The following is a 71,525-nucleotide window of genomic DNA, read 5'->3' on the forward strand; positions in this document are numbered from 1 at the left end:
CCAGCCAAGACCGGTATCATTGCGACCTAGATTAACTAATCAACTCAACTGCCTGTGAGCCGATCCAGCTGCTTATGCAACTATGGCCTATCATTGGTCCAGCAGATACAATTATGTACATGCATGGGGAATTTTCAATCCAGAGGTTCGTACATAAAATTGCCCATCACAGCCCAGGCGAGCGAGGATTCGTACTGACACCTCTGCGTATCATCACACATGATCAGGCATTCTTCAATCTGATGTTACTGTACTTGTTTTCTACGGGGTACTGTGCTGATTCTTGAGCTGTTCGACCTGTTAAAAAAAAGAAGATTCTTGAACTATTGATTCGACTAATGGGTCATTTTCGATAGACCGTGACGAGGACGACTTGGCATATCCTCGTTTAATCGGCCATTAAGAAGATTTGCTGTGAACTGGTCATGCAATGTGGAAAGAGGTTAGCCGTGACATGCGTGCATCGTGCGTGAATATGATGTGCGCTGTATGCGGTGTTTTTCTTTGTAAGAAGTAACGAAGAACAGTTCAGATGAAGGTTGCATGTTAGTGTCAGGACGGGTTGCACTTAATACATCACTCAAGATATTTGGAGTGTAGAATCACTTGGTGTTTTCTAGAGCACATGTTTGTATGTATCACCCAAATGAGATTGGATACTAGTAAACGAATGTAAATGTCATCCCTCTCTCGATTATATATATGTATGTAACATGCGAGCTGAGAAACTAATACTATATTCCAATCAAACAGTCCACAATTTATTTATGTATTTTCAGTCCATGTATATATAACTCATTGGTCGCGGAGTCAAAAAACTAATAATGTTTTTACGGTGACGGATATGGCACGACCCCTTGAGTTTGTGACCTGCCTGATATTTGTATATCGAGGATAGCACATAATATCATCACGCAGCTAACTAGGATCAGAACTCTGTGTTGTCTAGATTTTTCGATTGTACTTATGTGTTCTCTAATTCCCACGTTCCGAAAAACATAGAGTATATGCTTTTCTCCACTAACATTATAATCAACGGTTATATATATCCAGGATCATGTCTCTAATCTTGTCTATCCAAAGATACATATGTTTAGGTATTGTTTGTTTTTATTCAATCTATTATTGGAATGAGATCAACTTAGGATTGTGTCTTCCAGTTGGTAGATCTAAATAGGTTTAGTTAGAAGCTTGTCTAGCTCAAATTAATCCCTTGGTTTGATAACATGAAAACTAAATGCTTTGCAACCTTAGTGTTTTAGTTCGGATAAAAACTTTAGAGTAAGGATCATTGTTGTAAGTGTTTAATAAAATATTAGAAGTACACAATTAGCATGAGGGTGGAGCCAGGGTTGTGAGAGATAAGTTAAATTCTGGTGCAACTGAATTAGCCGACAAAGTGATGCTAAGCCAAAGTATTTTGTTAGTAATAACGAATGTGAGGCTAAATGAAACCAAAAATAAAACTCCTTTGCCAACAATTTAAGATGAAATTCTTGGCGTTAATAAGAATTGGAATTGATGACGTTGTGTTTGTTACTGAATGTGTTTTTATAAACTTTTGGATTAACCCATGTGTGACGACACGAAATTTCTATGCGTTTGACGTGTACCCGTGTTTTCCAATTCCTATCGAAGTTTCTCAACTTTCCTCGGACAAAGTCAACCGCGAAATTTCCTTTGAAGATAGATACACGCTTGCCTTGCGTGGCTCAGTGACTGGTACTGCCACGTCAGCTCTTCCGGGCAAGTAACATTCCATTACATTACCTTACTACCATTATCAGTCCCTTAATCAGTAGACATCCGACTACGCACGAGATAGAGACAGAGAACCCCAATTATGACCCCAATCAGTCATGTGCGGTGCGCAATCATCAGACCGACGTGTCGCCGGGCCCCACCCCCCCACAACTCGCCCCAACACAACTGGCGGTCGAACAAAGAATTCCCCCGTCCGCCGCGCGCGGGGCCCCGATCGACCCCCGAGCGAGCCACCGCAACAAAACCCCGGGCGAGGCCCGACACCCGCCGGAAACCAACAAACTGGCGGCGCCCATAGTCCATACGTTTCCCTCCACCTCGAGCCGCTGCTCAGCTAGCTTCCTCTACCATACCAGACAGGACAATCGCTCGCTCTCTCTCCCTATCGCCACGCCACCACCCCCACCACCCCCGGTCCGTCCAGCTCTCCAGGACGACGAGGCTAGCCAATCCAAAAACGGCGCATCTTCCTTGTTCCGCGCCACGCACGCACACACGCAGGCATGAGCTGCTCGTCATCGCCGCGGGACGCCGACGTCGACGAGAGGCGGAGGCATGGCGGCCGGGGCAAGAACCAGGAGGAGGTCCCGGCGCTGGACCTGCTCGACGACTTCTGGTTCTTCAGCAACTCACTGGGCGGCAGGGACGACGGCAAGCAGGGAGGAACAAGGAGGCCGCCGCTGCTGCCCAAGTCGCCCTCCACGTCCTCCTCCGGGCGGGCCAAGACCGGCGCCTCGGATGACCAGCTGCAGATGCAGGGGCGCAAGTCCCGGTTCCTCCGCACGCCGTCGCTCCCGTCGCCGCGCATCAGGATGGACCCGCCGCCGTCGTCGTCCAGGCACGTCGAGGAGGTGCCCGAGGAAGATACAACTGCTGGTGCAGATCAGGCCGCGCCGGCCGAGGCGGCGGAGGACGACGACATGAACTGGAGCAAGATTTACGAGGGCGTCCTGCGCACCAGGATCGCAGAGGAAGGACGCGGGTCAGGGTCGTCGTCGCCGCTGCTGCACCGGGCGCCGTCCACGCCGGTCCCATATTCGGCCATGATGGGCGTCGATGGCCGTGGCCGCGGCGAGGAGGCGGTCACCAGGTCCACGCCCAGCCTGCCACGGCTCAGGCACTCGCACAGCACGCTCGAGAACCACTGCCGATCGCACACGCCCACCAAGGTAAAGTCATTCGTGTACACAAGCGTCCATCCATCATAGGCATCAACCGATTCCTTGCATAGCCAGAGTAACCGATCTTGGATTCCCTGATCGATCGAATGCTCTGAGCTCGGTATCTAGTGCTGAACAAGATGAACTGACGTGCTGGTTCTTTGATTGCAGCCTGACCGTGACCACCGGACGCCGAGACTGGCAAGCATCAGCAGCAGCAGACCGGAGCGTGGCCATCCGCGGCGGGACCTCCGATCCTTCGGCGCGAGCCAGCACCCGGGCACCATCGCCAGGACCAAGAGCGAGTTCCTGGACAAGAGGTGGAAGAGCTCGAGCGCGCTGGAGTCGATCGAGGTGCAGGGGTTCAAGGACCTGGGCTTCGTCTTCGACCAGGAGGAGCTCAGGGAGAGCCTGGCGGACGTGCTCCCGGGCCTCAAGACCAGGGGCAGCTCCAACTCCGGGTCCGGCAGCGCCAGCGACAACGACGACGCCAACGACGCTGGCCAGGACGAAGAGGTCGTGCCGCGGCCGTACCTGTCGGAGGCGTGGCAGGACGGCGCGCGGTCGGCGCCGCCCCTCACAACGTCGGCGTCGGCGATCAAGCTGCAGCAGGCGGACGCGAGGTCCGCGGCGGAGATGAAGGACCAGCTCCGGATGTGGGCGCAGGCCGTCGCGTGCAACGTCCGACAGGAGTGTTAAATGGCCGCCGCCGCCGTACTGCCTGCCCGCCTGCCCGCCTGCCTCCATGGCATTCGCTTGCTTCAGTCATCCCGCGCGAACTACTCCTACACATTCTGGTTCTACTGTCGACAGCAGAGATCGAGAATTCGAGATTAGACGAACACACGAGCTACCACGTCCAATGATACGATGCTCCAAATTTTGTTCCTTTCGCCATGCCATGATACAAATATTTAGGTAGCTGTTCAGTGCTAATGTGCTCTCCCCTGCCCGGTTGATTTCTGAAATAAATAAAAATGTGTGGAAATCATCGCATTCTTTCGACCCAGACACGGTGATTTGCGTCGGTCTTCTTCGTTTCCAATGGAAACTGAACTGACAGCCAAACAGATCCTCTGCTTGGATGAGGAAAATAGCGTCTCAGACGTAGTACTTACCTAGGAGAGTAGGAGAGTGCTAGTTCACTACCAAATTTCCATCCACGTTGCAGACGGGGCAAGGCGCCAGCTGCAGTTGCTTCATTGTTGCAAAAGACAAAAACCTTTCTATCTTGGTCGCGCAATCTGTAGATCGGCTCAGGTTTCCGTCCGGGTTCACGGCACACAGACAGAAGTAGGAGTAACAAATTCGAAGTGAAAAACGCTGCTGATACAGTTCCTGACACGCAAATTCGGGAGTAATTTGTGGCAGATACGTGCACGTAACAAGGTGGGCGAGGCAATAATGTACTACTCCACAGGAGGGCATGGCATGGCATGGCGACGCATACCTGGACCTGGCCGCCCACCGGATCCCATGTGCCACCAGCAGGCCACTCCAAAAACAATGTTCGGAATCTGCTCAATTCGGCGCCCGTAACGTGCCAGATCCAATGCCAGGTGCTCATAACTGACGGGGCAACTCGGACCCGGCGAGCGACGATCGCGGCGGCCGGCTCGGCATCTTCAGTTTTCTTCTGACACCATAGCAGCATATCGAAGAGCATTATTCCTTGAAATGGAGATAGTAGTATGCAATGGCAGTATCAGATGAGTCACTCGATCTGCCAACGGACTGCTCACATTGCCCGTCAGCATATGAGGCGCTGAGCTGAAACACTGAGAATCTGAGATCATTCCAGTTTTCCCTGGAATACCGATACGAGATGCAAAGCTGACAGACTAGCAAATACATTTACTCAAGTCAATGCTGCAGAAGTGGCAAACTAATCATCAGCTGGCATCGATCACCACCTACAAAATACTGTACTGACTCTAGGGCACCGCGCGGGTGGGCTTTGACTATGCTATACATGAACTGAGAGCTCTGTCAGCAGCCATATGGCACCCCTTGCTGCCTACAAAAAAACTCCTAGGACACCTACCCTGAATGTCAACTGAAAGTTTACACCCGGCCTTGCACCATTTCTGCCAGTGCATTCCAGCAGCAGCATTTCACTGGGTTCACATCACTGGGTAGAGACGCTACCACCACCAGCAGCGGGTTTTTTCGAGATCGCGCCCTGCAGGAGGTACGACGCCTTGTTTCGGACCTGCATCCGTTGAACAACATGCCTCATGAGCAGAAGGAAAGGAGAAGGATGCATCAACCAAACCAGAGTAAAACAAAAATCTTGGTACCTTCGAAGCGTAGAACCTCCAGTCCGTGCACCCTATCTGCGTCGAGCAGTTCCGCAGGTAGGTACGCCAGGCTTCGATTATCGCGGGCTTATTTCTGAACGCGTCGCTCGAGAAGAGCAGGTTGTCCATCAGGACTAGGTGCACGTACAGCATGAAGAAGTTGCATTCTTTCTCCTTCACGTTTGTGGACGTGACCGACTTCAAGATCTTCTCAACATTTGCCACCTAAGTATGCACGATATACAATCAGCGCACTTAGCAAAAAGTCAGTTCGTAGTGACAGCACATGATCATGCTTACCTTGAGGCCAAAGCTATTTTTGAGCAACTGAAGGGCCAGCTGGCTCCTTAGGAATTTGCTACGGTCATTGGTTCCAGTGATGCAGTCAACAATCCTTAAGCAATTAAGATCCATCCTCACTCTGCAATGTTATGAAACTCAATTCAGAGAGGCATACGTCATAAGAGAAAAAACCATGGGAACAACTCGATAAAAAGCTTCTTTAAAACAGTTACCATCAGCTCATAATGTACATGAAAATTAACTGTCTTTGCACGACATGGGTGTACTAGAACAAGCATAAGCCCTAAACATTAGCGCAGACAGAGCAAAGGAGATTCATTGATCGATATAGTCATTGCTAGTCAGCATCTAACTTAATTATTTAGGATATATAGTTTAGCTACTCCACCATTTCTCTGATTGGACATGGATATATAATATTAAAACAGTATTGGACACAACTTTCTTAGGCATCTCAGAAGCTTTTACCTTTTAGAAATTGACTCGGCCACCATTAGACAGCTACATTCCCATTCACTTGTACTGAAGTACAAGACAAGGGAATTCAGGCAATCTCCCAAAATAAGCAGCAGCCCTTCAAGTTGACGGTCCAAAAAGAGGGAAATAACAGTAACAAGAAGATCTTCCGCTTCAGAAGGTGAGAAGACAGGATGCAGTTTCCTGTACATTAAATAAATACATCACTGAAACAGAAAGAATGTGTTTATCTAAAGGTTAACATCACTGTATTTCTATTTTTTTCCAAGGATTAAATGCACAGATAGATAAAAAAAATGGCCCTTTAGCAGAAAAAAAAATCACCCTCATGCATTATGGAACAATACACCTACATGCTATCATGCCTATAATAATGACAACTGGCAAATTACCCTCGAGGCGTATATTACATCATATTGGGGACAGGAAGAAACATCAGACAGGCAAAAAAAAAATATAGATACGTTATTCTAGACATTCTATTGCTGAGAAGATTTGCAAACAAACAGCACATGAAATTATGCCTTGAAATCTTGAATTTGATAGCAAATAGAACATTACAGTAAATAGCTATATGGAAACTCTCATCTTAGATTTTGTAGTAAGTGAATCACAAGCACAAACAACCAACTACAATGTATCCACTCTATCGAATTTCCCAGTTACCTGATTTTGCAGCAAGCAGATACAAGTTTTAACCATGCAGTGATGTTTTGAGGTGGACCACCATCTGAAGTGCCTGGTCATGAATAACCAAAATAAATCAAATTTAATGCTGAGAAATAATCAGGAAATGGAATTTCCAGAATGCCATCATCACAACTACCATTGATGACTCAAAATCGAATGTGTTGCACGAATGATAGTAATAAAGGAAGACAAACATGCATGCAACCAACCTGCAACTGCAGTTTCAGAGGTGGAAGTTGTAGTACAAGGAGCATCCTGTAGATATCCATAGTTAAGTAGAGCACCCTTTACAATAGAATAGCTTGGAAAATATCCAAAGTTGACCAGTGGTTTATCATCCTGCAATCAACAAAGTTATGTTTAGAAGCCAAACGTAGAACACAATCTCAAAAAAAAAAAAACTCAAAAGAAACTTTAGGACTCAGTTACCTCATTTAGGGAAAGGAGATTATCCCAAAATTCAGACGCAGAATCTTGCAACTTCTTATTGGATGAGTACAGCACTGGTTGCTAACAGTGATAAGCATATGATGCAATATAAAAGAACAATTTTGAAAGAAAGTAAGCATAGAAACCAATTCTTACACTTTGTTAGTGTCCATGATGCTATAGAGTCCTCGACAGAACCATATAAGAGGATCAACTTCAAAAGCCATCCATCGATCAGCATGCCTTCCAAAAAGCCCTCTCCTAAACAAATAACAGTTAGAAGTTGCTGAAATTATCTGCAAGAGGCAAAACCAAAACCTGAAACCATACATAACTAGATATAAGACAAAAGAGTAAAGGACCATAGTCATAGTGGCACGATGAGAAGAAGAAAGGATAAACCAAACACACAGGCAAAGCAATAAAGCCCATTTCCAGTTAAATAACTAAATAAGAGAATTACAAACGTGCAACAGAACTAACCTTTCTCAATCTCCAGATCAAAACCTAAATGCTCATGTCCACAGAATGATTGCAAAAGCTGGCAATTTTCAACTCCCGTGCCATTAAGAATTGTGGGTGATTTCTGTAAGTACAATTTGGAGATACTTTAGTAGCAGATACTAAAACACTGAACCTAGCACTAAAACAAACTGAATGAATGTAGGGCAATTTGACCTGACAACCGAAAACTTGCTGACCCCATTGGGGTACTTCCTCTCCAGGGTCCAGCGCTTTCGCCTTAAAATACAGCAAGATATATATTAGAAAAACAGAACCTAATCTACAAAGACATATTGCCTCTGTTTGACAACTACCTTTTCCTCACACTCTTCCACAAATTTGCAGAAGCTAATCTCCTTCTCCGTGACATGCTCGTCTTCATCATCTGAATTGTATCCTTTGGGGCGGCCCTTAGCCTTAGCCTTAGCAGCAGAAGCTTTGAGCTCGTCCTTACCGGTTTCACAGAATTCCACTAAGAGATCATCCAATCCGATGACCTTCTTCCTGCAAAGAGCACTGACTTTGATGAATGCTTGCTAAACCACTAACAGGGTTGTATCATCGATAGACTGAACACAACTTGAGGGCAAATGATTCGAGTGGTAAAATTTCACCATGCATTCACCCAGCTAACCAGTCATCAAACGTGTTTTCGCACTGTCGTGCACACCACCACCAACAAAAACAACAACATCAGAGCTTTTTTCCCAAGAAAGTTGGGGTAGGCTACTGCCGTGCACACCGCAAAATAAAATAAAAATTGCGATGACCACTGCAAAATAATTGGGTACTGTGTTTGTTCACAAGATGTCAGGTTTGCCTTTGCTCAAGCATAGTCCATCCTCCTTTCCATCACGTGTCTAGATATTTTCCTATACTACTAATACAAGTTGGATCGTTTTTACTGGTTGCTGCCTCTGATTCGAGCGCTACTACAATCCTTCCAAATATTTTTCGATAAAACGCAAAGGACCTCTGCGTTTCATTTCATTGAAAAGGTAGAGTTTGATTTACAACCCTCCTAAGAGGTGGGTTACAACAAGATGGAAGCTAACTTAGTGCACATCCCAGCCCTTGCCCAAAGTCTGGCTTCGTCCTTGATCATGGAGACCAGGGAGCGGACAGACCCTGGAATAATGCAGTCGTTTCGACGTTTCCAGATCATCCAAGGGGTGAGTAGCACGGCAGAGGCGCGGCCGGCCTTTGCGAAGCTGCTTGGGGGTTTGCTGTTTGGTTGATGAACCAATAGTGACATACCCAAACCAGGATTTTATTTTATTGGTTTGCTGCCTCTAATTTGAGTCCTACTGCTACATCCCTTCCCAATATCATGACAGGTCGATGAACAAATAATAACATGCTGAAACAATGAAAAAATCCCCATTTGACAGCATCAACCTCCACTGAAAGTGTTAAGCCCTAAAAATCAGCAGCAGAGAAAAAAAAGCGCATTATCCGGAAAACATAATAAAGCTTCGGGGAAAATCTGATCTAATCTAATCGCGCCTCGCCAGCCGCATGCCCCCGCCGAAACCTACCGGCGAAAACGAGAACTGGACCGGATTGGAGGGGGGAAAGGCACGGCGGCGCAGGCAGGAGTAGTACCTCTTGGCGGGGCGCGGCGTGGAGAGCAGGGGGTCGTTGTCCCCCTCGAAGTCCAGGGGATCGTCAATCACCATCCCAGCAGCAGCAGCTCGCCCGCCGCTCGCCGGATGGATGGATGGATGACGGATTTGGGGATGGTTTCGCGTTGCCGCTCTCCCAAAACCTGGGCGCCCAACTCTCAAGCGCCGTCGCTGACGCTTTCCCCCCGTGCTCTCTCCACTTCCTGAGGCTGCAGTGGAGGCCCAGCCCAGCCCAGCCCACGACGACCCGTTTGGATTCCGTAGCCCGTACTGCAACGGAGGCGGTTTTAGCAACTACGTCTTCTCCCTCCTCTGTTTCAAACTGCAGCAAAGTTCAGCAGGGTCTCTTGCCAGTTGCCACCGCCGCCGACCACCGCTCGCCGCGCCCCTCCCCTCCAGCCGCTTCCTTCAGCTGCGTGCCGGCGGTTGCCGAGCGCATATACTGTTCCTTCCCCTCCCCACCGTCCTCTCGCCTACCTCTGTCCCCCTCTTTCTCTCTGTCACTCTGAATCGACAGCCACGGACGCCGCCTCCGGATTCCAAGCGCTCTACACCTCGGCCGCCGGCGTCCAACTTCCCCGTCTAGGTCCTACCCAGGTCAGTAACATGCCTGCTCTTCGTCGATAATTTACTAACCTGTCGTCAAATTTTGCTATGCTACTGCTGCTTCAGACAAACACTCTGAAGGCAAATTTACTACTCCCTCGGACCAATTTTAGTTTCAACTAATATTGGTACCTACATATTTTGGCTCTAGGTACATCCACACTAGTGGAAAATAATATGAATCAGAGGGAGTAATAGTTCGGTACGTGTACGTGTCGAATTGCGACGTCCTATTTTTGATTCGTAGTGTCAGTACGCTGTTTTCCCCGGTGCCTGCCCTCAGTTAGAGCATCTCCACCGGCGCCCCCGATACCGGCCCCGATAGTATTTTAGGGGCCGGGAGCGAAAATGGGCTCGCACCGGCGCGTCCCATACGGCGCCGGCCAATTTTGGAGCCCAATAAAATCGCCGGCAACCCTGTGCCGGCCCCTTCGCCAAGGGCGCGAATCGGGCGCGCCGGCGCCTCGCGGGGCTGAATGTTTTGGGCGTGGGAGCCGCATGTTAGCCACACATCCCAAAAGTCGACGCCAGCGGGGAATGGCGGGGCCGACGTGTCAGCGGCTCATTCAATTTTAACCTAACTGTCGCCTACCTCGCAACGGGAGTTAATTGGGGTGCTGCGGCGGTGCAGTTTCCGCAGACGCGCAGCGAACCGTCCCGTCGGGCGCACCTTGCTCTTCGTGCCGCCGTTAGTGGGCGCCACCGTCCCCCGCTCCCCCACCTCCCTCCGGCCTATAAAAGGGCCGCCTCTCATCGTGCCTCTCACACACAAACCCTAGCGCCTCTCTCCCCAACCCTAGCCGCCACCATCCGAAAAGACGACGCCATGTCTGGTCAAGGCCGAGGTCGCGGCCGTGGCTGCGGCAGAGGTGCACACACTCCGTCGCCTGCGACGCCGTCGTCTTCATCGTCGGAGATGGACGAGGAGGGGCCCGTGCTGTTCGAGTTCGTCCTCGTCCTCAAGGGCGACCCACGCGGCATCCAGATGATGTTGGACACCTTCGCCGACTTCGTCGCCGGCGACGACTGCCCGGACACGCTGCATCTGCGGGAGGATTCGTGCGGCAAGTGGACGTGATCTACGACGCGCGCGGCAAGATGTACCTCCACATCGGCTAGGAGAAGTTCGCGCGCCACCACAGCCTCCAAGCCGGCTCCGTGCTCGTGTTCTCCTACTTCGGCGACAGGGACATGAGCGTCAAGGTGTTCGACGACACGCATTGTCGCCGGAACTACCACATCGACAACGCCGAGGAGGAGGACTGACGAGTGTTGTTTCTTTGCAGTGAATATCGGCTCGCATGTTTTCGGATGTTCTTCATCGAAAGAACCAACAGGGGCACCCTCGCCAGCTGGATTTTCCAGTTTGGGTGACTGGGTGTGCCCTCGAGTGTTCTTTCTTGGCAGCGAACACACGAAACCTGCGATGACCGGCCTAGTTAGGTTTAGTTCTTTTGCAATGTTTTATATTTGTGTCAACCATGGTTCAAACTATGTATTAGTTTGTGGGAAACCATGTTCCAAACTATATCTTCATGTAAACCACGTTCCCAATTATGTATTAGTTTGTGGAATATAATATTTCTTATTCAATTTTCTATGCATTTATTTATGATTTTAATTCAAAGCATCTATTGGGACCGCCGTTTTGGGGGCGCCGGTGTGGGAACAGCTCCCCAAATAGAGGATGCAGTGCCAGCGCCCCCAAACGGAGGTGCCGGCGCCCCTGCCGGCGCCTATTTGGGGGTACCGGTGGAGATGCTCTTACTTGTGAGTTACACTATGAGTGTACAATTCCTGACTGTGGTTTGTCATTCTTACCTGTTGTCCTCAGTGAACATGGTTCTTGGGTAATGTCCGATGAATTGTGCCACCCTAGGAGAGATAAATTCTCTTTCTGTTATATTTTCAGGGAAAGGGAAATATGGTTATTTTTTCATGGTCGACCCTGTTTACTCTTGTCACACTGGAATGAATACTAGAAAACATTTCACATGATCCCAACACTTACAATGTCACTAGAGCAGTTAGCTTTTCTACGAGGGCAAACATGTACAAAATCCGACAATCCTGGTGGCAAACATACATTGCAGATTTCACCCAAGTTCTAATGTCTAAACCGACCCTCTGCTATGATTCTATCTCTGTAGGTGTAGCTCCAAGAACAGGCGTCGGTGATGGCCAACAGCGAGTATGAGTATGTGAAGCAGGAGTTCGAGTTCGACCGCCGCCTCCCGGCCTCCAACTGGATCGTCATCCGCATCGATGGCTGCCATTTCCACCGGTATAGCTCATCTCTTCCACCTAAAAGGGTAATACAGAACTAGACTATATCAGCAAAAGTGATTGCTGCTTTCTGTAATGTCGGATAGTCTATAACCGTTAACTGATGGCCTGGTTTTATTTCTCTCACTTCCTAGCTATACACTGACATGGTTACTAGTGGTTAAGCAACTGCATCCACCATCTGGCCGTCGTACCTCTTAGTCTACCTCATGTACCAGTGTCTTTTTCTTGAGTCTTTTTGTGAGGGTAAACATGTGGAAAACATGCAAATAAGGTTACAGTATGCAAATGTGGGGATAATTGTTGCTCCAGATTAGAAATAGTTTATATTCATTGTTCTGTACAGTGTCCACTAATTTCAGTTTTCTTTTTGTTAGATTCTCCAAGATGCATGGCTTTGAGAAACCGAATGATGAGAGAGCTTTAAATTTGATGAACGCTTGTGCCACTTCTATGCTCGAGAAATTCCCTGATATAGTGTTTGCCTATGGTGTTAGCGATGAGTACAGGTATAACATCTTATGAAATTGTTTGCAGATTTCTTCTCAAAAAAAAAAGAAGCAAATACTGATGTGGACGCTCTGTTTTGAAATGCACAGGCTAATAATCTCTGCTTGCCTTCCTATTTGTTTTGCAGTTTTGTTTTCAGAGAGGAAACAGAATTCTATCAGAGGCGGGAAAGGTATCCGATCACTTCTTCACTTAGTTCTTTAGGATACTGCTATATCCAAAGCTATTTGAACAATTTAATTATAAAATATCATCATGTTATTTGACTTCTCTACCAATATATGCAGCAAAAATCTCTCTTTATGTGTTTCTTACTTCACATCTCTCTACGGGATGAAGTGGAAAGATTTCTTTCCAAATAATGATTTGAGGGAGCCTCCATACTTTGATGGGCGAGTTGTATGCTATCCAAATACGAAGACTATTCGTGATTATTTGGCATGGAGACAAGTGGACTGTAAGCTTCTTGAACTAAAATCGACTTTTTCCTAGTATAAATAGTAAGATACTTACATTGCGCAATTATGTGTTTTTGATGTCCTTGACAATAAAATCATGCTGTGTATGTTAATTTACCAGTTTTTTTTTACTATGAAGCTTCAGCTACATTAACTAAATACAATAGATATGGTGTATGTATGCATCACTTCAATGAGATTTCTGTCCGGTTGCTTGGCTACTTAGTTTTCTGTTTGATTTAATGGATGAAGTTTACATATTTAATTCGGTGTGTGTGCTTCAGGTCATATAAATAATCAGTACAATACGTGCTTCTGGATGTTGGTGAAATCTGGAAAGACTGAAAAGGAGGCACAACAAACTTTGAAGGTCATCTAAATTATCTATGGTTATGCTTTTCTTTTGTAACATTTGTATGAATCATTTTTTCTGTTTTTGTGAACCTTCTATTTTCTTGTAGGGAACATTTTCTAAGGACAAGAACGAGTTGCTTTTGCAACAGTTCCAAGTCAACTATAATGATGAACCGGCTATGTTTCGGAAAGGATCCAGTGTTTATCGAGATAAGGTAATCATATCAAGCATTCATAAGTTCATCATTATTAATCCTCCTGCTCATTCTCAGTGATGTTTTTCTCACAAAATTATTGTTTGCATGATATATATCGATGACCATGATAGCATCTAGTCATATTTTGTGCCTAGAGATATTTCTAGCACTTCTGACTTCTTTTCTTGTTAGCTAGGCAGTGACATGCAATAGTTCTTGCTATACTTTAGTTTTTTAGGGATAACTGGAACTCCCTAGATGTCATCTTATAACGTTTCCTTGAGTGGTTGATCAAGGATTATGCTTCTTCTTATCTAGTGTTCAGACTTCAGACCATATACTGCATTTCTTTTGTGGGCCTGATTGTTGACTAATCTTATTTTGTGGGACATGTTTTCTCAACTTTTAGTTAAGGTCAACTAACCCAGTTAGGTGCACTTCTGCATACTGAAAAGCTATACATTCTACTGTAGGTCAAAAGAAAGGTGAAAACAGATGACTATGGGAATCCCATAAAAAGAACCCAGATGGCAATTACAGTGTCAAATTTTGATATCATAGGGCCTGAGTTTTGGGAAAAACATCAATACATTCTTCGAGAAGGTTAGTTGAATTATTTTAGTGTTAGGTGTAGTTCCAGTCCAGTTCCTATCAACTTTGAGTATATACTATACCATTCTAACACTCTAACTGTGCCTCTGGGGGGGAAAGAAAAATATAGATACGAGTATGTGAAGAAGTTCGACAACATACCTAGGCTTCCATGTTCTAATTGGACCGTTGTTCGCATCAGCGCCTGCCAGTTTGATCAGTGAGGACTCCTAGTTTCCTATTTACACACGCAGCAGTACCATTTAGATAATTATATTGTCTTGTCAACATGGAGAGTTATTTTTTCCCCAGATTCTCGCTGATCCATTCATTTGACAAGCCAAATGATGAGACTGCTTTAAGATTGATGAACGCTTCTGCTTCCCTGACAATGGAGCAATTTCCTGATATTATCTTTGGTTATGGGTTTAGCAACGAGTACAGGTATGATATACCCCTGCAGAATAGCTATTTTTGCATGGAGAGGACTACAAAGACAGATAGAATCAAAAATATGTGTCTCGGCATAGCACAATTTTCTCTCTTTGCATCAACAATAGTAATTTGAATTGAATATATTGGGAATATAAGTGATCTAATGTTGGAATTGTTAGTGAACCGGCCAGCGAAGCTTAAATGTGGCATGCTTCGATTTAGACAGGATTTTTTATGTTTGTTGTATGGCAAACCTGAACATTTGTTGCAAATGATCATATTTTGTTTCTTTTTTATTGTTGCAGCTTTGTGTTTCAGGAGAACACTGAATTGTACCAGAGAGATGAGAGGTAATTGTTAGTTCTATGAATTCCTGCTGTATGTGCTTTTCAAGTGGTCAAGCCTTTGATAAAATATGCAATTTCTTTTGCAGATTAATCCTTTCTTCATGTTCCTCATGTTTCACTTCCTTTTACATGATGAAGTGGAAAGAATATTTCCCCAGTAAAGAATTAGTGCAGCCACCACGCTTCGAAGCAGAATTTCTCTGTTACCCAAAACCAAAGATCGTTTGTGACTATTTGTCCTGGAGGCAAGCAGAATGTGAGTCGTTCCTCCTAAAAGAGCATATCTTTAAGTAATCGAAAATATGTATGAACTTGTTGATAGAAGTACAGTATGTAATATCTGAATTCATATGTTCATCTGCTGCAGTATGAATGTATTATGTTTGGTTCTCGTATAGCTCTCTGTGTGATGAAATAATTATTGATGTCGTTTTCCTATTGCTAGGGCTTGAATCTTCGATTCGTTTGAATAAAACAATAAGAAAATGAGTTGACTAGTTTCGCACGCTAATATGCAGGTCATAACAGGAACCAATACAATACATGCTTTTGGATGTTAGTGAAATCTGGAGAAAGCGAAGACAAAGCTAATGAGATACTGAAGGTCTTCTTTCATCATTCAGGATTTAAATATTTTTTGCATTATCCTAATTAATTCTTTAGTTGTGTGTAGTCTCTAACTCTTTGACATTCTCTGAAGGACACATTATCAAAGGACAAGAACGAGCTACTTTTTCAGCGATTCCAAATGAACTATAACAATGAACCGGCTATGTTCCGAAAGGGTTCATCTGCTTACCGTCAAAAGGTATTTTGTCATTAATCCAAGAAATATTTCAACAATAAGGCTGTTTCTGCCGCCATTTTATTAAGGAAATGACAATTTAGATGCTTAAGAAGAAAGATTTGCATTGCCGAAAGGAGTAACTTTTCAATAACTATAACTGAAAAAATGTTCTGGCATTCTCTTGGTATACTTAGTTTGTAATGTCGTCTACAAAAGAACTGTATCGAAGAGTTGCCTGGATACAGCTGAGAAGAAGTCCTTTTTTATTTTGCATTGGAGCAGAATATGATTCTCACAGTATATCCAGTTTCGTTGTTAACGACTTACGGTGCAAATGGCTGCAGGTTGGAGAATTTGCGGAGGTGGGACCCAGCGAAGATGTTGCAAGGGATGGGCGGGATGTGGCGGTGGTCCATGTAGACATGGGGCCAGACTTTTGGAGAAAGCATCCTTATATTTTTAACAGATGATACTTGTATTTGTTCTACGCTGATTAGTAGTTCTCTTCATTGTCTCAAATTTTGTCTAAGAACATCACAGTTTGTAGATTCTGTTAACAGTGCTGTCCCTGTTGTGCTCGGAGCATGTCCTTTACTTGTAGATTGTGTTAACTTTGCCGCGCCGTCCTCTGCTGTAGTAGATTAATTTTTTGTGTGTGGCCTGTATGCTGCCTTCGCTTTTAGTCGTATTATAACAGGACATAAAAGTAAAGAATGTGAACACTTCGCTGGAAGTGCACATGACCTAACTGAAAATGGCTATGACCCGTTCACAATGTGCAGAAATCATTTGAAGCTCTTCTTAGAAATATGCGTACAAAGAACATGATACCACTCCTCTGATCTGAATCATGATGTATCTTATAGGTAATCAAGCAGTTGATTTCCCTTGCGCAATTGACAAGATCAACGACACGAATATACTAACAAACAAATCATGCAACATAACTCACCCAAAGCTATCCATCCATGATTTCCATTAGACATCCGCACTGCAAAATCCATCCACCTGAACGCCACATTAGTTGAAAAAGAACAGAAAATCCCATCCATCAATCGATGAGGACAACATAAGAGGTAAATTTTGGCCTGACAAGCAGAGCACAACGAAGCAGGTCGATGTTGGCTGGACAAGAACGCGCTGTCCCCTTCCTCCGCTGCCTTATTTTGGCGTTACAACTCTGTCCTGACCAAGATGTTCACCAGAGCAAACTACCACAGAGGTCAGCGCAGGTGGAACCGCCAGCAAGTATACTAATAGACCACCTTGTTGTATCACGGTACATTCAAAAGGATGTCAAAAATATATCATCTACATCCAAGAACAAATTCAACTGGACCAATAAATGCCAACTAATTTGTCCAAACACGAACCTGATTTTATAAGCCATGGTTTCACACAGACCATATATTCCATTTCCCATGCACACAGTCAAAAAATTGTAAATATCAGCAAACAATATCCTGAATATTTTATCTTGTTATTATACGTCAACTCGCAAAAAATGATAGACCACTATAGTCATATGGTCGAAACCACAAAAATAACAAGTTGGTACAAACCTGAATAGTGAACAATATGCTATTCACAAGTGCAGATTTCTCTTTTTTTTGCGCAGAGATCACGTGATCATGCTTTTCACCAAATTCTGCAACTGTGTGCTGAGAGCATCTCCAGTCGCGTCCCCCAAAGCGTCCCCCAAAGGGATTTGGGGCGCGCCGGATAAAAAAAGCGTTCCAGCCGCGTCCCCCAAAGCCCATTTTTGTCCGGCGCGCCCCTATACGGTGTCCGGCGCCCCGAGCCCGTCCCCGTCCCACAGGGGACGCTCCGGGGACGCCGGACACAACGAAAAGCGAGGCCAACCGACGCGGGGCCGACCCGTCAGCGGCACAGGGAAAATTCGTCTCACACTCCCGCCAAATCCCGCCGCTCCCGCCAAATCGCGCCTATACCGCCGCGCACAGGCCTCCCAAAACATATCCCGCCGCCGATTCATTTCTCCTATCCCGCCGATTTCTTTCTCCCTCCCGCCGTCCACCCGCCGCCGCTACCCTCTCCCCATTCCATGGCGCCGCCGACAGCCCCCAAAAAGATGGCGAAGAAAGCGGCCAAGAAGCCGCCGGGCAATGCGACGATAGGGGTGAAAGCGCCGTTCGCGAAGCCGCGGAAGGCGCCGACTGCGAAGAAGAAGCCTGAAGGAATGACCGAAGATCAATGGCAGCAAGATTGCCTGCGGCGGAAGCTATCGACGGCGGAGCGGAAAGGACGGAGGGCGGTGGAGCTGGAGAAGAAGGCTCAGGCGGCGCGCCAGCACCAGCACGTAATGGCCGGGTGTATCGCTGCCACCAACGCGAGCCCATGGAGTACGTCCATGCCGGTGTACGTTCCCGGAGTGATCTCTCCGTCGCAAGCCGCCTTCTACAACGACGGCCCCTCCGCCACTCCCGGGTGCGTGACGCCTAACTTGTCGCCGCACTACCAGGATGCGCTGCCGCACGGCGGCTTCAACCCCAACAACCTCTACTCCCCGGCGTACGAGCAGCGCGAGCCAGGACCCGGTCCGGACGGCGACCCTTTCACCGGCCGCAGGGGTCCGCTCGAATACGACGGCGCCGGTGCTGAGGAGGACGACGGGGTTGAGGAGGAGGACGACGAGGAAGAGGAGGGGGTGGAGGACGACGAGGAGGACGACGAGGAGGACGACGATGAGGACGAAGAGGGCGGCGACGAAGAGGACGACGAGGGTGCCGGTGACGATGATCTCGTGGAGGTAGACGCGGACGGCGTGAGGACGAAGAAGAAGAAGAAGAAGAAGAAGGCGTCGGGCACACGAGGCCCGAAGTGGACGCCTCTGGAAGATCTTTGTCTGTGCGAGTCGTGGGCGACGGTGAGCCATGACTCCATAATCGGCGCCAACCAAAAAGGCGGGAAGTATTGGGCGAGGATCAAGGCCGAGTTCGATGAGCGCAAGCTCATCAACAGCGACTACAACAAAGTGACAATGAAGAGGAGCCAGAAGGCAATGTCGACGCGATGGGCCATCATCCAGGCGTCGGTGAACTCCTTCCATGGGTACCATCAGGACTTAGAGACCAGAGGCGACAGCGGCGCCGACGTCGCCCAACTGGTACGACTGTTTCTTCCATAATCTGTAGCGCCTACATTGTGTTCGATGAAATGACTCTGCTTCCTTTGGTTAGTTTGATAGGGCCATGGAGGTTTACGCGAGGAATTCAGATGGGCATAAGCCGTTCGCGCTGATGCATTGCTATGGCAAGCTCAAAATGAATGAGAAATGGCGGCTGACGCGCTTGTCGATGTCCAAGGGGAAGGACGCCATTGATCTGGACGCGCCGCTGGCAACTTCGACAGGGCGTCCTACTGGCAACAAGGCTGCCAAGGCCGCCTTGGCCGACGCTGCGTCGTCTGAGAAGACGCAGGCGTCGATCACGAAATGCCTCGCCGACGTCTCCTCGACCTTTATCTCCCGCGACAAGAAGGCCGACCAAAGGTGGGCCGAGCTGCTGAAGAGGCAAGAGGAGAAGCTGGAGCTCAAGAAACGCAGGGACGACATGTCCCTGCTGAGAACGTCGACAGAGGGAATGTCTCCCCGGACGCGAGCGGCGCACAACTTCTTCAAAGGCCAGATCCTCGACGCCATCGAAGCCAAAATGGCGGCGGCGGACGCGGCAGCCCTGGCAGCGGCATCGGCATCGGCGGCAGCGGCAGCGCAGCAAGAGCAGGCTGACGCGTCTTCTACTGCTACACATGCGTCGGCCTCCGCATCGGCGACGGAGCAAACGCACCATGCACAGGAACAGGCAGATCGCGACGAGGTCGTCGTGCTCGACGGGCCTGCGTCGACTCAGGACACGACGCCGTCGACCAACCCCTGCCCCTTCTTCTAATTTGCATGCACCACCGGTCTGTAATATGATCGCGCGCCCAGTACTTTGATCGATCGCCGCTACTCTGATCGCGACGAATCGGCGGGAACGATCTCTTTTGAATGCATCTATTTGAATTTCTGATTGGGGGCGGCGTTTGGGGGACGCGGCTGGGGAGCGACGTCCCCCAAACGCGGCACGAACAAAACACGTCCCCCAAACGCTCGATCCGGCGCGGTTTGGGGGACGGTTTGGGGGACGCGACTGGAGATGCTCTGAAAATCAAAATTCCCACACATGCAGGTGAAGATTATATTGCCTGGAACTATGAGAAAAGTGGGCAAGTGCCTATAAGCTAGCTATGGAGATTCAGTCAAAGCAAAATGAGGCTGGTAAACCTAGTGGAGAAAGAGATATGTGGAATCTCATTTGGAAAACAAACGTCCCACCAAAAGTAAGGGTTTTTGGCTGGAAACTAGCCTCAAATACTCTAGGTGTTCAAGCAACCAGACATAAAAGAAAAATGGACCATGTGCCAACTTGCTCAGTATGTGGAATGGAACCTGAAACGAGCTACCATGCCATGATGAGATGTACTAAGGCAAAAGCATTGAGGGATTGCCTGCACGAAGATTGGTCCTTACCAGATGAACAAGCTCTTCAATACACCGGTGAAGACTGGGTTCTCGTGCTTTTAAGTCAAGTGGATAATTACATGAGGGCAAAGCTTCTCCTACTGTGGTGGAGATGCTGGCATCTTCGCAATAACATGATTTTTGGGCACGGTAAAGTGAGGATTGCCCAATCCTCACTCTTTTTGCAATCTTACCTTGTATCTGTGCAAGACACCAGAGACATTAAGCTTATCATCGATGAGAAAGGTAAATGTCCTATCGTCAGTCAGGTTGCAAATAACGACCAGACCTGCAAAGAAATTGTTGTTCCATGGAGAAAACCTGCTACAGGCTGGGCAAAATTGAACTTTGATGCAAGTTTCTTAGAAGCTGAAGGTACTGGAGCTTGGGGAGCTGTACTTCGTGACAAGGATGGTGCGACTTTAATTTCAGCATGGGGCAGAATTCCTTATTGTCCAAATGCAGAGACAGCTAAGGCCATAGCAGGTTTGGAAGGCATTAAAGCAATAATTCCACATTATGCAGGACATGTTCATCTGGAGAACGATTGTGCTTCTCTGATTTCGGAACTATGCGCAATTGGCCCCAGCAAATCTGCAGTTGCTGATATTGTTAAGGACATGAAGTCTCTCATTCGGTCCTTTTCTGACAGTTTGATCTCTAAAGTAAACAGAGCTAGTAACCAGGTTGCTCATGAACTGGCTAGGTTAGGCAAAGTTGAGGCTAATAGGCATGTGTTAATCGGTGCAGTTCCTCCGTGTGTGGTTGAACTGGCCAAGGGTGAATGTAAAACCTCTGATGTGTCTTGAGTTAATATATGCCTAAGTTTGAAAAAAAAAATTTGCAACCAAAGAAAAGAGTGCAAATGATGGTAACAGATCAAATATAAGACCTCCAGAAAGAAATTTAATCTTCATGTATGCAGGTACACATGAATATTTATGCAAAAGGGCATAACACACTAAGTAAAAAAAAATAGGTTACATATTTTTTTCTCAAACGGTTATATATCTATTTTCAGATTTTTTTTAATAGAAAGAACGAATATTATGCATTTCCAGGCCGTCAGGACAAAGTGCAGTCTCAAGCCCGTGCATTATAAGTAAAGGTTAGATATATCTTAACATAAGCATAAAAATTGGAGGGGCGATGGAGCAAAATTAACACATATACAGTTGATGCCAGGAAAAGAGTATTGTAAAAAAAATGATCATCATTCGCTGAATTCAAAGAACACATGTAAGCTTATGTTTTAAAAGAATAGATCTCTAAACATCAGCATAAAGGTCAGATGAGCACATATAAAAGCTAGTTCTAGCAAAAAGAAACTCGTATACAAAGTGGTATATTATTCACTGAATTTGATGAATGCACGGAAACTTCATTTCAAATTTCGAAAGGTTGCCAAAATTAGACAACCCGAAGCAACATGAAAGTAAGCGGCTTGATGAAAGATTTGAGAGACAGTCGTATGACCGTATAGACTAAAAAACACTGCCCTTCAAACAATGTAGGTTGGTTTGGCACCTTGCGTCCCTTTTTTCCACGAAGAATCCTCCTGCTGGAAGTGACACATAGGGAACCAAAGCAGCTGTAGGAAAAAAAAGAAGGAAGTAAATTCGGAATACACAACAAAAAATGGAATCTATGAAATTATTAGTAACATCTAGATTTGAGAAAACTCACGAGTATTTGGTGTACACAACTATATGATATCTAGAGAACTATTAGTAAAACATATATTTTGAGAGAAACCCCATGAGAATTTGGTGCATTCAACTGAAGGAAGCAATCAATTACCTGCAACGCCATGAATGCGGGTAAAGATGAATTGTCAAAACCATGAAGACACAAAGAAATATATGGAAAGAGGATACGATGATGGAACTTAATCTGACTACATAATCAATTGTGTTTGCCATTCCTTATTGAATCTGCTTTCTTCATCTAAGATGACATCGGCCAGATACAACCACACAAAAAAGCAAGTACTGACACAACAATGCAACTCAGTAGCAGGTACATTTTCAAAACAGTTGTCAACCTGTAATGCTTATAAACAGATTTTGGTTGCTCACATTCATAGGAAAACACAAAGCCCTTCCAGAAATTCCCCGTAGAAACATATTTGATTTGCATAAAGACATCAGTGCAGTAGGAGTTAGGCTTCTGAGACGTGTTCACACAGGTGATAGCAAGTTTTCTTTGATTCCCCTCAAGACTTTGTTTTTAAGTAAAAAAAATGCATATTCCTAATTTAAATGAGTAGTGTTACGTGTTCACAGAAGTGATAGCAATTGTTATTTAATTCCTCTCAAGATTTTGTTTTTAACTAAAATATGCATACTCCTAATTTAAATGAGTATTTTTGCGGTATCAAAATTCTTTACATTTAATTTCAAGACGAACAATAGAGTGAATCAAACCTTCTCTGAATCTCGGAAGTTGCTGTGTCGATAACCTGCTCTAAGAGAACCTGCAAATCCTATCAAAGGAAATATGTGCTGAAGTTTCTATTAATGTGATTTACCATGAAAGGGAAATTCAGGATAATAACACATATGATGAGGTACTTGAAAACATAGTGAAAATATCTACAGGAATCACGCCTAGAAGCATCGGACCTTGCTACCTAACACACTATTTTAGTACCCACAAGTACATAGCAATAATACTGGAAGGAGAAAACATGTCAACAAAATTGGAAAGGGATCTATGAGGATGTATGCCTAAGCAACTCACCAAGAACGATAGTGTACTCTCATGCAGATATTTTATTATACAATGAACATATAGAACCCGTTCCTGCCTAGAATAATATTCCTTTTTTGGATTATTAAAAAGATTGAACATGAACACAATACTAATGCTATAAAAAAACAGACAGATAGTGGGATACTGTTTTGTTGTATTTTCCAATAAGATTGAGAAACCATAAGACAGCTATTACTTCATAAATTAAGGGTGCACGAAATTACAGGGAATAGAAGCCATAAGCAGAATATAATTATAATAGACTGATAATGCATACATATAATAAATTCAGAAATTTAAGGAGCACATAAAACTTCATAAATTTAGGGCGCTTAAATTGCAGGAGATTGAGGCACTAACCAAGAACTGGTGTGTTCGGTAGAAGATATTTATCTCAATAATTATGGAGTACAACCGTATAAGCTGACTCGATAGCAAGCCAGTAACAACCCCTCTTCTTTGATGCATGATGCAATGTACAATGGAGCAGGGTAGCTAGTATGTAATCAATTCAATGCAGAAGGCCATCTCTGCTAATATCGCGTGACCTGGAATCCGCAAAAAACTATGAGAGGGAATTAATTGAAATCAGAGAGGCGGGGCTGAAGCTCCTAGCAGAGGTGCTGCCCATGCACACCACAGGGTCCCTAAACTGCATCTTCTTGCACATTGCTCAGAAGAACGGATGGGCTGTGTGGAGAAAGGCGCGGCGGGGGCGCGGAAGGGTCATGGTGCTTGCGCACCCGCTGCGCACACATCGCCGCGCAGCCCCCTACCGGTTGGGTGCATCGTGGGGGCTTGGTCACCAGGGCGATTTCCCATCTGTTTATGGATGTAAGGCTCCGATGTTGTCCCCGGGAGAGGCAAAGGGGCTGGGAGAGGGCGCCGTGGCACCGTGCAATATGATGCTGGATCTCTTCAGCTGGTCCACCAGAGACCACCAGCAGGTTGACCCCCGCCCTCCCACCATTTTCTTCTCGCCGGAACACCCCACCCGGCGGCACAGCTAGGCGCTTGGCAGCCTCCTCCCACGAACGTCGGCATCCTAGGTCTGGCTCCCACCTACGCGAGGTGACGCCTCCGGCGCTGCTTGCCTACACCTGAACTAGGTTGTTCCGTCTCCAGGACAGACCTGGTAGAAACACTCTTTTGTGGCACCAAATGACACGTAAATATCTCAAAAACACAAGTAAACGTTCTGCAAACCAGCAAAATGGCAGGGCCATCATCTACTCAGCACCATGGGGAGAGCAAATAGTTCCTTTTGGCTGAAAGTTGAGACACACCCAAGAAATAGATTCACATGAATACTTGGACAATGATCCCTGGATTGCATATGTTGATCTTCCAGGACTCCGAGAGGACCCAGAGGGCCAGAGCTACACTCCCAGCTCAACCATTTCCAGTTTTATATCATATTCAGGACCTTACGACAACATAAAAGCAAGGCATGTTCACTCAATATTTTCAGTACAAGTGCATAATAATGTGCTAATAAGTGCTAGGAAAGCAAAGTTGACAACTTAGGCAAGTAAACAAGAAATGAGATACTCCGTACAAGGAACTCTCAAAATTGCACACGTCCAAAATAACAAAAACAGAAAACAGCTTCGAGAATTCCCTCAATAACTGGTGCTAAGCATCTCAACAAACTCATGTTAACAGAGGCAGAGCAAATTTGGTCCTTCAAAAACCAATGGAGGTACTCCTGCTTTGTATAACTTCAACATGTCGAAACAAAAAAAAAATAAGGCAAGGCATCTCAACAAAGTACTGTTAACAGAGAGATACTCCTGCTTGCTAGAGTGGCCTGAGCCTAGCTTTGGGCTCCAAACTCTTCCTTGCTCATGAATATCGCGACCGGCTCACCAGGGGAAGGTGGATTCTTGTCCAGCACCGGAGCGTGCCTTCCAGCCTTTGCACGAGCAGCTCCATCAAACGCCGACAAGACCTCAACATGCTCGAGCCCCAGCTGCCTCCTGATCAGCTCCAAGTTCTCCTCGAGCACATTTATCTCACCAAAAGGAAGCTTCAGATTTAGAGCCTGGGGACCGACGTTCCTTGCTTCGTCTTTCTTGAACCTGATGAAAGGCATGCAGAGCTTCTGGACTTGCTTGAAGTTCGTCTCGCGGTCGATGAAGCAGTTCTTCAGTGCTTCATTAATCTCCTCGTCAGGGGCAAAGGAGCGTGCCTGGCTATCAAAATTTGATTGGAGCACCCTCAAGCATTGCTCTTTCCATCCATCATAGTGCTCGTTGACGTAGATCAGGCCAACAGTGAGCTTGCTTTCTGCTGGAGGAGGTGCAGCTCCCTTCTTGGGCTTCTTGGAACCAGACTCTTGCTTCTGAAGAAGCTTCCTCATCAAAACAATGGAGTCCTGCAAATATTTGTTTGCACTTCTTAGAGTAGGATCCGGGGTGCCTGCAACAGGCCAGCCAGCTTTTATTGCAAAGCCTTCCTTCTTCAGGATCTTTTGCCACACATGCTCAGCATAGTGTGGACAGATCGGGGTGATAAGCCTGGTCTGGACTTCCATAAACCGGCCCAACAACTCACGGTTCATGCCCGCAGATCCACAAGAAAGCCTGTACTCGTCTCTGGCCAGCTGTAGGTCATAGAACCCAGACTTCAGGGCATCTCTGAACATGAAGTTGTTGTAGCTCTTCTCGGTTTCTTTTACAGCAATGTTGATCTCATTGGCAAACACATTGTCGGCATAAGTAGAGGGAGAACCGCCTCTCAGAGAAGATTCAGCAGCTATAACTTCTTCCATCCATGCAATTTCCTTTGTGAGCCTCAAAATAGCAGCATTTGCAGTTTCAAAAACAAAGTTTGCATCGTCCATACCATCACCAGCATCAGCAAGTGCAAACCTGGTAGCATCCGACGAGAATTCTTCAATGGCCTCCCGAAGAGTACGGAAGTTCCCCGTGGACTTGGACATCTTCTCAGAGTTCAGCATAAGATGCCCATTGCAACGAAAACCACGAGGCCAATGATGCTCTGGAACAAGTGCTGTATGGTTGTAAATGCTGAATGTCAGATGGTTCTGGATAAGGTCCTTACCAGATACCCGGATATCAAAGGGGTACCAATACTCAAATTCTTGCTTCATTCTGCTCAAGAGGGCAGGAGAGATGTCGCTCTTGGGCGCTGGACCATCACAGAACACATATTCCCATACTTCATCTGTCATTTCTTCTGGCTTGATAGAAGATATTTCTTGTCCATACATGTTACCATTTTGTAGATGATGTGCGATGGTGTAATAAGCCATGTACAGGGTTGAATCGGAAAGAGATTCCACCAGGAACTGTTCATCCCATGGAATGCGAGTACCAAGGCCAAAAGAACGTGAGCATGCCCACTGGTTCAGCCAGCCCAACGTGTGTTCAAATCCGTTACGGGTTTCAGCTGAGAATGTATTCATATTTTCCAAACACTTGACTGCCTTCTGCTTCCATTCAGTTTCACCATAAGTTATGTACCACTGATCTGTAAGAGCTACGACACACTCGTCACCAGATCTGGACATGACTTTCTTCTCAGGCTCGCTATACAACACAGCAGATCCCTCTCCCAGAAGCTTGTTCTTTATCAGTGGCTTCGCTTCTTGAACCTTTCTGCCATCATACTCCCCTACAATCATCACTCCATCTGTAAAACCTTTAAGATATGTCATCCTTTTTGCTTCAGCAAGCTTTTCCTTGTCATTCTGGCTCTTTATCTTAAGATCAAGGCACACCTTCTCAGCTGACTTATCCCCAAACTCAGGAATGTTGATTATTGGTATGACATTGAATGGAAGAACCCACTCATCTTTGACACCAAACTTCGTTCTCAAAGCTGGCTTTGTGATTAAATCTTGCAGTGCCATGTAATCATCTGGTGAATCACTTGGCACACTAGTCACGATGCCAGTACCTTTATCAGTCAGGATAGTGAGCATGGGAAGCGCATATATGATTTCGTTGAAGGAAAGAGGAGACCTTAATGGCAGACCAATCAAATCATTGCCAGCAAGCTCAACCAAGCAAGTAGGCTTTTCTGGTACCCTGGAAAGATGCTGATATGCAAGATTAAGAGCAGACCTTGCTGTCACAATGAAAACATCAGTCTCGTTGATCTCAAAAGCCCCATACTTCCCATCAGGCAGTACCCAACAGTTTGTTTGCCCATACATCGTCTCAGGTCTCAATGTAGCAGCTGCCAGATAAACATTCTTTCCTTCCAAGGCCTTCAACTTGGGAGGAAAAGGTGGGATCACCTTCATCTTAATCAACACATACTCTTGTGGCTGCACACCTTCACCTGATGCCCTATCATGATCAGCGCAGGGTTGGCCATCCAATGGAGAGTAGATGGTGTACCTCATATCCTTAACAATTTTACCCATTTTCTTCAGCTTCCTCATCTGCCAGCGAACAAAAGCATCATAGTAAGGATTCATATCAGTGGTTATGAAGGAGCGCCTCCAATCACAACCCAGGCCAAAAGCCTTAAGATCTTCCTTTGCCAACGGAGGGAAGTAGGTCAACCAGTGAGAAGGATCCTGAAATTTGGCAATTTCTTCATCTGACAGGCCGAAACCCCTCATAATCTCCCACTGGAACTTCTGCAAGCCAGTCTTTGCAGCAGCCTTAGATTTCTTACTCTTAAATTTATCCGGCGCAACAGCAGCCTGGTCAGCCTGGCTGTCCTCTGTCACTTCAGCACTTGAATCAACCTCTGCTGCAGGAAACACTGGAGGATTTCCATACAGTTGAATCTCCCTAGCAAGCTTATCAGCTGAGGCCTTGATGGGCATACCAGTACAATGAAAACCAAACGGCAACAGCACATTTGAGCCACGGAGCCTGTGGTATGCAGCACCGAACTCAAGCTTGGACAATGAGAAGGCGTGACCCAAGTGTAGTAAGCCATTCATGTAAGGGTACGGAAAGTTGCCAAAGAACTTTTCACCAGGGCCTGGAAGTTTATTGCCAGGTTCAGCCTGGAAAACCTTGCCCTCCTCCCAACATGTTTGAGCATCCGACTGGATCTTGAGCAAAAGGTCTCTCCTTGCATGACTCTTGGCTCCATCAGTATTTGATGACATTTTCCTGAGCAATCAACAAAAAGCAGGTGTCAATGGGCAAGCCTCTGGATTTAATGTAACTCAATTCAGGACTAAATCATATGTTTGCATTTTACATACAAATATGAAAAAAAATACTTTCAAATGAATTATAGTGGTGCAATTTCTTTTGAACGTCTTGTTTCAAATAAAGCTAACAAACTCATGGATAGGAACATCAATCTGATGAATCTAATGATGTAACGGAACCATAATACCAGAACCATAAGCAAACAGCATCATGACATTTAACAAAATTATCATTTGAAATCCAATATATTTAACAAACTTGGAGAGAAAAACTATGCTGCCTAAGATCTTACATATATCTACTTAAATCCAAAATTCAGAAGTAAGCATTTTCTAAAGCTAGAGCAGGTCTGATCTGCATATTAAAAACTAAAATGTACAAAAGAATTCCTAAATGCACACTGTATCCACGGTGAGAAAACAAGAGGAACAAGAAACTAGTGTATGGGACATGAATAAAAAAACGAAAAGGCAAACAGGACAATCTTCAAACATCACTATCTTTCGCACAGCCCACCAACTAGTAAACCTTTTTATTTTGCAGGTAGAGCAACTAGTGAACTTGACAGAGAGCATAGCAGAATTATCCTGAACAAGTATAATGTATAAACTGCCAGCAGAACCTGAAAACCACACAGAACCGAACACAGCTTGGGTGCAAACATTCATAATTAACTACATTCATCTCTTCATACATACACACTTGGTTGTTCAAATTCCCCGCAGGAACTAAGAAATTTTCAGAGAATCGAAGTCGTTCTGAACTAGAAAAGCAACTGGACACTACTAATCGACTTGCTGCAGACCCAGGGACAGAAGCTAAGCTTCGCTTCAGGCCAATTTGGAGCTAGAAGAAAGCAGCCATGCTAGGGAAGGAAAAAAGTAAGGACCAACATGGATCTGTCTGCCCCGAAGCTACATCATCTAACAGGTAACGGCCACAGCTTCTCTGTGTACTCTACTAGTATGAAATTCATCATCAGATCATCAGTAACACATCGAGGCGGATGCGCCTACACGACGAACCACTGACCTCACGTCGAGAATCCGGAAGCAACCTGCGCTCGAATCTGCGCAATCCGGACACGACGAGCAACACTGGCTGGCTCGCGCGCCTGCGAATCTACAGCGGCGGCGGCGCCGTCCTACGGTTCTACCGATCAATCGCGCGGACGAACGGACGGGGAACGGCGTAGGATGGGTGGGAGGGTACCTGGCGACGGCTCGCGAGCCGGGGAGCCGCAGCAGCCTCAGGGCGGGGAGCAAACCGGGAGCCAGCAGAATGCGAAGGCGACGGCGATGGGGGAGGAGGAGGCGGCGGATGGTGGAGGGGGGCTAGGGTTTATCCTGGCGCACGGTGGGTCACGTGGGCCTTGGGTGGCGATATGCTTGGCGTGCACGAAGCGGATGAGTTTCGGATCGAACGGGCCGCTCAAGGAACTTCGTGCACCGGGCTCCGACGGGTGCTGCAGTTTGGCAAGAGGGAGAAAAACATACCCACGAAAGAGGACTTTGTCTAGTTTTAAAAAAGTATACTTCTCAAAAAGAAAAGAAGAAAAATGGATTGTCTAGTTTTCCTTTGTGATGAAAAAAGGGAAAAATAGAGAAATGGATTGTCTCTTTTCAAGGGAAAGAGTTTTTTAGGTACCAGTTCGGCAACCTTTAGTTAGCAAACACAACTATATTCGAAAAGAAAGAAAAAGAAAAAACAAACATAACAATACCGCTTACCATTATGGGTAAAGTAGATCTTGAGAGATCAACGCCACCACAGATACAAGATAAATAAGATTTCAAAGTATTCTTGGAAAGCTTGTGAACATGTCAGGGCTTTGAGAACATGTCAGGGCTCAAAATCAAGTTCGATAATAACTAAGTGGTGGTGACAGGGGTCATTTTGGAGTTTCAACAACATGTGGCATGCATGATGAACTGCAAGCGGGGGCAATTCCCTATCAAATACCTGGACCAATTAGTGACAAAGCGCTAAGGGTAGCGGACTGGAACTTCCTACCATAGAAGATAGGGCATAGGGTTGACACTTGGCAGGGACTTTCTTGGCTTCGGCATGCATGTTGGAGCTGACCAATTATTGCTTGTCGAGACTTCCTCTATTTGCCATGAGCCTCTATATTGTAATATCCCAGCATTTGGGGTTACAAAAAAATAGAGGACACAGATGTGTGCATTGCATTCATGCATAGAAAATCCGGGGAATTTTCGCGCTTTCAAATAAAACTTGTCACAGTAACTGAAGTTTCACTTGACTTGCTGGAATTGAAGTAGATCATCAAGTTAAGCGTTATAAACTTCACTGTGATCTTTGCTTAAACCCATCAAGGTGATCAAGGTTTCTCCTACGGTGATGGAATTGAGTTAGTACTCGACGTGAGTGCAATAAACTTCGACATAACCTTTGTTGAACTATTTGATTTTGGGGAACACAATTTGAATTCAATTCAAATATGAGTGATAAGAATTCAAATTGAAATTGGAATTTGAATTTGAATTCTAAACCATTATATAGCATACAACATGTTTAATCAAACAAAATATAAAACTCAAAATAAATAAAGTATTTAACATTTAATTACATCATCCAATATTACAAGGTTTATAAAGACAAGTAATTCATGATTAAGGATATTCTGCAACAAGGAAAATATTTCTTTATTGATATTCACACAACAATACAATGTCTTTACAAATGAATAAAAGAATATTACAAATATAAATACAAGTTTTGAAAAGTCTAAAGTAAGTCTTGATCATCTTCTTCTCCAATTGATCACCTGCAAAACAAACATGGAAGAATAGAAAGAAGAGAAATGCCAAAGGGCAGGGTTAAAATGGTGATAAGAAAAGGAAGATCTTTCTCAGCCGAGCTGATCCTCAAGGGGAGATGCACCCGGTCACATACACCAGCCAAGCAAGCTAGCAGCACACACATAGGCTTGCACGATGTGCTGTCGGCTGGGCAAACCAGCCGGCAAACATATAAAAAGCCTCTGCCTGCGGCCCAAACACTGTCTAAGCACCACATTTCTCCCCGCACACATCAACCAACCCAAGAACCACCAAGAACATCCTTTGTTCTTCATCCATCCAGAATATTAGATAATCAACAAGAAACAAACAAGGAAGAAGTAGGTCATCACCAAGATCAAGCCAGAGCTGCAAGATCAACAATAATAAGCAAATCCAGAAGCTAGGAGGAGGTGCAGTAAAACAAGCAGTAGATCAAGGTCATCATCACAAGCTATTCCACCCTGCTACAACAGGTTGATCCATTCATTTAATATAAGCATATTAGCATACTAGCTTGCACAACAAGGATCAGGGGAAATAAAGAGAAGAATATACCACACTCCATCAAACCACCATTCAACTAGAATTTTCATCTAGAAGGATGGAGAGATGGATTTTCTCTCAGATATGCATAGTAGTGCTATGCTAAGTCATCACAGAGAATTAAAAGCGAAGTCATAGTATTTGTTCTTATCCAATATTGTGCCTCAGTCTTTGCATCATTGGCAAGGCAACCAAATCAAGATAATATCTGTTCTTATGAGTTACTATCCGAAAGTGAGGTTTCAGTAGAGAGGGGAGCTAGATCACCTAGCCTTAGCTAGTGATCCCTGGTAAAACCAGGAGCTCATACCCTAACCACAGACAGAGAGATCCCTGTGAGAAAGCCAGCAAATAAATTATGTCCAGGAATAATCAAGTATCCACTTTGCATAGCACATGAAAGTATATGTTACATAACACATGGTAATAATCAGTGGATCAATGGAGCATCTTGATCCAACAACAAAGCCATGACTTGCTTTTGTAGAATGTTTGAGCTCAATAGGGATTTAACAGTAGTAGAACTGAACTTCTTCAGTTAACAATACAGTGTATATGCAGTAAATAAGAGCTAGTTCATCATCACAAAAGGCCAACTATATCTAGATGATTAGACCATCCAAAGTGAGATACTACCACTAGCAACAAGTCGGTTAACTCCAATTTAGTATCAAGTGAGACGCTGAACTAGCATCTAGCAGTGAATTATACAGCTCATGACAATAGAACCATAGGCAGGGTAATGGAGAGGAAATAGCTCACAGCGCAGTGTTTGTGGAGTAGGTGGTGTAGTAGACGTCGGGGTTGCGTCGCAGCACCGTCCCGCCGACGCCGAAGGAGATGTAGGCGTCGCAGCAGCAGCAGCCATCATGCCAGCCCCACCATCACAAATCATCACCAACAACCAGTACAGCAACGCAACATCTGCGGGTCGCTGACGCCGGGGTTGCAGAGGATGCCGTCCTGTCGGCGTCAAGGTTTAGGTAGTCCACGAGACGAGCAGCCGGAGGCGTGGCAGCTGGGGCCATGCCGACGGAACTGAGTCACACCGGCTTGGATTTCGCGTGGCCGCACGCGCAGGAGGGGCCGAACCTCGTGGCGGCGGCCGAAGCCATGCCAAGCAGCAGCGGCGTCAGAAGCGTCCGACGGCGAGCCAAACCGAAGGGATTGGGGCTTCCGTCCAACGCGGAATCAGAGGGCGTCGAAGTGGAGATAGGTGGTAAAGAAGGCCGGAGCGGTTAACCATCAACGCGCGGCGACGCTAATAGTCGCCGGTGACGGTCGGAACCACGGACAGCGGCTAGGGTTTTCAGGTTGGGGACGAACGAGAGGAGCCACGAAACTCAAATCAAGCTGGTGGAGGTTGTAGATCACGTCATGGCGGCTGAGAATCCATCTCGCCGGCGCTGGTGAGGGCCGGAGTTGGCCGGACCAGTAGCGGCGGCGGTATAACAGCAAGGACGAAGCCATCCGCGAGAGGCTACAAAAGGGAGAGAAAAATGAATCGACTGTGAGGGTAGAGAGAGGAGGTGCGTGCCAGCGAGCGGTGGTGGCGGAAACGGCCGGCAGCCGCCGGAGCGACAGTAGGTTCCATCAGAGGCGTGGGAAAAAGGGGAATCGAGCGAGAAGGTCGAGTACTGGCTCGTGCGGTGGGAGCGAGAACAGAGAGACGTGAGGGTTGAGCTGTATTGGTGTCGTACATGTGCGACTGTGTACGTGCGTGTGTGCGCTACTAGGCCCGTTTCACTCTAACCAATCCAATAATCCATACATGTCAGTAATTAGCCCATTTTACTCTAGTCAAGTTAACTAGTATATCTTTAATGCCTGCAAGTGTGCATCTATTTAGTTCTAGCACACCAAGTTATATACTTTTGTATGTGCATATTCTTTTTATACAATTATAATATTAGAGTAAAAAAAACAAGCAAATATTTAACAACAAATAAAAGTTGATTTCTAAATTCTAGAAATACCATTGTCAATCTAAAAACATAATAGTATTAAAACTTTGAATCAAGCTAACAATTAAATTAAAGTCATATAGTTTTTCATTCAATTTTTGTAATAAAAAAATTAAGGCTGTTAAGTTGAATTCTACAAAAATAGTAATAGCATTTAAACCTTAATCATGTAATAAATATTGTCTAAATAATTTAAACATGATTTAATAAAGAAAAGTTAGAATGTGATAAAAGTCATATTAAAAAAATTCCATAAAAATCTAGCATAAAGATGAATTAGTCTTAAGTATATTCTTCTACCAAATTGTATTTATAAGGAATGTTTTCCTTAATAAAAGTTTAGTAAAATTCAAGATACTTCATAAAACTCTTATACCTTAAAAATAATTTCTTAAACCTAAATATGATATGAACGTCTATAACTTTGTAATAGGAATTTGAACTCGCACCGGAAAACACATGAACTCTAACAACACTTCAAGTCATACTCTTAAACAGCTTTTTATCCAAAAGATATTGTTTGACTTACTTTGCATAACCATGTGATACTTACAAGTACGACCTTTATGATTGGACCTTAAGTAGGAGGTTGATACTAGACCCATGTTTGATCGTAGGTAAACATTCATCCTACACTACCAATTTGATCTTATACCGTACATAGGTCATACCTTGTTAGTTGTATCATCCAATGTTGTACCATTAGAAGCATGATACCAAACCTAGTAACCATTAGCCATCATCCATAATTCAACTCAACTAAGTTGATACCACTTACTAATATTGTCCTCTTGTAGGATAAGTTCCATATACCATATATCTAAGCCATAGCATTGGCTTATAAGTAGAGCTTAAGTATTCATCCTTGATTGAACAGTATTTATTTCCAAATCATATACCTAGTTAAACACATTGAATTACAAGTCAACCTTATCACATCAACCACTTACCTTGAGATTTGTTGATTACATATCCTTAACCACAATATATGAAACCTAGGACTTGCCATTACTAGAAGATTTTGAACCCATCTTGTTTAAAGAACCATCTAATAATTACTTAGTGAATCCAAGAGCAACCCTAGAAACCATAAGCCTTAATTGAAATACTTCTTGATTAAATAATATGTTCTTCAAAAGTTATTTTTTGAAGTAAATAAAGAGTAGTCATCAAACCAGCTTTATAGGACCTATAGACAATTGCCATCTATCACCAGGAAGATATAACCATCCTTGACAGCAACCAGGTATAATAATTGCTCAGGATGCCTAGGCTCAACTCAACCTTACAAGACCTAGGTGTTAATAAATCCACCTTTGTTACGATCCATCTAATCCTTACTCTTGAAACCAATTGGAACCATAGAAAACCATAGAACCCCACAAACCTAATTATCATACTTGTTCTTTATTATAGAACATATTCTTCAAAAAGTTATTCTTTTGAATTATATAATAAGTAATCATCAACCATGCACTATAGGACTTAAAATTAACAACTCATCTTTACTTATTATACAACTACTATTCCTTGGTGTGTATGATTGTTACTATGCATTTTACCACCTGTTTATGATACCAAGTAACCAATCCTTAATAAGAACCTTGTTTGTGAATCACTCTAAAAGTGCAACACACCCTACACCAATCATACCAACTCACTAATCCTAAATCATCGGGGTTAGATCACGCTTAGAGCGATTGCATCTCATACTTATGCATTATTGCATCCTTGCCAATCTTTTAAACATCGTCTTTACCGGACGATGATGTTATTTCAGAATTTGGAGTTATTGCGTATCGAAGACCTTGCCTGCATAATCTTGCAGTCAAGAAAGGCAAGTTCATCACTTGCTCATGTCATTTGAGTATCTTTATCAAATTACTTGCAAAGTACTATGATTATCACTATTGCATAAAAACCAAAACCACTATTTTCATAACTATGAATATGACTATGTGGTGGGCAATGGAACCATGGATTGTGTTGATATGGTGGAGGTTCCATTGCAAGGGTTTGTATCCATCTAGGATTAAACAACAAATATCGCCAGTGATTCTTGTGCCGTAATACCCGTGTTAACCATAAGATCTGGAGTGGGACGGAATAGTCAACCGTATTTCCACCTCTTGTACATCAACGGATGCGCTTACCGTAGACGGTTGTATCTTGCGGAGCAATTGGTGGGTGGGGAGCCCCTTCTAATTCCCCACGGTATAGCTGTTGCTTACCGTAGCGATTCTTGCTTGCGGAACAATTGGTGGGTGGGGATCCCCTTCTAATTCCCCACGGTAATGCGGTCTATGATGGGTTGCGCCTACCGGCGAAGGAGTTCGGTTCGATCCCGGCCATCGTCGTGGTCGGGGTCCACCCTGAAATTACGGGAATAATGGGACCGGCGAGGACCCAGGGTCGGGGTTTGCAACAAAGGGTGGGTGTATGAGGTAGCGGAGGAATATGATTGGCTATGACCTTATACCGGGCCTCACACCAAAGGAAGTGTGGACGAGAACTAGACTCGGTTGGCACCAAGGTTAAGATTTCTTATGGGTAAAGCAACACACCTCTGCAGAGTGTAAAGAACCGTGACCTGTCACTCCCTGTTCCGGGATATGGAGGCTATGACAGCGGCCGGAAAGGAGCTCCATGAAGTTCTAGTAAACCGGTGAAGGCTGACGGACATAGTTCTTCTGAATAAAAGCAACCTTTTGAAGAAGTGATTATGAAAACCTGCATTGGTATTAGACTTTCTGGTCTAATGCCGTAGCTAGTGCATTAAACACCTCTTTCCTATAATGAACTTGTTGAGTACGCTCGTACTCATCCCACTCTTAAATCCCCTGCTTAGGTATGGAGGCATCGAAGGAGGATCTACAGTGCAACTCAAAGGCTGAGGAGTCAACAACTACTTCAAGAGACAGAACCCTATCAGTGGAGTCAGATATCACATCCAACGAGGAGAAAACATAGTTTAGCCATAGAAGGGAACTAGCTTCCTAAACCTAGCTCCTATTTAGCTAGAATCTATTCATAGCCCTATAGCTAGTCAAATACTCCACCAATAGAGTTCGTGATAGGATTAGACTACGAGTCGTTCTTCTGGAGTTTATTTGCAGTTTTACCTCATTGTAAAGTAGGAGGCTGTGATGATCTTATGTAACAGAGTCAATGTTGTAATTCTATAGACATGCCTTGGACCCGCATATGTTTCTGTTGTACCACTCTGAGCGATATAATACTAGTGGAACGGTGTTTCATTGGTGTTGTATCAGACTTGCATACTACACCATGCAGTGGTATGCCGGGTCACCACCTATATGCTCTTCGACAGCACTCACAAGGTCATGGACAAACTAAGAGCCCGCTTCTTTTGGGAGGGAGTGGGGAACAAACGCAAGTACCACATGGTAGACTGGGCTACGGTGTGCAAACCTAAGGCGTTTGGGGGATTGGGTATCCTTAATACCAAACTTATGAACATCGCATTGATGCTCAAGTGGGTTTGGAAACTCTAGCAAGACATTATGGGCCAGGACTGCTTTGATGGTAGGGTTCCAACCCGGGGATCCCAATTCTGGAACTCCATATAAAAGATCAAATGGTACTTCAAGTTGGGAGCCAAACATGAGGCACGCAATGGGAGACGCACAAGGTTTTGGTTGGACTGATGTACGGGTAGGGGACCCTTCATGGCCAGATTTCCCCGCCTATTTAGTTGTTGCACTGATCCGTTGATCTGAGTGTTTGATGCTAGACCAGAGGAAGGGAATCATGAGGTTTGGGGGCTTGAGTTTAGGAGACGGTTTGGTTTGGCAGAGGCTGTCGCCGAGAAGTCACGGGCTGGCAACCAGGGATCGAGGAGGACAAGGTGTCTTGGTCTCTCGACGCATCCGGGAACTTCACGTCCAAATCGTCCTACCTCGGACTGACGCTGGGAGCGGCAGACACCTGCTTCAAAGAAGCTTGGCGCACCAGGGCTCCCCCCAAGGTCAAGGTCTTCCTGTGCCAAGTGATCTGGCGACGTCTTCCCTCTTGTGAGCAGGTTGCCAAGCGATATGGACCTTCGGATGGGAGGTGTGTGTTGTGCCTGGGAATAGAAGATTGCAACCATATCTTTTTTTCCTGTCCCATCGCCAAATTGATGTGGGATGGAGTTAGGGAACTCCTACACTGTGACTGGAACCCTGCTGGGCCAGGGGAGTTCATTGCAATCGCCCAGGGCCTATACGGTCCCCTTCGTAGGCTAGTTTGGTTTGCGTTCGCAGCTCAATGTTGGACCTTGTGGACCATCCGAAGCAAACTAACCATTGAATGAAAGACTCCAAGTGAAAAATAAAAGCTTATTCTCAAAGTATAGTGTTTCCCAAGTGTTTGTTCACGCTAGAATTCATATTGTCCTGTCTTTTTTATTTTGTGGTGGGGATGACCAGCGGAATGATAGGTATGTGATGGTCCTGGTGGACTTGGTGTTCTCAATTTAGAACTTCATTACAAGGGTCTCCTTCTCAAGTATTTACATAAATCTATGTGAAAGAAAATGTGCCTTGGGTGAATCTTGTGGGGTCTCTATAGGAAATAGGGTACCCCATGCGCAATCTTGACCTGTATCTTTTTATGGCGTGATATTTTCATCTATTTTACTTTGGATTTTTTTTAGCAACTAGCGAGGTTTTATGTACCAAATACCTTAGGCTCTTCTCCATGAAGACATGTTTGTAGCTGATATTTCAGTTGTTCATAATCGTAACTCTTTTTTCCTTCCATTGTCCATAGAAGCACACCTAGAATTTCAATAGGTTTCACGCTCGTTTTGGACCAGTTCATGATTATGCTTTGGATGAGAGAACGTTCGTTTGGGGAAGTTCAAACTAAGACTTGTCCAAATTCCGTAAGTTTTAGTTTGGTCTCCTTCCTTTCCATATTAGTTGTCACTCATTTGGATGCATATAGACACATTTTGTGTATAGATACATTCAAATCTGCGACAACTAGTATGAAATGGAGGGATTACTGAAAGTGTTTGCTTGGATCCTTATGCATGGTTGTGTCAACACTAGAGAATTTATGCTACGAAAAAATCAACACCTAGAATTAGCACCGGATGAGTATGTTCTTTGCACCAATTGAATCAAGGGATCATCTTTTATTCGAGTGCTATTTTGCTAAGCAATGTTGGGAGGTGCTAGACGTTCATTGTCCTTTACCTTTAATTGATCGATTCATTTTGGCGCGACAATCTTTTAGTGTACAGGTGCTATGAAAGTAGTGACTTGCTGATATGGAATTTTTTTTCGATAAAGGATGCTTTATTACTTTAAGAAGCAATTACATCCAGCCTCTGCATAACCAGGATGCACACAGCCGTTTTGTTGTCTCAAGTCCAAAAGGATAAATAACAAAAACTAGGCGAGATACATATTGGAACGATGAATCATATAACGCCTAAGGTGTAGGTGGGGTATCTATCCGTAGATTATGCTGCCACCCATGTAGGGAAAAAGTATCCCTCGCCGTAGCCTCCAACCGTGTAGAGACCTCCGTAAATAGGTCTCGGTTCTCCACTCTCTGAAGAGGTAACCATGAACGGAGAATACTTGTACATCTGTAGATGACCTGCAACAAAGAGCAATTTTTGTCATTAAAGATCTTGTCATTTCTACATAGCCAAAGCGCCCAGATAACTGCTAGCGCCCCCACCCTAAGAAGCATCTTAAGTCTTGAATCTATACCATGAAGCCAATTGCCAAAGACATTGGCGACACTAGTCGGAGGATACAGGGTAGACGCTACTTGGATGACTGACCATATAGATCTCGCGAACTGGCACTGGAAGAATAAGTGTTTGATTGTTTCGTCCTGATGACAAAAAACACACCGTGTACTTCCATGCCAATTCCGCTTAACAAGATTGTCTTTGGTGAGAATAACCCCACAACGAAGATACCATCCAAATATTTTAATTTTTAATGGTATCTTCATCTTCCAAATCTTCTTATTGCTATCAACTGGTAAATCAGAAAGAAGGATCGCATTGTAGAAAGATTTTACGGAAAAAGTATCATCTACATGAAGGTTCCATCTAAATTAAATGCAGTTCAGGCGATAAATGAATATCTCCGAGCCGTTGAATTAGTGTATTCCATGCCACAAGTCTTTGTCCAAGTAAAACCCGTCTGAACGTCACATTCGGAGGTGAGGTAGCCATTACAGTAGCAATGGTATCACCTTGTCGACGAGCAATCCTATACAGAGCAGGATACTGTTCACTTAAGGGTGCATTGTCTAGCCAAGCATCTTCCCAGAACCGTATCTGTGCTCCATTCCTTATTGAGAAAGTACCATGGCGAAAGAATACATTTTTTGTCGCCATAAGACCAGCCCAGAAGTGAGAATCCCCAGGTTTCCAAACCACTTGGGATAATGTCTTCGAACCGATATACTTTCTCCGAAGAATAGTTTGCCAAGTCCAATCCTCAGTAAGTAGCTTAAACAGCCATTTACCCAGTAGAGCTGAATTCTTGACCTCCAGGTCATGAACTCCAAGCCCTCCTTGATATTTGGGACTACAAACTATACTCCACTTAACCAGTCGATATTTCTTTTTCTCGCTGTCCCCTTGCCAAAAGAATCTGTATCGATAGTAATCGAGTTTATGCAGAATTCCTTTCGGTAGGATGAAGAATGATAACATATACAGTACCATATTTGTGAGTACCGATTTAATGAGTACCAATCTTCCTCCCATGGACAACAATTTACCTTTCCAACTACTAAGCCGTTTTTGTAATCTTTCTTCCACTAATTTCCATTCCGCGATTGTAAGTCTCCGATAATGAATCGGAATACCCAAATAACGAATAGGAAATTGGCCTTGCCCGCACCCAAACAACTCGTATCTGAGCCGTATCGTTTTGGGCATCACCGAAACAGAACAATTCGCTTTTATGGAAATTGATTTTCAATCCTGACAACTGCTCAAAAGCCGCCAAAATTAATTTCAGATTTTGAGCTTTTTGAAGATCATGATCCATAAACATAATTGTATCGTCGGCATATTGAAGTATAGATAAACCACCATCAACCAGATGTGGAATCACTCCTTCAATCTGGCCATCAGCCTTGGCCCGCTCTATGAGTATAGCCAACATATCCGCTACAATGTTAAACAACATCGGTGATAACGGATCCCCTTGGCGTAACCCTTTTCGTGTTTGGAAATAGTGGCCGGTGTCATCACTAACCCGGATTGCGACATTACCTCCACACACAAAATCATTTATTAGAGCGCGCCACTCTGGAGAAAAACCTTTCATCCTGAGTGTCTGATGTAGGAAAGACCACTTGACTTTATCATACGCCTTTTCAAAATCTAGTTTTAAAATAACCCTATTTAATTTCTTAGAATGCATCTCATGTACCGTCTCATGCAAGACCGCCACTCCATCAAGGATGTTCCTTCCTTGCATAAAGGCTGTCTGTGATGGCTGGACAACATGATCCGCAACCGTATTAAGTCTAATGGTGGCCACTTTCGTGAAAATCTTGAAACTTACATTTAAGAGGCAAATAGGTCTATATTGTTGAATCCTTTCTGCCTCATTAACTTTCGGTAACAAGATTACTTCACCAAAATTTAGACGAAATAATTCTAGTTGTCCAATGTGTAGGTCAGTGAACAAATCTAGAAGGTCTGATTTAATCCTATCCCAGAAAGTTTGATAAAACTCCGCTGGAAAACCATCAGGCCCCGGTGCTTTGTTGCATTCCATTTGGAAAATTGCCTTCTGAACCTCTTCCTCAGTATAAGGTGCGGTTGGTAGACCATTTTCTTCCATAGAAACTTGGGGTATATCGTCCGTTAAGTCCTCATTAAGAGAGAAGGTGCTTTCCTCCGGTGGACCAAACAGACCTTTATAATAATTAGTAATGTAAGATTTGAGTTGCTCATGGCCTTCAATCAACCCTTCATCTTGAACAAGAGAGTGAATACGTTTTTTTCCGATGTCTCCCATTGGCTAAGCCATGGAAATATCGCGTATTTGAATCTCCTTCCAATATGAATTGAGCTTTGGAACGTTGATACCATTTAAGTTCCTCCTCGCGAAGAAGACTCGCCATCTGCGCATTTGATTGATTTTTAAGTTCAATCTCTTGCGTAGACAACGGTCTAACCTCCGCAACAGCCTCAAGCTCATCAATTACATTTGATAAGCGAGCCTTCTCTTTTTTAAGGATACCAGCCGTATGGGCAGCCCAACCAGAGAGATGTTTGCGCATTGTCCGCATCTTATTATTCCATCTCAAAATTGGAGTGCTGCCCCCGACCGGTCTCTCCCAAACCTTCTTAACCATATCATGAAATCCCTCTCGATGTAGCCAGCCAAGTTCAAATTTGAACGGCCGTTTACAAACAGGACGGGGATTCCCAGTAGTTAGGAGAATGGGAGCATGGTCAGACAGTTTTTCAATACGTTCTAGTGCACGGACTGACATCATAGGGTATTTATTTTCCCATTCGGTATCCATCAACACGCGATCTAGTTTCTCGTATGTGGGTTCAGGCAAGCTGTTGGTCCAAGTAAACTGTTGACCGGACATAAACACTTCTCTTAAATCAAGGCTATCAATGACAGCGTTGAATAAGAAAGGCCAATGTCCATCGAAACGGCCTTTACTTTTCTCATGAGGAAATCTCAACAAATTAAAATCGCCTCCGATTAAAATCGGATAAGGATTATCTTTTGTAAGATTTACCAACTCACGTAAAAAGTCAGCCTTAAAAGCATCCTGGACGGCACCATATACAGCAACCAGACTCCACGTGAAACCGTCTGCTTTATTCTGAATGTCGAGCTTAATGTGATACTCTCCATCAGAACTAGCTAAGACAGTCATGGTGTCTATACGGACGCCAAGTAAAATACCACCGGACCTACCACGAGGCGGGCGAGAAAACCACTGAAAGTTAATCCCGCCTGACAGTCGGTCGAGAAAACTTTGTGTGAAATTTCGCCTGCCCGTCTCTGACACGCGTACAGCACGCGACCGTTGGGAACCCCAAGTGGAAGGTGTGATGCGTACAGCAGTAAGTTTCCCTCAGTTAGAAACCAAGGTTTATCGAACCAGTAGGAGTCAAGAAGCACGTTGAAGGTTGATGGCGGCGAAGTGTAGTGCGGCGTGATACGTCTCCGACGTATCGATAATTTCTTATGTTCCATGCCACATTATTGATGTTATCTACATGTTTTATGCACACTTTATGTCATATTCGTGCATTTTCTGGAACTAACCTATTAACAAGATGCCGAAGTGCCGATTCGTTTTCTGCTGTTTTTTGTTTCAGAAATCCTAGTAAGGAAATATTCTCGGAATTGGACGAAATCAACGCCCAGGGGCCTATTTTGCCACGAAGCTTCCAGAAGTCCGAAGACGAAACGAAGTGGGGCCACGGGGTGCCCAAACCCTAGGGCGGCGCGGCCCCCCCTGGCCGCGCCGGCCTGTGGTGTGGGGCCCCCGTGCCCCCTCCTGACTTGCCCTTCCGCCTACTTAAAGCCTCCGTGACGAAACCCCCAGTACCGAGAGCCACGATACGGAAAACCTTCCAGAGACGCCGCCAACGCCGATCCCATCTCGGGGGATCCAGGAGATCGCCTCCGGCACCCTGCCGGAGAGGGGAATCATCTCCCGGAGGACTCTACGCCGCCATGGTCGCCTCCGGTGTGATGTGTGAGTAGTCTACCCCTGGACTATGGGTCCATAGCAGTAGCTAGATGGTTGTCTTCTCCCCATTGTGCTATCATTGTCGGATCTTGTGAGCTGCCTAACATGATCAAGATCATCTATCTGTAATTCTATATGTTGTGTTTGTTGGGATCCCATGAATAGAGAATACTTGTTATGTTGATTATCAAAGTTATATCTATGTGTTGTTTATGATCTTGCATGCTCTCCGTTACTAGTAGATGCTCTGGCCAAGTAGATGCTTGTAACTCCAAGAGGGGGTATTTATGCTCGATAGTGGGTTCATGCCTGCATTGACACCGGACGTGTGAGAAAGTTCTAAGGTTGTGTTGTGCTGTTGCCACTAGGGATAAAACATTGATGCTATGTCTAAGGATGTAGTTGTTGATTACATTACGCACCATACTTAATGCAATTGTCTGTTGCTTTGCAACTTAATACTGGAGGGGGTTCGGATGATAACCTGAAGGTGGACTTTTTAGGCATAGATGCATGCTGGATGGCGGTCTATGTACTTTGTCATAATGCCCAATTAAATCTCACTATACTCATCATGATATGTATGTGCATGGTCATGCCCTCTTTATTTGTCAATTGCCCAACTGTAATTTGTTCACCCAACATGCTGTTTGTCTTATGGGAGAGACACCTCTAGTGAACTGTGGACCCCGGTCCAATTCTCTATACTGAAATACAATCTACTGCAATATTGTTCTACTGTTTCTGCAAACAATCATCTTCCACACAATACGGTTAATCCTTTGTTACAGCAAGCCGGTGAGATTGACAACCTCACTGTTTCGTTGGGGCAAAGTACTTTGGTTGTGTTGTGCAGGTTCCACGTTGGCACCGGAATCCCTGGTGTTGCGCCGCACTACATCCCGCCGCCATCAACCTTCAACGTGCTTCTTGGCTCCTCCTGGTTCGATAAACCTTGGTTTCTTTACGAGGAAAACTTGCTGTTGTGCGCATCATACCTTCCTCTTGGGGTTCCCAACGAACGTGTGAGTTACACGCCATCAAGCTCTTTTTCTGGCGCCGTTGCCGGGGAGATCAAGACACGCTGCAAGGGGAGTCTCCACTTCTCAATCTCTTTACTTTGTTTTTGTCTTGCTTAGTTTTATTTACTACTTTGTTTGCTGCACTAAATCAAAATACAAAAAAAAATTAGTTGCTAGTTTTACTTTATTTGCTATCTTGTTTGCTATATCAAAAACACAAAAAAATTAGTTACTTGCAATTACTTTACTTATTTCATCATGTTTCCTCCTAAGTTTGTTCTTAAAGATGTACCGGTAGGCCGAGGGTCTATCCTTTGGAAAGACAATATAGAAGATTTTTTCACTCATATTAGTACGGTCGAAGATTTTGAAGATAGACACTTGGTAGAACTTGCCCCCACCTATGAAATTGTTGTTGCTTCTTTAGTACACGCGTTAGAAGCTAGATTTGTTAATCTTAATCCTGTGATTCAACATATGTTTCTTACACTCAGTGATATGGAAGAAGGAGAAAAGAAAGATTTTGTATTAGAAACCCTTCTTAAAGAATTTGGGGGAATAGCGAGAGAAGCTAGAAAAGTCTTCACTAAATATAATATGCTAGGCTCTTATACCAACTTTGCCAGTACCCTTGAGAAGATGGAAAAGGATAGACAAAAGTTCACTAATGAAGTTAATTATGAGGGGGATATTAAAACATCAATACCTTGCAAGCTCTTGGGAATGTGTGAGGCACTAGAAAAGAATTTTGATTGGATTGTTCCTGAAGATTTGTTTGATGAGAGTAGCAAGCCCAAGACTAATGAAAAGGGAGCCTCTGAAACTCACATAGAAAAGATAGTATGCATAGTTGAGAAAACTCCACACCCCGCTGAGAATGCACCACCCTTTGATAATACTTGATACACACTTTCTGCGCCTAGCTGAAAGGCGTTAAAGAAAAGCGCTTATGGGAGACAACCCATGTTTTTACCTACAGTACTTTGTTTTTATTTTGTGTCTTGGAAGTTGTTTACTACTGTAGCAACCTCTCCTTATCTTAGTTTTGTGTTTTATTGTGCCAAGTAAAGCCGTTGATAGAAAAGTAAGTACTAGATTTGGATTACTGCGCAGTTCCAGATTTCTTTGCTGTCACGAATCTGGGTCTACCTCCCTGTAGGTAGCTCAGAAAATTAAGCCAATTTACGTGCATGATCCTCAGATATGTACGCAACTTTCATTAAATTTCAACATTTTATTTGAGCAAATCTGGTGCCATTTTAAAATTCGTCAATACGAACTGTTCTGTTTTGGCAGATTCTGCCTTTTATTTCGCATTGCCTCTTTTGCTATGTTGGATGAATTTCTTTGATCCATTAATATCCAGTAGCATTATGCAATGTACAGAAGTGTTAAGAATGATTGTGTCACCTCTGAATATGTTAATTTTTATTGTGCACTAACCCTCTAATGAGTTGTTCTAAGTTTGGTGTGGAGGAAGTTTTCAAGGATCAAGAGAGGAGTATGATGCAACATGATCAAGGAGAGTGAAAGCTCTAAGCTTGGGGACGCCCCGGTGGTTCACCCCTGCATATTCTAAGAAGACTCAAGCGTCTAAGCTTGGGGATGCCCAAGGCATCCCCTTCTTCATCGACAACATTATCAGGTTCCTCCCCTGAAACTATATTTTTATTCCATCACATCTTATGTGCTTTTTCTTGGAGCGTCGTTTTGTTTTTGTTTTTGTTTTGTTTGAATAAAATGGATCCTAGCATTCACCTTATGGGAGAGAGACACGCTCCGCTGTAGCATATGGACAAGTATGTCCTTGTTTTCTACTCATAGTATTCATGGCGAAGTTTCTTCTTCGTTAAATTGTTATATGGTTGGAATTGGAAAATGATACATGTAGTAATTGCTATAAATGTCTTGGGTAATGTGATACTTGGCAATTGTTGTGCTCATGTTTAAGCTCTTGCATCATATGCTTTGCACCCATTAATGAAGAAATACATAGAGCATGCTAAAATTTGGTTTGCATATTTGGTTTCTCTAAGGTCTAGATAATTTCTAGTATTGAGTTTGAACAACAAGGAAGATGGTGTAGAGTCTTATAATGTTTTCAATATGTCTTTTATGTGAGTTTTGCTGCACCGGTTCATCCTTGTGTTTGTTTCAAATAAGCCTTGCTAGCCTAAACCTTGTATCGAGAGGGAATACTTCTCATGCATCCAAAATACTTGAGCCAACCACTATGCCATTTGTGTCCACCATACCTACCTACTACATGGTATTTTCCGCCATTCCAAAGTAAATTGCTTGAGTGCTACCTTTAAAATTCCATCATTCACCTTTGCAATATATAGCTCATGGGACAAATAGCTTAAAAACTATTGTAGTATTGAATATGTAATTATGCACTTTATCTCTTAATAAGTTGCTTGTTGTGCGATAACCATGTTCACTGGGGACGCCATCAACTATTCATTGTTGAATTTCATGTGAGTTGCTATGCATGTCCGTCTTGTCTGAAGTAAGAGAGATCTACCACCTTATGGTTAAGCATGCATATTGTTAGAGAAGAACATTGGGCCGCTAACTAAAGCCATGATCCATGGTGGAAGTTTCAGTTTTGGACATATATCCTCAATCTCAATTGAGAAAATTATTAATTGTTGTTACATGCTTATGCATAAAAGAGGAGTCCATTATCTGTTGTCTATGTTGTCCCGGTATGGATGTCTAAGTTGAAGAATAATCAATAGCGAGAAATCCAATGCGAGCTTTCTCCTTAGACCTTTGTACAGGCGGCATAGAGGTACCCCTTTGTGACACTTGGTTAAAACATGTGCATTATGATGATCCGGTAGTCCAAGCTAATTAGGACAAGGTGCGGGCACTATTAGTACACTATGCATGAGGCTTGCAACTTGTAAGATATAATTTACATGATACATATGCTTTATTACTACCGTTGACAAAATTGTTTTATGTTTTCAAAATCAAAGCTCTAGCACAAATATAGCAATCGATGCTTTTCCTCTATGGAGGACCATTATTTTACTTTCAATGTTGAGTCAGTTCACCTATTTCTCTCCACCTCAAGAAGCAAACACTTGTGTGAACTGTGCATTGATTCCTACATACTTGCTTATTGCACTTGTTATATTACTCTATGTTGACAATATCCATGAGATATACATGTTACAAGTTGAAAGCAACCGCTGAAACTTAATCTTCTTTTGTGTTGCTTCAATGCCTTTACTTTGAATTATTGCCTTATGAGTTAACTCTTATGCAAGACTTAATTGATGCTTGTCTTGAAGTGCTATTCATGAAAAGTCTTTGCTATATGATTCACTTGTTTACTCATGTCATATACATTGTTTTGATCGCAGCATTCACTACATATGCTTTACAAATAGTATGATCAAGGTTATGATGGCATGTCACTCCAGAAATTATCTGTGTTATCGTTTTACCTGCTCGGGACGAGCAGAACTAAGCTTGGGGATGCTGATACGTCTCCGATGTATCGATAATTTCTTATGTTCCATGCCACATTATTGATGTTATCTACATGTTTTATGCACACTTTATGTCATATTCGTGCATTTTCTGGAACTAACCTATTAACAAGATGCCGAAGTGCCGATTCTTGTTTTCTGCTGTTTTTGGTTTCAGAAATCCTAGTAAGGAAATATTCTCGGAATTGGACGAAATCAACGCCCAGGGGCCTATTTTGCCACGAAGCTTCCAGAAGTCCGAAGACGAAACGAAGTGGGGCCACGGGGTGCCCAAACCCTAGGGCGGCGCGGCCCCCCCCTGGCCGCGCCGGCCTGTGGTGTGGGGCCCCCGTGCCCCCTCCTGACTTGCCCTTCCGCCTACTTAAAGCCTCCGTCGTGAAACCCCCAGTACCGAGAGCCACGATACGGAAAACCTTACTGAGACGCCGCCAACGCCGATCCCATCTCGGGGGATCCAGAGATCGCCTACGGCACCTGCCGAGAGGGGAATCATCTCCCGGAGGACTCTACGCCGCCATGGTCGCCTCCGGTGTGATGTGTGAGTAGTCTACCCCTGGACTATGAGTCCATAGCAGTAGCTAGATGGTTGTCTTCTCCCCATTGTGCTATCATTGTCGGATCTTGTGAGCTGCCTAACATGATCAAGATCATCTATCTGTAATTATATATGTTGCGTTTGTTGGGATCCGATGAATAGAGAATACTTGTTATGTTGATTATCAAAGTTATATCTATGTGTTGTTTATGATCTTGCATGCTCTCCGTTACTAGTAGATGCTCTGGCCAAGTAGATGCTTGTAACTCCAAGAGGGGGTATTTATGCTCGATAGTGGGTTCATGCCTGCATTGACACTGGGACGATGTGAGAAGTTCTAAGGTTGTGTTGTGCTGTTGCCACTAGGGATAAAACATTGATGCTATGTCTAAGGATGTAGTTGTTGATTACATTACGCACCATACTTAATGCAATTGTCTGTTGCTTTGCAACTTAATACGGAGGGTTCGGATGATAACTCGAAGGTGGACTTTTTAGGCATAGATGCATGCTGGATGGCGGTCTATGTACTTTGTCGTAATGCCCAATTAAATCTCACTATACTCATCATGATATGTATGTGCATGGTCATGCCCTCTTTATTTGTCAATTTCCCAACTGTAATTTGTTCACCCAACATGCTGTTTGTCTTATGGGAGAGACACCTCTAGTGAACTGTGGACCCCGGTCCAATTCTCTATACTGAAATACAATCTACTGTAATATTGTTCTACTGTTTCTGCAAACAATCATCTTCCACACAATACGGTTAATCCTTTGTTACAGCAAGCCGGTGAGATTGACAACCTCACTGTTTCGTTGGGGCAAAGTACTTTGGTTGTGTTGTGCAGGTTCCACGTTGGCGCCGGAATCCCTGGTGTTGCGCCGCACTACATCCCGCCGCCATCAACCTTCAACGTGCTTCTTGGCTCCTCCTGGTTCGATAAACCTTGGTTTCTTTCTGAGGGAAAACTTGCTGCTGTGCGCATCATACCTTCCTCTTGGGGTTCCCAACGAACGTGTGAGTTACACGCCATCACGGCGCAACACCAGGGATTCCGGCGCCAACGTGGAACCTGCACAACACAACCAAATTACTTTGCCCCAACGTGACAGTGAGGTTGTCAATCTCACCGGCTTGCTGTAACAAAGGATTAGATGTATAGTGTGGAGGATGATTGTTTGCAGAAAACAGTAGAACAAGTATTGCAGTAGATTGTATTCGATTAAAAGAATGGACCGGGGTCCATAGTTCACTAGAGGCGTCTCTCCGATAAGAATAAGCATGTTGGGTGAACAAATTACATTTGAGCAATTGACAAATAAAGAGGGCATGACCATGCACATACATGATATGATGAGTATAGTGAGATTTAATTGGGCATTATGACAAAGTACATAGACCGCTATCCAACATGCATCTATGCCTAAAAAGTCCACCTTCAGGTTATCATCCGAACCCCTTCCAGTATTAAGTTGCAAACAACAGACAATTGCATTAAGTATGGTGCGTAATGTAATCAACAACTACATCCTTAGACATAGCATCGATGTTTTATCCCTAGTGGCAACAGCACATCCACAACCTTAGAACTTTCGTCATCTGTCCTGCATTTAATGGAGGCATGAACCCACTATCGAGCATAAATACTCCCTCTTGGAGTTAAGAGTAAAAACTTGGCCAGAACCTCTACTAATAACGGAGAGCATGCAAGATCATAAACAACACATAGATAATAGATTGATAATCAACATAGCATAGTATTCTCTATTCATCAGATCCCAACAAACACAACATATAGCATTACAGATAGATGATCTTGATCATGTTAGGCAGCTCACAAGATCCAACAATGAAGCACAATTAGGAGAAGACGACCATCTAGCTACTGCTATGGACCCATAGTCCAGGGGTGAACTACTCACTCATCACTCCGGAGGCGACCATGGCGGTGAAGAGTCCTCCGGGAGATGATTCCCCTCTCCGGCAGGGTGCCGGAGGCGATCTCCTGAATCCCCCGAGATGGGATTGGCGGCGGCGGCGTCTCTAGAAGGTTTTCCGTATCGTGGCTCTCGGTACTGGGGGTTTCGCGATGAAGGCTTTAAGTAGGCGGAAGGGCAGGTCAAGAGGCGTCACGGGGGCCCCACACAGCAGGGCCGCGCGGCCAAGGGCCAGGCCGCGCCGCCCTGGTGTGTCACCACCTCGTGGCCCCACTTCGTCTCTCCCTCGGACTTCTGGAAGCTTCGTGCAAAAATAGGCCCCTGGGCGTTGATTTCGTCCAATTCCGAGAATATTTCCTTACTAGGATTTCTGAAACCAAAAACAACAGAAACAAAGAATCGGCTCTTCGGCATCTTGTTAATAGGTTAGTGCCGGAAAATGCATAAATATGACATAAAGTATGCATAAAACATGTAGGTATCATCAATAAAGTGGCATGGAACATAAGAAATTATCGATACGTTGGAGACATATCAACATCCCCAAGCTTAGTTCCTGCTCGTCCCGAGTAGGTAAACGATAACAAAGATAATTTCTGGAGTGACATGCCATCATAACCTTGATCATACTATTGTAAGCACATGTGATGAATGCAGCGATCAAAACAATGGTAATGCAATGAGTAAACAAATGAATCATATAGCAAAGACTTTTCATGAATAGTACTTTCAAGACAAGCATCAATAAGTCTTGCATAAGAGTTAACTCATAAAGCAATAATTCAAAGTAAAGGCATTGAAGCAACACAAAGGAAGATTAAGTTTCAGCGGTTGCTTTCAACTTGTAACATGTATATCTCATGGATATTGTCAACATAAAGTAATATAACAAGTGCAATATGCAAGTATGTAGGAATCAATGCACAGTTCACACAAGTGTTTGCTTCTTGAGATGGGGAGAAATAGGTGAACTGACTCAACATAAAAGTAAAAGAATGGCCCTTCGCAGAGGGAAGCATCGATTGCTATATTTGTGCTAGAGCTTTGGTTTTGAAAACAAGAAACAATTTTGTCAATGGTAGTAATAAAGCATATGCATCATGTAAATTATATCCTACAAGTTGCAAGCCTCATGCATAGTGTACTAATAGTGCCCGCACCTTGACCTAATTAGCTCGGATTACCTGGATTATCACCGCAATACATATGTTTTAACCAAGTGTCACAAAGGGGTACCTCTATGCCGCCTGTACAAAGGTCTAAGGAGAAAGCTCGCATTGGATTTCTCGCTTTTGATTATTCTCAACTTAGACATCCATACCGGGACAACATAGACAACAGATAATGGACTCCTCTTTAATGCTTAAGCATTCAACAATTATTAATTTTCTCATATTAGATTGAGGATATTTGTCCAAAACTGAAACTTCCACCATGGATCATGGCTTTAGTTAGCGGCCCAATGTTCTTCTCTAACAGTATGCATGCTCAAACCGTTCAACTCATGGTAAATCGCCCTTACTTCAGACAAGATGAACATGCATAGCAACTCACATGATATTCAACAAAGAGTAGTTGATGGCGTCCCTAGGAACATGGTTATGGTTATGTCAACACCCGGATTTTTAAGTCCAGATGCCTATTATGCCGTACATCGCAATCCCAGGAATAATGTTTTTGCGAGACATAATAGTAAGTAGCATAGAGTCATCATTTATTACAACACATATTGTCTTACAACCATAGATCACATGATCCAATATTACACGAATATATTGTTCAACATCACAAATAATAGCGGAAGCGAAGTAGTAGTGGACGATCTATTCCACAGGCAACGCTCGACGTTAGAAGACGATCCTAGTTATCGTAGACGTCCTGTTGTCTGTCATCCTGATACTGGTGCTCTCCTTCATAGTCTGGCATTTGAATAGCCAGGGCAAAGCCATGAGTACTTTTAAAGTACTTGCAAACTAACTCTAAGATAAATACTCATTACGTATAATAAGGGGGTGCTAAGCTCTAGGTTTATTTGCATAAAGCCAAGTTTTAGTTTCATAAATCTTTGGTAAAGCCTTATCATGTGCTAGACTAACTCAAGTGGGAACATTAGTGTCATTCCCACAACTCATTATGGTTCACCATAATGTCACCTTTCAATCCACCATTCATTTCTAGCATCAAAACATTTTAATGATAACGGAGATAGTATGGCCTTTCCAATCGTCCGTAACCGTGGACACGGCTATTCGAATAGGTTTAACACTCTGCAGAGGTTGTACTCTTGTGCCACAACTTTTGATTTCATCCGTCGAGGATAACCCCGAATCATCGTAACATAGTACGCGGATCATCAATCGAAACCTTTCACTTATATATGCTAGTATGAGCACCTCTCCCCATGAGCTTGGCCTCCCGGTGGAAACCGCAGTTAACCCGGGAACTGCACAGGGCTTGGGCCGTACATTCACCTCATTTCAACATCAATCCACACTTAACGGAGGCAGCCGCAGCGTAACCCCTATGATGTTTGTTCAGAGGGAACCCATACTAAAATACACAAGTTTCTAGTTAAGCCCTACCCATAATCAGGTATTGTGGGGGTACTTGTATAATTGGAAGGGTATCGCATTCAAACCCAATCATCAATTTTATCAAAAATCACCATCTTCTCTTGTTCAAATCCACCTCCACTTTACTTTCTTTCAAAGTCATTTCACTTCACCATGTTCCCATCTAGAGTAGTCAATTTTAATTGATTAGCACTAGCAACTATATGAGGGGTGCTATCTAGCTTTGAGTGGTGCTAATCTATTCCAAGTATTTTTCTACTCTAGACCAAGTGAAACATAAATCAAAAGTACTTTGAAATAAATAAGCAAAAGTAAATGTAAGTAAAAACATGGGATATGTAATACATAAAAGTAAAGTATGATGGTGCCTTTGCTCTTGTAGAGCTAAGCACTTGTGTTTAGCAAGGGTTAGCTTGCCTTGAGCTGGGTAGTTATCGAAGTTCTCTTCTTCTTCCTGAGAGTAGCCCTCCTCCTCTTGGTATTCCTCGTTACTAGCGTCTATATACGAATACGAGGTATAAATACTAAACCAAACTCACATACTAAACTAGAAACACTCAAAGAGTTCACACACTAATCCTATCATCAATCAAACATGGCATGGTGGATTATTTGCTTAGTCTTTATTTGAAGGAAAATACTTTCCTCTCATTACTCCTATTTCTTAAATTTGGTATGTAGATCCTTAGAGGAATTCATTTCTTCTCAATACCTCTTATTAAGATTTAATCTCTTCATATAATAATAAGGTATGAAATATAGGTTGACCCAAAGTCAACATTTCATATCTATTATATGTGAGTACAATTTAATTGAAGTGCTACACTTCACATAGTTTTAAAACTTAACATTTAAATGAATTAAAATCTCTAAGTAATAATCCTCAAGGGTTCATTAGCCTAAGTCATTCCCCCTGGTTATTAGTACTTAGGATCAAAATTTAAATGAGAGGTAGCTCTCATATTAGGGTTGAGTTTGAATTCCACTTTAAAATGCTCTAGAAATGACTACATAGCCATTTTATTTGATCTAGTCCATGATCATACAAACAACAGGGCTATGTTATTGCATAATCAATTAGAGGACATCATTTGTGATTTATTAGAATTGGAATTACTTCAAAATCTATTCTGGTTGAATTTTAAATAAAGTTTGAAAGTTCAAAAGTCCCTGTCTTGTCTTTTTTGTCTAATTAAATCTACTCTGAAATTGGAAGTGGGGCCAGTGGCATTGGATAGATAAAGTCATGGGCTTTCCAACGGTATAAAGTTTGCTAAATTTGGTTTGGCAGAATTCAAACTATTCAAAAATTACTAAACCTTCAGCAGGGCAAATTTGAATAAAGAATAAAACTAGATTTGAATTCCTGGGCTAGGCGGGAAACGTTACTGGGCCGAAACGGTTTAAAAATCCACTTCGCAGCCCAACACGCATCTGGTGCGCTCGGGCCGCACCTGACGAGGTGGGGGCCACCTGTCGGCGACTCTTTAAACAGCGAAACGTTATTTTCCATCTCGACCGTAGGATTAGAAAGAAGATCGACGGCGTGTGAGCGTCGTCGTCACCGACGAGCGGCGAGCTCCCTGGCGGCGAGCCTAGGGGGTGGGAGGGAGTACCAGGCCGTTGCAGGGGTCTGGCAGAGTGCGCGGAGAAGATGTAGTAGATGAGGAAGCCCTGGGAGCAGCGGCGGCGCTCGGGGAGGCGCCAATCGAAGCAGAGCTTCCGCGGGCTCCGGCGGACCTCAGCTCCCGATTGCTTCTGCTCCGGCGAGGTGGTGCTCAATTGAGGTGGGGAGGGTGTTCAGAGAAGAGAGGGGAGCAAATTGTGTGAAGAAATGGTGGGCGCAGGAGCTCTATTTATAGCAGGCGATGGAGGCCGTGAGGTGCTACGGAGGAGCGTCGTCGGCGTGACCTCTCCGTCGGTCGAAAGGGCAAGGCGAGGACGGCATCTTGTAGGCGTCGTCCTGGCGATGCTCAACGGCTAGCTGGCGCAGAGAAAAGGCGATGGGATGGCTCGGGAGCTTGCAGGGTTTGTCACGGGGCGTGCGGCATCATTTGGTCGAGGACGACGGCGACGGTGCAGGGCAGGCACGGGCGCTCGTCTAGGGTGTAGAGGGCGGGGAGTAGCTGCTCAACCTCGCGGTAGGGATGCAGGGCGAGGACGGTTGCGATCGAGTGGGCGACGTACTGGCGCGGCCAGTGCGCGCTCACCCCGTTGGCTGGCATGCCCTGGCATGCTTTTGGGCGCACGCGTTCTGGCCAATGCCGAGCGTTGGCGTTGCAGGGGCTTGTACCATTCGATTCCTTGAGTGACAGAGAGGCTCCAGGACAAGGGCATGGGTTAAGGGGAGGGCTGGAGAGATGGTGGCCAAAGTGGCCGGCATGGCCACGGTATGCCTTAGTCTAGGGTTTCTTTTCCCTGTCCTCTCACTTTAATCGACCAGGGCATGTACTAGGGTGAAGCAGGGGTTGTAAGAGAGTGCAATGATCAAGAATTAAAGGGGTTTAGTGAAGAAACCGGTGGACAAAAGGGTGTAGCTCAAAACTGAATTCATGCCTGCCACCTGTTCGACACAATGGCCGCATGAAGTTTTTCTTTGAATTTTGAAATTCTTTTTGGTGAATCTCATTTATATAATTAATGTGATGTATTGGTGGTGGTGGCACTCAATTTGGAGTTGTTTTGCAAAATGTCAAAAGTGACAAAATCTTCACTTTATTTCAGCATCCCCTCTTGTCACTTTTATTCTGGTCAACCTAGTCAACTCTAGCCATGATGGTCAACATCAAAGTTGCTCACCTTGACATGGTCTTGGATGACATGGCTTTGGTTGACCAAGTTTAGTTCAAGAATTGAGAAAGCCAGGGGGGTAAAGAGGTGAAGAAAATATTTTGGGGAGAAGTGACCATTATCATATGTATGTAGGATTTTTGATTTGCTTGTATTTGATTCTTGATTCAAGGATGCAATTGTGTTAGTTTATCATATTGAAGTATTTTAGAAGCAAGGGAGCAAGCAATTTTGGCCTTGGTTGAGGATTTGCACTTTTGCATATTGTATATGTAAGTGAGAAATGGGTTTTTCCCATTTTCTCCAATTCCCCTCAAATTAGGGTTTAGTGATCTTGATTAGGGTTCACATAGCAATGTTTAAACATACTAGCACTCATCATGGCAATTGCACAAAAGAATTTCACTCAAATGCATAAATCTATATGTGGCACTATATGCATAGAAAAAGTTTTTGTTAATTGCAAATTTTGGGTTTGGGGAAATTATCTTTCTTGTTTATTATTGTTGAAACTTGGGATGTTGCAGGTTATCGCACAACAAGCAACTTAATAGGAGATAAAATGCATAAGTACATATTCAATACCACAATAGTTTTTAGGCTATTTGTCCCATGAGCTATATATTGTAAAGATGAAGAATGGAAATTTTAAAGGTAGCACTCAAGCAATTTACTTTGGAATGGCGGAGAAATACCATGTAGTAGGTAGGTATGGTGGACACAAATGGCATAGTGGTTGGCTCAAGGATTTTGGATGCATGAGAAGTATTCCCTCTCGATACAAGGCTTAGGCTAGCAAGGTTATTTGAAACAAACACAAGTATGAAGCGGTGCAGCAAAACTCACATAAAAGACATATTGTAAACATTATAAGACTCTACACCGTCTTCCTTGTTGTTCAAACTCTTACTAGAAATTATCTAGACCTTAGAGAGACCAATTATGCAAACCAAATTTTAGCAAGCTCTATGTATTTCTTCATTAATAAGTGCAAAGTATATGATGCAAGAGCTTAAACATGAGCACAAAAATTGCCAAGTATCAAATTATTCAAGACATTCTACCAATTACTACATGTAGCATTTCCCGTTTCCAACCATATAACAATTTAACGAAGAAGATTCAACCTTTGCCATGAATATTATGAGTAAAGCCTAATGACATATTTGTCCATATGCAACAGCGGAGCGTGTCTCTCTCCCACACAATGAATGCTAGGATCCATTTTATTCAAACAAAACAAAAACAAAAACAAACCGACGCTCCAAGCAAAGTACATAAGATGTGATGGAATAAAAAAATAGTTTCACTAGAGGAACCTGATAATGTTGTCGATGAAGAAGGGGATGCCTTGGGCATCTCCAAGCTTAGACGCTTGAGTCTTCTTGAAATATGCAGGGGTGAACCACCGGGGCATCCCCAAGCTTAGAGCTTTCACTCTCCTTGATCATATTGTATCATCTCCCTCTCTTGATCCTTGAAAACTTCCTCCACACCAAACTCAAAACAACTCATTAGAGGGTTAGTGCATAATCAAAATTCACATGTTCAGAGGTGACATAATCATTCTTAACACTTCTGGACATTGCACAAAGCTACTGAAAGTTAATGGAATAGAAAAATCCATCAAGCATAGCAAAACAGGCAATGTGAAATAAAAGGCAGAATCTGTCAAAAAATGTAACGATCAGAAAGACGAATTTCTAAGAGGCACCAGACTTGCTCAAATGAAAATGCTCAAATTGAATGAAAGTTGCGTACATATCTGAGGATCACTCACGTAAATTGATAATTTTCTGAGTTACCTACAGAGAATGAGGCCCAGATTCGTGACAAAGAAGAAACTGCTTTTCGCAGTAATCCAAATCTAGTATGAACCTTACTATCAAAGAATTTACTTGGCACAACAATGCAACAAAACTAAGATAAGGAGAGGTTGCTACAGTAGTAACAACTTCCAAGACTCAAATATAAAACAAAAGTGCAGTAGTAAAATCATGGGTTGTCTCCCATAAGCGCTTTTCTTTAATGCCTTTCAGCTAGGCGCAGAAAGTGTGTATCAAGTATTATCAAGAGACGAAGCATCAACATCATAATTTGTTCTAATGATAGAATCAAAAGGTAACTTCATTCTCTTTCTAGGGAAGTGTTCCATACCTTTCTTGAGAGAAATTGATATTTAATATTACCTTCCTTCATATCAATAATAGCACCAACAGTTCGAAGAAAAGGCCTTCCCAATATAATGGGACAAGATGCATTGCATTCAATATCCAAGACAACAAAATCAACACGGACAAGGTTATTGTTAACGGTAATGCGAACATTATCAACTCTCCCCAAAGGTTTCTTTGTAGAATTATCAGCAAGATTAACATCCAAATAACAATTTTTCAATGGTGGCAAGTCAAGCATATTATAGATTTTCTTAGGCATAACGGAAATACTTGCACCAAGATCACATAAAGCATTACAATCAAAGTCATTGACCTTCATCTTAATGATGGGCTCCCAACCATCCTCTAGCTTCCTAGGAATAGAAGCTTCACGTTCTAGTTTCTCTTCTCTAGCTTTTATGAGAGCATTTGTAATATGTTTCGTGAAAGCCAAATTTATAGCACTAGCATTAGGACTCTTAGCAAGTTTTTGTAAGAACTTTATAACTTCAGAGATGTGGCATTCATCAAAATCCAAACCATTATAATCTAAAGCAATGGGATCATTGTCCCCAATGTTGGAAAAAATTTCAGCAGTTTTATCACAGGCAGTTTCAGCAGTTTTAGCGGTTTCCGGTAATTTTTCACGCTTTGCATTAGAAGTGGAAACATTGCCAACACCAATTACTTTACCATTAATAGTAGGAGGTGCAGAACATGTGAAGCATTAGCATTACTAGTGGTGGTAATAGTCCAAACTTTAGCTATATTATCTTCTTTAGCATTTTCTTCTTTTTCCCACCTAGCACGCAATTCGGCCATCAATCTTATATTCTCATTAATTCTAACTTGGATGGAATTTGCTGTGGTAACAATTTTATTATCAATATCCTCAGGTTTAGCAGCCATTTTATTAATTAAAGAAGATTGTGACGCAGACATGTATGAGATTCGGTTTTCAGCATTTGCAAGTTTAGTTTGCAACCCAGAGATCTCCATATTCAAATTTTCAAGTTGATTTCCTATATTCTTCAACAAGGTATATTGTTCATTCATAGTTTTAGTAAACAATTTATTTTGCTCATATTGTGATTGCATAAAGCTCTTGGTGGATCTTTCAATCTCTTGTAGGGATTCGTTGCATAGAAAACAAAAAATTTCCTACCGCGAGAACGCAATCCAAGCCAAGATGCAATCTAGAAGACGGAAGCAACTAGGGGATGATCGTGACTCACCCTTGAAGATTTACAAAGCCTATAAGAGTAGGCTCTTATTGATGCGGTAGACGATCACTTGCCGCTTGCAAAAGCGCGTAGAAGATCTTGATCACGGTGCCACGGTCGGGCAGCACCTCCGTACTCGGTCACACGTTCGGTGTTGATGAAGTCGACGTCCACCTCCCCGTTCCAGTGGGCAGCGGAAGTAGTAGTCTCCTCTTGAATCCGGCAGCACGACGGCGTGGTGGCGGTGGTGGTGGAGAAACCCGGCGGAGCTTCGCTAAGCGTGCGGGAGTGTTGGAGGAGAGAGGGGGCGGCTAGGGTTTGGGAGGGGGTGGCCGACCACTAAGGGGGTGCGGCCAGGCTGTGGTCTTGGGGTGGTTGTGGTGGCCGGCCCCCTCCCCTATGCCCCTCATTATATAGGTGGATCCCCAAGTGTTGGACTACAAGTCTTCGAATAAGACCCCAACACTAGAACCTTCCATGTAGTAGGGAAACCTACCCAAGGTGGGAATCCCACTTGAGGTGGGATTCCCCCTTCCATGTGGAGGGGCGGCCGACCCCCTTTGGTGGAGTCCACCTTGGACTCCACCCTCTAGGGTTGGCCGGCCATGGGGAGGTGGAGTCCCTCCGGGACTCCTTGATGACCCACAAGTATAGGGGATCGCAACAGTCTTCGAGGGAAGTAAAACCCAATTTATTGATTCGACACAAGGGGAGACAAAGAACACTTGGAAGCCTTAACAGCGGAGTTGTCAATTCAGCTGCACCTGGAAACAGACTTGCTCGCAAGAGTTTATCAGTAGTAACAGTTTTATAGCAAGAGCAAAGTAGTGAAATAACAGCAGCAGAGTAACAGAGACAGCAGTAGTGATTTTAGTAAACAGCAGGATTAAAATACTGTAGGCACGGGGACGGATGACGGGCGTTGCATGGATGAGAGAAACTCATGTAACAATCATAGCAGGGCATTTGCAGATAATAATAAAACGGTGTCCAAGTACAAAGCAATCAATAGGCATGTGTTCCATATATAGTCGTGCGTGCTCGCAATGAGAAACTTGCACAACATCTTTTGTCCTACCAGCCGGTGGCAGCCGGGCCTCAAGGGAAACTACTGGATATTAAGGTACTCCTTTTAATAGAGTACCGGAGCAAAGCATTAACACTCCGTGAACACATGTGATCCTCACATCGCTACCATTCCCTCCGGTTGTCCCGATTTCTGTCACTTCGGGGCCATCGGTTCTGGACAGCGATATGTGTATACAACTTATAGGTAAGACCATAACAATGATTATCTTGATGAAACAATAACATGTTCAGATCTGAGATCATGGCACTCGGGCCCTAGTGACAAGCATTAAGCATAACAAGTTGCAACAATATCATCAAAGTACCAATTACGGACACTAGGCACTATGCCCTAACAATCTTATGCTATTACATGACCAATCTCATCCAATCCCTACCATCCCCTTCGGCCTACAGCGGGGGAATTACTCACACATGGATGGGGGAAACATGGCTGATTGATGTAGAGGCGTTGGCGGTGATGACGGCGATGATCTCCTCCAATTCCCCGTCCCGGCGGAGTGCCAGAACGGAGACTTCTGGCTCCCGCGACGGAGTTTCGCGATGTGGCGGCGTTCTGGAGGGTTTCTGGCGACTTCGACTTCTCCCCGTGCGTTTTTAGGTCGAGGCCGATAAATAGTCCGAAGGAGGGCGTCGGAGGCCGGCCGAGGGGGCCACACCAAAGGGCCGCGCGGCCCCCCTGGGCCGCGCCGCCCTATGGTGTGGGGCCCACGGGCCTCCACCTTAATTGTCCTCCTGGCTCCGTCATTATTCTGGGAACTTAGGGCATGCTGCATACATTCCGTGGATGTTCGGGAAAGGTGGATATCTGCACAAAAACGAGACACCAGAACAGTTCTGCTGAAAACAGCGTTAGTCCGTGTTAGTTGCATCCAAAATACACAATTTAGAGGCAAAACAATAGCAAAAGTGTTCGGGAAAGTAGATACGTTTTGGACGTATCAACTCCCCCCAAGCTTAGCTTATTGCTTGTCCTCAAGCAATTCAGTTAACAACTGAGCGATAAAAGAACTTTCACGAACACATTTGCTCATATGATGTATATATTCTCATGATATGGCTAATACTTAAGCAGTTCATAATGAGATACATGCAAATAAGATCATCTAACAGCTATGTCAATCATGGAGAGGTACCAACAATTAATAATAAGCATCATGAATCATGTATATAAGCAGGATTGCAATGTTCATAAGAGAGTATGATAAAGTGGTATCTCGCTTGCCTGTATTTGGTTGGCAAAACATAAATGCCCGGGCACCTCTGGAGTTCATAGAAAGACTAGAAGTAGTGATTGTCAAAAGATAAATGCATCAAAGTTATACCACAATCAATCATATTTTGAGACAAGCATATTATACTAAGAATGACAATAAAGTGCTCTCAAGATAGTGCTCAAAGAAATAATGGAGACACAACATAAGAGTAAAATATTGACCCTTCGCAGAGGGAAGCAGGGATTAACATGCGCTAGAGCTTTTCATTTTTATAAAGACAGGAGTAAAATTATTTTGAGAGGTGTTTGTTGTTGTCAACGAATGGTAATGGGTACACTAACTACCTCGCCAACCGGACTCTCAAGAGCGGCTCCCATGAATTATTGCATATTTATTTGGCACTCCTTCCAACCTTTCTTTCACAAACCATGGCTAACCGAATCCTCGGGTGCCTGCCAACAATCTCATACCATGAAGGAGTGCCCTTTTATTTTATTTTCATTATGATGATGACACTCCCCCCAACCTTTGCTTACACAAGCCATGGCTAACCGAATCCTTCGGGTGCCGTCCAACAATCACAAACCATGGAGGAGTGTCTATTTAAGTTAATTAATTCGGGACTGGGAATCCCATTGCCAGCTCTTTTTGCAAAATTATTGGATAAGCGGATGTGCCACTAGTCCATATGAGAGTCCGTCAAAAGTAAATGACAAGGTTGAAAGCTAAACACCACATACTTCCTCATGAGCTATGAAACATAAACACAAATTGAGAAGCATTTTGAAGGTTTTAAAGGTAGCGCATGAGAATTTACTTGGAATGGTTTGAAATGCCATGCATAGGTATTTATGGTGGACACTTTGGAATAACTTGGTTTTCATGTGTTTGGAAGCACGAGCAGCATTCCCGCTCAGTACAAGTGAAGGCTAGCAATAGACTAGGGAGCGACAAATCAAGAGAGCAAGAATGCTTGTCATAATCATGCTTGCGGCAAAATAAATTAACGGAGGCATAAAAGTGATACAAGAACTCTGAAGCAATATAGATCATCGAGGCTTAATTGACTTTTTGTTCAGTCATATGCATGCGTGAGCATGTGCCAAGTCGATATAAATGAATTATTCAGAGGAGGATACCACAATGCCATACTTACTTATGAATAAAACAATGCAAGCAAACATCCATGACATGCTACTCATATTAATAGATTGGAGCTAAACATGAGAGATCATAAACTACTAGACTTTCTCAAATAACATATATCTCACATGAACCAACTAAGCATGCTCACATGGATGAGTATATTTACAAAAATGAAAACAAATAGAGTTCATACCAGCCTCTCACCACAATCAGATTGTCGTAGATCGTCATTATTGCCTTTTCACTTGTGCAGCTTGGATAATATGAAATGAAAACCACGCTCCAGCCACCGAAGACCATTGAACTCATAAAGAACTTTACAAACCAAAGAAGAACAGCAAATATTTTTGGTGTTTTCGAATTAGAAACAAGAACAAGAGGAAACAAACAAACAAAGCAAAATCTTTTTGGGTTTTCTTATAGCAAACTAGCAATAGCAAATAAAGCGAAACAAATGCAAGAAACCAAAGCAAACAAATGGTGAAGAGAAACAACAGAAATATTTTTGGTCTTTTTGTGTTTTGGGAAAGAAACAAAGCGAAAACAAGAAATAGCAAACTAAAAGAAACTGTCAACACCCGGATTTTTAAGTCCGGATGCCTATTATGTCATACATCGCAATCCCAGGAAATTGTTGTTGCGAGGCATAATAGTTAAGTATCACAGTCATCATTCAGTACAAACCATAATGTCTTACAACTTGGAATCACATGATCCATATTACACAAATAGTTGATCTATTGATCAACGAACAAACACAAGTTCATAGCGGAAGCGTAAGATACAAGGACTCTCTAGTCCACAGGCCAACGCTTGACGTTAGAAGCTCCTAGTTGTGGTAGACGTCCTGCTGATCGTCCTCCTCGTACTGCTGCTCGGCTTCATATTCTGGCCATTTGAATAGCCAGGGACAAAGCCGTGAGTACTTTAAGTACTCGCAAACTAATACTAAAGTAAGTACTAGCATTGTCATAAAGGTGTTCTAAGCTCTAAGTTTATTTGCATAAAGCCAATTTTATTTCATAAACACTTTTGTAAACAACTCCTCAAGTGCTAACTAACTCAAGTGGGAACATTAGTGTCATTCCCACAACTCAGTTGTGATTCAAAGTCAAAGTCACCTTTCGCCTTTCAAGTTCAAAAACACCAGTCACAAAGATATAAATTCTGATGACGGAAACAAAATGGCCTTTCCAATTGTCCATATCCGCAGACGCGGCTATTCGAATAGTTCTACACTCTGCAGAGGTCGCACACTTGTGCCACAACATTTGATTACATCCGTCAGGGGTAAAACCCTGAATAATCGTAACTCGCACGCGGATCATCAACCATTAACCTTTCACTTACACACCCTAGTATAGGCACCTCTCCCCATGAGCTTGGCCTCCCGGTGAAAACCAACTGTTAACCCGGGAACTGCACAGGGCTTGGGCCGGACATTCACCTCATATTCACGTCATATCATATCATCTCTTTTGTTGTAGAGGCAGCTTTCGGCATAACCCCGATGACGCTTGTTTAGAGGGAACCCATACTAAGACACATAAACTTCCAGTTAAGCCCTACCCATAATCAGGTATTGTGGGGGTACTTAATATTGGGAAGGTATCGCATCCAACTCAATCATCAGTTTTTAACCAAAGTCACCAGGTCAAACTTCAGTGTCATATTCACCTTCAAAATCTTTCAATGGAAATGACTAATCATTCCAAGGTTTTCACCATCATCATCTCATCAACACATGTTCCCATCTAGAGTAGTCATTTTAAAATTAGCACTAGCCACTATGTGTGAGGGGTGCTAAGTATTTGCTTTGCTTCTAGGCTAAGTTTGATACTCTTGTACTAACTCCAAACTAACCCAGTAAAGCATAAATCAACAAGTACTTTGATAAAACAAAAGTAAATAAAGCTTGTAGAGTAAAACTGGGAAATAGGATTATAAGCATAAAGTAAATGGGGTAATGCCTTGCTCAGGGTGAGCTTTGCACTTTGCAAGAGTATTATCTTGCCTTGGTTGGGAAACTGGTCAAAGTGGTCTTCTTCTTCCTGGAAGTAGACCTCCTCCTCCTCCTGGTACTCCTCGGTACTAGCGTCTAAAATACGAATACGGGGTACACAATCATCACACCAAACTAATCTACTAAACTAATGCACAAGCATGGGTCACACATTTAAACTAGCATCACCATTTACTATTAAGTTGGTGGATGTGTTTTTCTTATTATTTAAGAAAAATAATTTCCTCTCATACTAACTTAAATGTTACTTTGAATTAATTAGAGAAATAATTTCCTCTCCTTATCTTATTAAGATTTAATTTCTCTTATGCATAATGTGTGACCTAGGTTGACCCAAGTCAACCTCTTCACACTTAGCATTTGGAGAAAAAGATTTAAATGAGGTGAGCACCTCATACTATTTAATTCTAGCATAACAAAGATTTAATATCACCACAATTCCTATGGGACCTAAATAACCAGAGTCTCCACTTCATTTGGAAATTGTGGTGACAAGATTTAAATGAGGGAAAATCCCACATAAGATTTAGTAATAGTTTTGGACAATATCTTTGACTAGAAAAATAGCCATAAAGGCATTTAAAACAACTAAACCCTGATCATTCAAAGTAAGCATAGCATTTTCTTGTAGAAACAATTAGTATAAGTGAAAAGTGAATTATTGGAGTTGGAATTAACTGAAAAGCATTTATGGTTGATTTTTAAGAATTATTATAAGGCAGAAAAGTCCCTGAATTGTTTATTTTGTCATTTCATTTCTACAAAATATCTAGGGTTCTAGTCAGTGGCATTGTGTAGACAATTTCATAAGGTTTCCAGAAATATAAAGTTTGCAAAATTTGGCTCAGTAGATTTGTCACAAATGAATTTCAAAGTTTGCAACAGATTGTGTATTTTATCTAATTTCCAATTTTGAATTCAAATAGGTGGGCTTGCGCGGGAAACGAACTTGGGCCGGCCCAGTACTGCGTCTAGCGCAGCGGGCCGTCTGACCGCGTGGGGGCCACGCGTCAGTGGGACTTAAATCCCGAAGCGGTACGCGCGGGCTGGCGCCGTAGGATTAGGCGAGGATCGGACGGTTGGGGTGCGTCGTCGTCGACGGCGAGACAGGAACTCACCGCGACGGCGGCAGGGGGTCGGCGAGCTCGTCGGAGCTCCGGCGGTCGAGGGCGAGGTGCACAGCGACGTTGTCGACGACGGTGAAGCAGATGGAAGCAGCGGCGTCTCCAATGGCGGCCTCCTGCTCCGGCGGCGTCCGTGTACGGGCGGCGGCGTCGATCTTGCGATTGGCGGTCTCCGGCGGCGTAGCTATGAAATTGAGGTGGCAGGGGGAGTTCTGAGGAGGTGTGGAGTCGATTGGCGTGCTCAGTTTGGACGGAGGAGTCCTCCTTTTATAGCGGCGAGGGGAGGCTGTGGCGTCCGGCTAGGTTCGCCATGGTCGCCGTCGGTCCAGGGGCGCGAAGAGCCAAGGCGTGGGCGCGGAGTGTTGGCGACGTCCATGCGGTGCTGACGCGCTTGATTGTGAGGAAAACGAGGCACTACAGCGGCGGCGATCGTGATGGGAGCTTGCGGGCCATGGCGGAAGGGCGTGGAAGCTCACGTCGTCTGCGGCGTTCCCGCGGGCCAGCGAGCGTGTCCAGGCGTGTCACGGTGAGGTGAGGCGTCGACTGGTGGTGAGCGTGAGGGCTGAGGCGATGCGATGACGCGGGGCTCGTCACGCTCTGGCGCGTCCAGAGGGAGTGCCATGCGCGCGCTCGGCGCGGCATGGGCAAGTCTGGCGCGTGCTCGGGCGCTCGCGTTCTGACGCGTGTGAGCCTGGTCTCGGTCAAGGGCTGGCATGAGCTCGTCCAGAGAGGTGAGAGGGAGACGTTTGACACGGTGTGGCATGCTGGAGATGGCCAGGTGAGAGGATGGCACGATGAGGCCATGCCATGCCACGGCATGGCATGTTTGTGTTGTTTTAATCCAAACATTGGTCAGTGCAAGTGGTGGTGATGGTGTGGTGAAGTGAGAGGGATGCTCCAGGGTGCAGAGAAGCAAGGTTGGACCAAGTCTATGGTAAAAATTGAGGTATGGGCTCAAATTGATACTCTGCCTGCCAAGTGCTCGACAGAATGCCCGCAAGAAAATTATTTTCGAATTTTGGAAATCTTTTTGGTGGGTTGAAATCAAATATTGAATGGAGCATTTTGGTGGTGGTGGTGGTCAAAATGGATTTGATATGCAAAATCACATTTTGCATATGATCTTGTTTTTGTGAGAAAGTTCCAACTTTGCTTGCTTCCCATTTGAAATTGGTGATGAATTTGAGGTGCTGGTTTTGGGCAAAGTTGTAGTGCTTGATGTTGTCTTGGATGAGGTGAAAAGAATTGACAAAGTTTAGAAGTGGAAAGAAGAGAACCAGGGGCTCAAAGTGGCCATCAGGTTAAAAATGGCACAATTGACCATATTGCATGTATGTTGGAAATTGAATTTGATTTTGGTTTGAGTTGAGTTTCTTCACTTCCAAAAGTATTTAAAAGTGTTTAGTAACCCTCTTCAACCAATGGTACAAGCCAAAGTGGTCTAGGTTAAGATTTGCAAAAATGGCATAGGCCTTATGTGTGTGTAAAGTTGAGTTTTATTATTTCTTTTCTATTTTCTTTTTATTTGACTTTGGGTGATCAAGTGATCATTGCTAGGGTTTTAGAGTGAGAGAGAACACATAAGCAAGCATCATGGCAAATGCACACTCAAAAATAATTAACAAGGTGATCTATATGCATAGACCTATATGATGAGAAAAAGTTTTTGTTGGCCTCAAATTTTGGATTCTTGAAATCTCTCTTGTTCATTTTGTTGAAACTTGGGATGTTACAGAAACACAGAAAAGCGAGATGGCGGAAATCTGCCAAAACCTGACAGCAGTACAGAAATCGATTTTTACAAAAATCTTACGTTGCTCAGCTCGAAAAGTGTTCAACTAATGAAAGTTAGATAACAACCTGGGGAACCTTCACAAAAATTGGCAGCTCAAAATGACGCTCCGGCTATTTTTGAGAATTTTTACGGTAACATTCCAGAATCTGTTTTCAGGCAGCACTTCCCCAAATATCATCTTCCTCTCATTAGAAAACCACTCAAACGAACAAAACAAATATATACAAGTATCCAGCAATCATAATATGCAAAGAATGAGTGATGCCGGTATACCTCCCCCCAAGCTTAGGCTTTTGGCCTAAGTGGAGTTCAACCCCAACGAGGGTCGTTGTTCCTCGCCGGTGGGTAGTCCATGGAGTAGTCATAGTAAAGTTCCTGTGCAGAAGAAAAGCGTGGAGGCTCCGCATATCCACCATGTTGATGCGAGGAACTTGCTGCATCGGATGATGAGTCGAGGTGCTCCTCGACCTCCGTGTCGTCTCTTGCATGTTGACCTCCTCTCTCTATGTGTGCATCCAGTGCACCTTCTGTGACCGACCAATCTCCCCTGGAATCAAGGTTAGACAAAACAGGCGCAGGCAATCTTACTAGTTTCTCAGTTTTCTTAGTTATTCTCCAGACTTTCTTATAAAATGTCATCTTGTAAAACAGGTTACCCAAGTTGGAGGAATCTGAAACAAATTCATGTTTAATCATAGAGGCTATGTCAAGTTTTTCTATGGGGAATGGAATATCAAAATGATGAGGTTCTACATTATGAAAAGCTAGTAAACGAGAGGCGATGAGACCTCCACAAATTCCACCTTTCTCATGGTTAGTAGCAAGTCTATAAGCTATCAATGCCCCCAAATTATAAGTCTTACTATTTTGCAGTGCCGCAACTAGAAAAGCCAAATCCGGGATAGAAAGTTTACCACCAATCTTTTTAGCAAGAACGCATTTGGTAATAAAATAGGCAAAGTAGCGGATAGCCGGGAGCTGAATACTAGTGATTTTACCATTATCCCCTAAGAAACTCCTTCCATCGCAAATCATCTTGAAGAGGTCCAAGAGTTCTTGCGGCGATCCCCTTATCTTCTCACATGACCCCCATTGCGGTACTCTAATTGCTGCACAAAAAGCACTAAATGGCAAGTTGACAGCTTTATTGTAAATTTTATACTGGACCGTGGGGTTTGATCGCGACCAATTGAACTTGAAGTCCTGCACAAAAGTCATAGTTAATTTTACATATTGTCTTGGCTCTCCTTCAACAAAGTCACTCAGCCCTGCACGAGAAATTAGACTTTGAACATCTTCAAGTATTCCCGCGCTTCTCATAAAATCCGCACACGGGTAGTAAGAGGGGTATACTCCCTCTTCACGATTGACTCTCATAACTTGTTGGACTTCCAATTCTTGCTGGTTTAAGTGATATCTATTCCACTCCATTTTCTGAAATTTCAACAAACAATATAAAAATTTGATTTGGTGACATATAATTGAGGGAAACTTCCATAGGAACTTGCTAGAGCACTAATCATGCATCAAAACTAGTTTCTACCACTTAGAACAAGCATGCAAGCTCACTAAACATGTTACCTACAGCAGCAAAATATTCAAGATATACTCACCCAAACAAAATTCTACTTGGATGGGTGGAGGAGTCACATACCAAGGAGCAAATGTGCCAAATTTCAGCAGGAAATCTGGGCTGAGCAAAGAGATCGAGAAATCTGGAGCTCTGGAGCAAAAACGCGAGAGAGAGGAACTTGGTACGAGTTTTTTCGGGAGAGAGAAGGTGCTGGGAGAAAGAGATGACAAAGTGGGGCAAAGGGGGCCCACACCACATGGTGGCGCGGCCACCTCCTTGGCCGCGCCGGCCTGTGGTTTGGCGCCCTCTGGTGCCCCACAGGTCATCCTCTGGTGCTCCCAGGTGCCTCGTCGAAAAATAGGACCAACGGTATAATTTTTGTGAATTTTTGAAAACTTTGAAAAATGCACATTTCTGGGTATTTAGTTTATTATTACTGGCCAGGAAAAATTTTGAAATCTTCAATTAGCTAAGGAACTTTGCAAATTAAAAGTGCTACAGCAACAGAGCAAGTGGAGGAAGAAAGAGATGTTGTTTACCCTCTCTATGCATGTAAAAGGTATTCGTTAACAAGGTTGATCAAGTCTTGTCACCAAATAAATTTTACATAGCATAAGAAGAAATAAACCTCAAATCAATCATGTTACCTTGAATTGTATTGATATGGATCCAATCACAAGAGTTTGATATTCTTCCTTAGGCTCATATATAGGACAATCAATAGTTCCCACTTTGATAGTTCTCACATTAGAAATAGTATTAACTCTACATACTTTATCAATCTTCTTGGGGAAATAAACGGTATGCTCCTTATCATCAACATTGAAAGTAACCTTTCCTTTATTGCAATCAATAACAGCCCCTGCGGTGTTAAGAAAAGGTCTCCCAAGAATAATAGACATATTATCATCTTCAGGCATTTCCAACACAACAAAATCAGTTAATATCAAGCAGTTAGTAGTAACTTGAACAGGAACATCCTCACATATACCAACAGGAATAGCAGTAGATTTATCAGCCATTTGCAAAGATATATCAGTAGGTATCAACTTATCTAAGTAAAGTCTCTTATAAAGAGAAAAAGGCATAACACTAACTCCGGCTCCCAAGTCACATAGAGCAGTTTTAACATAATTATTCTTGATAGAACAAGGAATAGTAGGTATACCTGGGTCGCCCAACTTCTTTGGAACTTTGCCATTGAAAGAGTAATTAGCAAGCATAGTGGAAATTTCCTCATTGGGGATTTTCCTTTTGTTAGTAACAATATCTTTCATATACTTTGAATAAGGAGGCAATTTAATAGCATCAGTCAAAGGGATTTGCAAGAATAAAGGTTTCATCCAATCGCAAAATTTATTATAGTGTTCTTCTTCCTTTGATTTAAGTTTCTTAGCAGGAAAAGGCATTTGCTTTTGCACCCAAGGTTCTCTTTCATTACCATGTTTCTCAGCAATAAAGTCTTCTTTAGTATACTTTTTATTTTTAGCATGCTTTTCAGGTTCTTCTTCAACCTCTTCTTTATCAGGAGTATCATTCTTATCATTATCTTTATCATTATCATGTTCATTACCACTTTCAGTTTCAGCATCAGAAATAGAAATACTATTAGGATCATTAACAGGTTCAGAGGATTCTACAACATTTTTATGTTTCTTCTTCTTTTTCTTCTTAGAATGAGCACTAGGTTCAATGTGTTGAGAATCTTGTTCAATTCTTTTGGGATGCCCTTCAGGATATAGAGGATCCTGGGTAGAGACACCACCTCTAGTTGTTACTTCATAAGCATGTTTCTCTTTAGAATTATTCCCTAACAAGTCATTTTGCACTTTAGTGAGTTGATCAATTTGAGTTTGAATCATATGAAAATGTTTAACAAGCATCTTAACATCATTGGAGGTTCTCTCCACAATATCATGCAATTCACTAATAGCTCGAGAATTTTCCATTAAATGATTCTCTACTCTCATATTAAAATTTTCTTGCTTAACAATATAATTATCAAACTCATCTAAGCATTGTGCAGGAGGTTTCGAATACGGAATATCTTCCCTAGTAAAGCGTTGAAGGGAGTTTACCTCAATCATGGATGAAGGGGAAATTATCTCACATATATCTTCTATAGGAGGTAGATTCTTCACATCTTCAGATTTAATACCTTTCTCCTTGAGAGACTTTTTGGCTTCCCTCATATCTTCATCATTCAATTTAATTAAACCCCTCTTCTTTAATATTGGCGTTGGAGTTGGTTCAGGCGTAGTCCAATCATCATGATTCCGGCTTATTTTAGCCAATAATTCTTCAGCGTCGTCTGGAGTTCTTTTCCTGAAAACACAACCAGCACAACTATCCAGGTATGCCCTAGACTCAATGGTTAGTCCGCTATAAAATATATCAAGTAAATCATGCTTTTCCAAATCATGGTCAGGCCGAGCTCTAATAAGAGAGCAAAATCTCGCCCAAGCCTCAGGCAATTTCTCTTCATCTCCCTGGTCAAAATTATAAATTCTCTGCAAAGCAATATGTTGAGCA

The 71,525-nt window shown here is 43.7% G+C and overlaps 5 protein-coding genes across 5 annotated transcripts; 3 read left to right on the forward strand and 2 right to left on the reverse strand.

Moving 5' to 3' along the window:
* Positions 1-2,036: 2,036 nt before the first annotated feature.
* LOC127342142 (uncharacterized) lies at positions 2,037-3,920 on the forward strand. Its single transcript, XM_051368081.2, has 2 exons — positions 2,037-2,933; positions 3,096-3,920. Exons 1-2 carry the CDS (start codon positions 2,268-2,270, stop codon positions 3,621-3,623), a joined length of 1,194 nt encoding a protein of 397 aa, XP_051224041.1. The 5' UTR covers positions 2,037-2,267; the 3' UTR covers positions 3,624-3,920.
* Positions 3,921-4,763: 843 nt separating this feature from the next.
* Positions 4,764-9,414, reverse strand: LOC127342141 (uncharacterized). Its single transcript, XM_051368080.2, has 12 exons — positions 9,233-9,414; positions 7,942-8,131; positions 7,802-7,864; positions 7,607-7,709; positions 7,280-7,384; positions 7,124-7,197; positions 6,904-7,033; positions 6,671-6,743; positions 5,996-6,187; positions 5,525-5,645; positions 5,225-5,449; positions 4,764-5,136 (listed from the first exon to the last, which is right to left on the reverse strand). Exons 1-12 carry the CDS (start codon positions 9,304-9,306, stop codon positions 5,053-5,055), a joined length of 1,434 nt encoding a protein of 477 aa, XP_051224040.1. The 5' UTR covers positions 9,307-9,414; the 3' UTR covers positions 4,764-5,052.
* Positions 9,415-9,589: 175 nt separating this feature from the next.
* LOC127342139 (tRNA(His) guanylyltransferase 2) lies at positions 9,590-16,438 on the forward strand. The gene is made up of 15 exons (XM_051368079.2): positions 9,590-9,849; positions 12,009-12,142; positions 12,522-12,653; positions 12,782-12,826; positions 12,942-13,111; positions 13,397-13,482; positions 13,574-13,681; positions 14,137-14,266; positions 14,375-14,474; positions 14,567-14,698; positions 14,995-15,039; positions 15,123-15,292; positions 15,555-15,640; positions 15,737-15,844; positions 16,168-16,438. The coding sequence occupies exons 2-15, from the start codon at positions 12,036-12,038 to the stop codon at positions 16,291-16,293; spliced, it is 1,545 nt and encodes a 514-aa protein (XP_051224039.1). The 5' UTR covers positions 9,590-9,849; positions 12,009-12,035; the 3' UTR covers positions 16,294-16,438.
* Positions 16,439-20,266: 3,828 nt separating this feature from the next.
* LOC127339539 (uncharacterized) lies at positions 20,267-21,154 on the forward strand. Its single transcript, XM_051365379.1, has one exon. It carries the CDS (start codon positions 20,267-20,269, stop codon positions 21,152-21,154), a length of 888 nt encoding a protein of 295 aa, XP_051221339.1.
* Positions 21,155-24,631: 3,477 nt separating this feature from the next.
* Positions 24,632-29,616, reverse strand: LOC127342143 (leucine--tRNA ligase, cytoplasmic). Its single transcript, XM_051368082.2, has 2 exons — positions 29,459-29,616; positions 24,632-28,201 (listed from the first exon to the last, which is right to left on the reverse strand). Exon 2 carries the CDS (start codon positions 28,195-28,197, stop codon positions 24,916-24,918), a length of 3,282 nt encoding a protein of 1,093 aa, XP_051224042.1. The 5' UTR covers positions 28,198-28,201; positions 29,459-29,616; the 3' UTR covers positions 24,632-24,915.
* Between the last annotated feature and the right edge of the window lie 41,909 nt (positions 29,617-71,525).

The sequence above is a fragment of the Lolium perenne genome, chromosome 3, assembly GCF_019359855.2.
Source record: "Lolium perenne isolate Kyuss_39 chromosome 3, Kyuss_2.0, whole genome shotgun sequence".
Classification (NCBI taxonomy): domain Eukaryota; kingdom Viridiplantae; phylum Streptophyta; class Magnoliopsida; order Poales; family Poaceae; genus Lolium; species Lolium perenne.

Bases quoted from the DNA above. Each gene is read 5' to 3' on its own strand.
- LOC127342143 (XM_051368082.2), bottom strand. From the start codon at position 28,197: ATGTCATCAAATACTGATGGAGCCAAGAGTCATGCAAGGAGAGACCTT.
- LOC127342141 (XM_051368080.2), bottom strand. From the start codon at position 9,306: ATGGTGATTGACGATCCCCTGGACTTCGAGGGGGACAACGACCCCCTG. The intron at 7,198-7,279 runs GTAAGAATTGGT...GTTAGCAACCAG, and splicing joins ATCATGGACACTAACAAAGT to TGCTGTACTCATCCAATAAG. The intron at 5,646-5,995 runs GTAAAAGCTTCT...ATAACATTGCAG, and splicing joins GCCGAGTCAATTTCTAAAAG to AGTGAGGATGGATCTTAATT.
- LOC127342139 (XM_051368079.2), top strand. From the start codon at position 12,036: ATGGCCAACAGCGAGTATGAGTATGTGAAGCAGGAGTTCGAGTTCGAC. The intron at 14,267-14,374 runs GTTAGTTGAATT...TGGGGGGGAAAG, and splicing joins TCAATACATTCTTCGAGAAG to AAAAATATAGATACGAGTAT. The intron at 14,699-14,994 runs GTATGATATACC...TTATTGTTGCAG, and splicing joins GGGTTTAGCAACGAGTACAG to CTTTGTGTTTCAGGAGAACA.
- LOC127342142 (XM_051368081.2), top strand. From the start codon at position 2,268: ATGAGCTGCTCGTCATCGCCGCGGGACGCCGACGTCGACGAGAGGCGG. The intron at 2,934-3,095 runs GTAAAGTCATTC...CTTTGATTGCAG, and splicing joins GATCGCACACGCCCACCAAG to CCTGACCGTGACCACCGGAC.
- LOC127339539 (XM_051365379.1), top strand. From the start codon at position 20,267: ATGGAACCTGAAACGAGCTACCATGCCATGATGAGATGTACTAAGGCA.